Source organism: Ambystoma mexicanum, chromosome 3p, assembly GCF_040938575.1.
Source record: "Ambystoma mexicanum isolate Mex_15411 chromosome 3p, UKY_AmexF1_1, whole genome shotgun sequence".
Taxonomy (NCBI): Eukaryota; Metazoa; Chordata; class Amphibia; order Caudata; family Ambystomatidae; genus Ambystoma; species Ambystoma mexicanum.
The window spans coordinates 505,282,384-505,354,472 of NC_090925.1; positions in this window are offsets into that span (position 1 = coordinate 505,282,384).

Consider the following 72,089-nt stretch of genomic DNA (forward strand, 5'->3'; position numbering starts at 1 on the left):
GTCTACCACCACCCCCACCCCCAGCAGTGCAGGGGCAGCCTCCACCAGGCCCCCACTCATGTCTCCCACCCCCCACCCCTCCCAGCACTGAGGGGCACCCTCCACCAGGCCCCCACTCATGTCTACCACCCACCCCACCCCCCAGCACTGTGGGGCACCCTCCACCAGGCCCCCACTCATGTCTCCCACCACCCCCACCGCCCAGCAGTGCAGGGGCAGCCACCACCAGGCCCCCACTCATGTCCCCTATCACCCCCACCCCCCAGCCACCAGGGGCAGCCTCCACCAGGCCCCCACTCATGTCCCCTATCACCCCCACCCCCCAGCAGTGCAGGGGCGGCCTCCACCAGGCCCCCACTCTTGTCTCCCACCACCCCCACCGCCCAGCAGTGCAGGGGCAGCCACCACCAGGCCCCCACTCATGTCCCCTATCACCCCACCCCCCAGCCACCAGGGGCAGCCTCCACCAGGCCCCCACTCATATCCAACTCATGTCTCCCACCACCCCCACCCCCCAGCCACCAGGGGCAGCCTCCACCAGGCCCCCACTCATGTCCCCTATCACCCCCACCCCCCAGCAGTGCAGGGGCAGCCTCCACCAGGCCCCCACTCATGTCTCCCACCACCCCCACCCCCCAGCAGTGCAGGGGCACCCTCCACCAGGCCCCCACTCATGTCTCCCACCCACCCCACCCCCCAGCAGTCATGGGGCACCCTCCACCAGGCCCCCACTCATGTCCCCTATCACTCCCACCCCCCAGAAGTGCAGGGGCAGCCTCCACCAGGCCCCCAACCATGTCCCCTATCACCCCCACCCCCCAGCCACCATGGGCAGCCTCCACCAGGCTCCCACCCATGTCTACCACCACCCCCACCCCCCAGCAGGGCAGCCTCCACCAGGCCCCCACTCATGTCTCCCACCCCCCACCCCCCCCTAGCACTGACGGGCACCCTCCACCAGGCCCACACTCATGTCGCCCACCCCCCACCCCCCCAGCACTGAGGGGCAGCCTCCACCAGGCCCCCACTCATGTCTCCCACCCACCACACCCCCCAGCACTGAGGGGCACCCTCCACCAGGCCCCCACTCATGTCTACCACCCACCCCACCCCCCAGCACTGTGGGGCACCCTCCACCAGGCCCCCACTCATGTCTCCCACCACCCCCACCGCCCAGCAGTGCAGGGGCAGCCACCATCAGGCCCCCACTCATGTCCCCTATCACCCCCACCCCCCAGCCACCAGGGGCAGCCTCCACCAGGCCCCCACTCATGTCCCCTATCACCCCCAACCCCCAGCAGTGCAGGGGCAGCCTCCACCAGGCCCCCACCCATGTCTCCCTCCACCCCCACCCCCCAGCAGTGCAGGGGCAGCCTCCACCAGGCCCCACTCATGTCTCCCACCCACCCCACCCCCCAGCACTGTGGGGCACCCTCCACCAGGCCCCCACTCATGTCTCCCACCACCCCCACCGCCCAGCAGTGCAGGGGCAGCCACCACCAGGCCCCCACTCATGTCCCCTATCACCCCCACCCCCCAGCCACCAGGGGCAGCCTCCACCAGGCCCCCACTCATGTCCCCTATCACCCCCACCCCCCAGCAGTGCAGGGGCAGCCTCCACCAGGCCCCCACTCATGTCTCCCACCACCCCCACCCCCCAGCAGTGCAGGGGCAGCCTCCACCAGGCCCCCACTCATGTCTCCCACCCACCCCACCCCCCAGCACTGTGGGGCACTCTCCACCAGGCCCCCACTCATGTCTCCCACCACCCCCACCGCCCAGCAGTGCAGGGGCAGCCACCACCAGGCCCCCACTCATGTCCCCTATCACCCCCACCCCCCAGCCACCAGGGGCAGCCTCCACCAGGCCCCCACTCATGTCCAACTCATGTCTCCAACCACCCCCAACCCCCAGCCACCAGGGGCAGCCTCCACCAGGCCCCCACTCATGTCCCCTATCACCCCCACCCCCCAGCAGTGCAGGGGCAGCCTCCACCAGGCCCCCACTCATGTCTCCCACCACCCCCACCCCCCAGCAGTGCAGGGGCAACCTCCACCAGGCCCCCACTCATGTCTCCCACCCACCCCACCCCCCAGCACTGTGGGGCACCCTCCACCAGGCCCCCACTCATGTCTCCCACCACCCCCACCGCCCAGCAGTGCAGGGGCAGCCACCACCAGGCCCCCACTCATGTTCCCTATCACCCCCACCCCCCCAGCCACCAGGGGCAGCCTCCACCAGGCCCCCACTCATGTCCAACTCATGTCTCCCACCACCCCCACCCCCCAGCCACCAGGGGCAGCCTCCACCAGGCCCCCACTCATGTCTCCCTCCACCCCCACCCCCCAGCAGTGAAGGGGCATCCTCCACCAGGCCCCCACTCATGTCTCCCACCCACCCCACCCCCCAGTAGTCATGGGGCACGCTCCACCAGGCCCCCACTCATGTCCCCTATCACCCCCACCCCCCAGCAGTGCAGGAGCAGCCTCCACCAGGCCCCCACTCATGTCCCCTATCACCCCCACCCCCCAGCCACCATGGGCAGCCTCCACCAGGCTCCCACCCATGTCTACCACCACCACCACCCCCCAGCAGTGCAGGGGCAGCCTCCACCAGGCCTCCACTCATGTCTCCCACCCCCCACCCCCTCCAGCACTGAGGGGCACCCTCCACCAGGCCCCCACTTATGTCTCCCAGCCCCCACCCCCCAGCACTGAGGGGCACCCTCCACCAGGCCCCCACTCATGTCTCCCACCGCCCCCACCGCCCAACAGTGCAGGGGCAGCCTCCACCAGGCCCCCACTCATGTCCCCTATCACCCCCACCCCCCAGCCACCATGGGCATCCCCCACCAGGCTCCCACCCATGTCCCCCTGCCCACAGGCCCTGACAATCCTCAAGCATGGGCCTCATGGCCAGCCACCGCAGCCCAAAGACACAACCAAGTATTACATGCACCCATGATACTACTCCAATGGAAACAATGTAAATCAACACGTGTCTCACACACACACAATGGTTGCAAGTGAACCTGAAAATCCATATCATGACATGCATGAAAACAATGAGATGAAACCACACATTGAAGAATGAAAAAATCCAAATAATGTATTAATAACAACAGTAATGGCAATCAAAATGAAACAAAATACACAAGTAAAAAAAATAACAAAATCAAGCTGGCTGTCCCTTTTCAAATTAAAATCAATAAATGATAATCCTAAAAAATGTCTTCAAAAGTCCAAGTCCATAAAAAGGAAATGAAGGGAAAAAAGAAAATGAAAACCATTGCTCCATGGAAAAAAATATCCATAGTAAAAAAAATATCCAAATCCAAAGTCCAACTATGTACAAAGTATTCAGGGTCCATCATCCCAACAGAAGAAATGAAACCTACCAAAAAACCTATCTAAAATGGAAATATATACAAAAGGTGGAGCAGTGTCCGTCGACTCCAAATAAAAATAAACTATAAAGGAAACCTATCACTAAATAACTATATACAATGGCGGCAGGCCAGTCCAGCGGCTCACTTAGTGGTGTTCCGGGCCAGGGCATCATCGAACTCCTTGTCTATGTCCCGGAGGCGGTCCTGTTCCATGGCCCGAGGGTCCGCAGGGAGGCCGACATGTTCACCTCCAACTCCCTGCGGATTGCCTCGAGGCACTCGGCCCGCCTCAGGGCCCTCCGCATGGAGTTCTCCGCCCTGACCATCGTGAGCCGCGCCTCTTCCGCCCGCCGCCGCTCCGCACCTATCTGCTGGCCCAACCGCTGCCACACGCAAGACACTTCCCGTCCAGGGTCCTCCTGCCCTCCGGCCGAAGCCTGCCCCTCCGATGTTGAAGGCCCCGAGCTATCGTGGCTCCCACCTACAGCCTCCTGCTGCTGCAGCTGCTGCTGTCCATGTGCCCTGTCCGATGGTGCCTGCACATCCTCCTCCAGTTGGGGTGCAGTCGTTGATGTGGCCACCCCTGCTGGACGTCCGACTCCCGACTGTGGCAGGGATCTGTTGTCCACCAGCCTGGCCGCACTGTCGGAGGCAGCTCCACAGGGCACCCAGGTGACACATGGGTGGGAAGATGGCATGGAGGACGACTGGGGCATAGGGGGTTCAGTGGAGGAGGGGGTCGGAACAAGGTCCAGGAAACGGAGGAATCCAGCCCTGGTGAGCTGTCCCAGTGGGCCAACGCAGTCAACGAGCCATGCAAGAAGACGTGCAGACTCATCATGAAAAAACTGCAGGTCAGCTCGCATGGCCTGTTGACGCAACGCCACCCCACCCTGGACAGGCTCAACCTGGTGCAGAATAGCCACATCCGCAGGGAGAGGAAGGCCAGGTGTTGTAAGCCAATCCCCTCCCTGAGAACGGGTCTGGAGGTAGGCATCCCCGCTGGTGCAAGATAATGCAGTGACAGGAGCAGGGACAGGATTGCACACAGGCACCTCCGCGGTGGCCTGTGCTGCCTCCTGCCCCAGATCCTGCACTGCACCACTAGCACCAGTGGAATCCCCACCTCGAGACCCCGCCTCTGTCGCTTGCACGGCCTCCTACTCCTCCAAACCCCCCACCAACCTGGATGACTCTGTGCCATCTTCCTCTGTTGGGCCCTGTGGGGTTCCAGCTGCCCCTTCTGCTGCCGAGGAGTCCAACTCCAACCTCCACCTCTTGGACCGCCCCTCGGCAGCTGCGGCCTGGGACACAGCACCAGACTCCTCACTCCCCAACGAGATCAGAACCTGGGAGGGGATCCGGGCCTTGTGTCTCCGGCTGGTGGTGCGACCCCTGCCGCTGTGCTCCACAGCACCTTCTCCGCCCTCTTCATCAGTTGACGCTGCAGACAGGGAGAAAGAAAACACAGGCATCAGGGCACTGTCCAGTGGACTCATACACACATGACAGTCATACATGAGTGGCATTGGTAAACCTCAGACATGGCATCACAATCCCCAACACACATGTCATTTCAACTTGCACACATGAGCCATACCACAGCCATATTGCAACAGCCAGCACCATCCATTCAGATACAACAGCATGAGCAGCCAAAGGTCATCCACACATCACATGCAACATAGGGAGTACACTACACATACACACACACCACCAAACTTGCATGCATGTGTACACCTCCGCCAACTGTCGCAGTGTTTCGATCGACATCCATGTCACACCTGACAATCATTCCTCCACATCCTGTGCCATGCAAGCCCACACACACAAGCACCATCCATGTGTCACACATGAGACCCCTCGCATGTGCCACCCTCACGGCCCTGTACACCCCCCCCTACTTGCCCACATAAAAATACATGTTCAACCTGCACACTCCTGGCACACCACACACACAGCTTACAATCAGTATGCATGTACACTTAACGCTCGACTCCATACGGGTCTGCCTCTCAAGGACCTGGACGTGGAGTGCTGGGGATATGCGTTCCAGGACCTCATCTGATCTTCCGACAAGTGGCCCAGCGCCCCTTAGCATCTGCTGCCCTCAGGAGGCGCCGGGCCTTGTTGAGGGTCCTGGACCTGAAGTCCTCCCAGCGCTTCCTGACACGTTTGTAGTCGCGGACTGCCACCTCCTCCGCGTTGATGGCAGTCACGATGTCCATCCAGATCCGAGTCCGTCCTTCCTTGTCGGCACGCAACCTTCCGAAGAGGACTTCATACTGCCCCAGGACATGCTCCACCAGGACACCAACTTCGGTGGCAGTGAAGCTGGTGCCCCTCTGCCTCCTTGGCCGGGGGTTGCCACTGGTGCCAGATGTTGCAGTGCCCGACATGGCAACCCAAGAGGCAGGAGTGGGTGGGCAACTGGGTCCTGGGTCCTGGGGCTGGGCTGTGGGGCGATGGAAAAGCAGTCGGGAGTCTTCGGTTCCAGCAGGGGTGGTCACAGCAACAGCACCCATGGCTGATGTGCAGGCAGCAAATGGCAGGGCACGTGGGCAGCAGGCAGTCAGGCAGCAGCAGATGGCAGGTGGGAGCGTGCTCAGGGCTCTGGGGGGCAGTAATTCGGCCTTCTGAGCAGGAGCGTGGTCTTCCGTGTGTGAACGCGTGGCCAGCTTGATACGGAGTGATTTTGCATGTGAAAATCCTGCACGTCTGTGTGTAATTCGAGGAAAGGCCCTTAGCGCGTAAGCGCGTCAGCACACGTCTGTACATTCATTGGCCCAAAGGCCACCAGCGTATGCGGGTCTATGAAGTCACGTGCACGTTGAATATGGCACACGTTTGAAATGTTGCGTGTTAAAAAAATGAAAGACACGTCCCAGTGTCAAAGCGTGTAATTGGTGGAAATAGCGCGTACACGCGGAAGTGACAAAGCGTGTAAATGGTGGAAAAAGCGCGTACCCGCGGAAGTGACAAAGCGTGTAATTGGTGGAAACAGCGCGTACCCGCGGAAGTGACAAAGCGTGTAATTGGTGGAAACAGCGCGTACCCACGGAAGTGACAAAGCGTGTAATTGGTGGAAATAGCACGTACCCGCGGAAGTGACAAAGCGTGTAATTGGTGGATACAGCGGGTACATGCGGAAGTGACAAAGCTGTAATTGGTGGAAATGGCCCTAGCGCGTACACGCGGAAGTGACGCTGGATGTGTGGGCCTGCATAAAAGGTACGTATAGAACACCATTTCCTTGTACGTGCTTTTCGTGGAGAGCGAGTGGGTGAATTCTGTACTTCTTGTCGTTTCACACGCGATTTACTTCACGGCGTTTCAAGTTCGTACTTCCTGTTACCTCTGACAGCTTTTGCTCTTTTTTCTCTTTTTCTGGTTTTCCTTGGCCTGTTCCCTCAAACAGTGTTCCCTTCTACTGTTGTCCTGTCTCCTCAGACAGCGTACAAATCTTCTTTTGGAGGGGGTGTTGCCAACCAAACGCGCTTCTTTGTCACGCTCTTTTTCCTGGCAGACGGTGAGTCAAGCACGTATCTAACATCTGTGCTTGCCCCGTGTGTAGCCTACCCCTTCAGAGGTCATTCTAGGCTGCGTGTGACACGCATACGTTCATTCTTGTGTTACTGGGTGCCACAGCGTAGTGCAGGTTTTTTTTCGCACACGTGGTCTAGGAGGGGTTGCGTGCACGTCATCTCCCTTTTTTGGGCTTCCTGTGCGTTGCGTGACCCGTCATCTTTCCCCAGGGGTCACATTCAGCCTTGCTAGAGCACTAGGGTACAATTACCATCTGGTACCCAACCCCTTTGACCCCCAATTGCCCAGGACAATAGTTTACAGCCACTCCCATACGTAACATCAGTGCCATGGTTGGGAGGCGAGGATTCCGTAAGGGTGGCAAAGGTGGACGAGCCACAAGTGGTGGCCGTGGTGGATCCGGTAGGGGACGTGGTCGTTACTTGCAGGGTGACCCTGTCCCCTCATGTGTGGAGGACCAGTCAAGGGCACCCATAATCACCCCCCCGCCCCCCCTGGTTGAGGCTGATGTGGCTGACACCATCCATGCTCAGCCCTTGTTGGACCAGCCCATTGTGGCACCAGACCTGGCTGACTCCACGGCTGACTTCCAGGTCAGCAGGCCTATGACACGTGCGCTGGTGCACGTTGATGTCATCAGGCCACATGGATCAGGGGCAGCAAGGTCATCTGCTGCCCCAAGTAGGCAGGGTGGAGAGGCTGCAGGGGCAGCTGCGGCTCCATCCACCCCAGCTCTCACACACCCAGCCAGGACAGTGTCGGTCCTAGTCCATCCTGCTGACATTCCCCCTGACACCATTACACTTGAGCCAATGCCTGCACCAACTCCCATGCTGAGTGTGCAATCCCACACTCCTGATACAGAGTCCACCAGGGTCCTGCCCCTAGTGTCCAGAGCGGCGCAGGACACTCAGGATCACCACCACCTTCCAAGCGGAAGAGGAGGAGTGCTCGTCCGGCACAGGCTGATGCCCCAGACACGGCTACACAGTCCGGCCCGTCGAGGAAGCCCAGCTTCACGGATGCCGAACTGAATGCACTTGTCGAGTATGTGTCCGCACATGATAACGAGATGGTCATTGTTGCAGGATCCAAGACCACACCTGCACAACGCCAGGCACACTGGCAGACCGTTGCGGACATCGTAAGTGCCCTTGGAATCGTGAGGCGCACAGTCAATGATTGCTATAAGCGCTGGAATGACCTAAAGCGCAGGGCAAAGAATAAGCTGGCCTCAAGTCATGCCGCAACTCTAGTGACTGGAGGTGGGTCTCCAGTAGAAGACATGGAACTCACTCCACATGAGTCAGTCGCTGGGACCTACGTCACAGAGGAACAGATCCAAGGTGTGGGAGATCTGCCTGATTATGAAGCATTGTCCGGTGAGTGCACATGCATGTGTGTGTCATTCATGTGCATGGTGTGTGTGTGTGAGGGCTTCTGTTTGTGTGCCAGGTGAGGGTGTGTGCGCCTGAGTCATTTGGGTCACCCATGTGCTTCATGCAATACATTCTGCGCAGCAGCATTTGGCCATAGCAGTATCCCTTCTGCCAACAGTAGACATCTAGCCCAACAGCACGCCAGTTGCCCTTGAAGTGTCACCTTGCCACAACATTGTTGCTTATTTTTCTCTGTTCATTCAGGCAGATTGTTTGCATTCCACCACTTTTACTAGGCATTTCTCAGTCCTCTAATCACATGTCTGACATGGCTATGGTAAAGTGGAGTGACTTTGTTACCTGGATATCATTTGTTCACACATGCCCCTGTGCAATCGGACCATTTTGGACTGGCAGCTCCAGGTGAAAAATCAGACCTGTTTGAATTAGAAAAGCTATTACATGCGGGAACTGGACTGAATGAATAAGTGCTGCCCTCCTCTCCATCTTCACTCAATAGCAATGGTACATGCCATCTGTGTGATGGCATGTGTATTTCACCTGGCAATCACAGGCCAATGTGTGATGCCACTGCCAGGCAGCATGCAGAAAATGTGTTCATCTTCCATCTTGGTGTCATCAGTGTGTGCCATTTGCCTGCCCTTCATACGCAGTGAGGGTGCATGCATGGGAGGGTTTTAGTCATGTGGGACATGTGTCAATCAAGTACTGGTTATGTTGCTTCTCAGCCCTCATTGTGTGCCATGGTGCTAATGCCTGTTTCCATTTGTTTGCTTTTATGTCTTTGCAGGGGAAGACGCACCTGATACTGCTGGGGTTGTGGAGATGGTGCAGAACCAGGAGGGGTCCGAGGGCCAACCGACCACCAGTGAGGGACGTGGTGTGGTGGTGGGTGAGAACCCAGAAGTGCTGCAGGTCGTGCTCTCAAGGGGTGTCTATGGCTGCACCTCCCCCGAGCTGTACTCAGGTGTTGATTCGGATGATGAGACCTACGTGCCGTCGGAGGTGAGTGTTCCTGGGAGGGATTCTGTTCTGTCCCACACTCCTGCACCAGGGTCAGAACCCTCAATGGGGATGTCAGTGTTGGCAGCTATGCCTTTGGTGGTTACGGATGCAGGGTCACACTCCGCGACATCTGATCCTGTTCCTGGGCCAGCAGATCAGAGGGGGAATGCAGTCCTGCAGCCTCAGGCAGTGCCGGCACAGCAAGGCGCAGTTCGTCTTGCCCCAGACAGGTGTGGTGCCCGCCGACGTGGTGGCCGTACGCCAACTGGCAATACCGCATGGGAGCAATCCATTTACGGTATGGCAACCCAACAGGCAGCATCATCAGAGATGATGGCTCAGGCCATGGATAGGGTGGCCACTTCCATTGTCCCCCCCGAAAGGCTAATGGAGCGACTACAGCAGGCAACCGACTCCATCTGCCAGTCACACAGGGAGGACATGTTGGCGTCCAACAGGGACAGGCGGGCGGCACTGGCGACTCTGCAGGAAGCCATCTCCATAGAGTCCCAGGGCCACAGGGAAGCCATGAGGCTGGAACTCCTTCACCTCAGGACGATTCTTGTTGAGCTTGAGGCTTCAACAAACCGAAGGACAGAACAGCAGCTGGAGCATCTCACCCGTACGCTCTCAGCTGAGATGCAGGCAACTAGGGCGGAGGTCCGGGCATCCCGTGAGTTGTTGCATGGGGACCTCCGCACACTCATCCTCCAGAACGAGACCTACCACACCCGCATGCTTGCAGCCATGGAGAAACAGACTAGGGCATTGCGTGGGCTGCCTCCCATAGTGCAACCACCTCCGGATGCAGCTGCACAGGGTGATAATAGCGACAGCAGTGATACTTCCACAATAGGGTAGCCGTGTGGGCCATGAGCCCATGGAGGTGTTTTTTTTTCGCAAGATCCACACAGGTGGGTTTTTGTGTGCACCCTGTCCTCGGACCTCCTGGGTGGCCTCCCCAACCCCCCTGGGCCCATTAATGGCCATTTTTGATTTTTATTATTTTTTTTCTTTACTTTTTTTTTTTGGGACAATGTGTTGCCTTCTGTGGCTCCTGTGGGCATACGCTGCATTGTGGCTGGGCACATGCAGGCTTGTCATGTATTTGGTTCCGATGCTTGGGTTTTTGTCACACACACCCCTCCTGCTTCCCGTTTCCATGGGCTTGCAAAGGGTGTGGCCAAGTGACATTGACGTACATGGTGACATTGGACTCCCACTACATTTGTGGGTAGTCTAGTCAATACTGTGTATACATTCCTAATGCATATTGCTGTTGTGTTGTACACTGCATGTTGCATCTGTGTCTACCTCCTAATTTGCAGGTCCTTTCCTCATGTCTACACAAGGCCCTGTACTTTGGAGATGGGGTCCATGTTGGCAGCAGTGCACCTACAACTCTACATGGCGGCAACACTGTACAGTTGGAAGTGGTGGGAGTGCAGGCATTTCGAGGTGGTGAGACTACTAATTCCTTACATTCGTAATGTCATGTTAATGGTAGTTTAGAGGGTCAGTGGCTGATAAGTGTTATTGCTAAATACCTGCTCAAGTGTGTTGTTGGTCCTGCATTACTGTGAGCATTTCAGGTGTCGTGAGTTTCAATTAGGGACATTGTACATTGTCACACTTGTGTCATGTTGTGGGGATTACTTTGTTTACCTGCACATAGCATGACATGGCACGGTGTGTCGTGTGGCGGTGCTGGGGATGGGTTGGGTGACATGGCACTGTCCTCATGTTGCATTTTGCAAGTGGGTATTCATTTTAGCTGCATGAATGTGTTTTTTCACGAAACTGCATTGGTGGTGTCTGTGTAGGTAGGGATGCACACATTGTAACACTTACAGGTGAACAATCTCAGGCTGATATGGTTTGGACGGTTGATTCTCCAGACATTCAGGATCAGTGTCAGGTTGAGTCATCATTGATTGTCAGATAGTATGTGCCAGGGCAGTGTGCACTCCACAGGGGTGTGATTTCTTTGTGAAGTAATTAGCCACTAGCTGTGTACGGGCTGCCTCCCCCCGTGCCCTTTCCCCTCCCATGCGCAGTGGCCGTGCATGTGGTTGGGGATGTGGGGCCACCACCATGTCCACGGCCAGGCCCCGCGTGTTGCAACGTTGTGCAGGACACATGCTGCCACTATGATCCTGCACACTACTGGGGGAGCGTATAACAGCTGCCCGCCAGAACGGTCAAGGGAGCGAAAGCGTGACTTAAGCACTCCGAATGTGCGCTCCACTATGCCCCGGGTTGCAATGTGGGCTGTGTTATATCTTACCTCGGGTGGCGTGGTGGGGTTCCGAATTGGCGTCATCATGTGGGGGCTGAGCGGGTAGGCACTGTCCCCTGTGGAGGTGGTGATTGGTATCATTGGTGGGGTTGTGACCTTGCTCAGTATCTGACATGCATGCATGTGCAGTGGCATTCATACTCAACCAAGCAGCCATGTATCGCCATGCCGCCCAGCTTCTAGGTCCCGGCTTAGGGTGGACATTCGGTAAATGAAGCTGTCGTGGGTGGACCCGGGATAGTTGGCATATTCTGAGGTGATGATTCCCTTGGCATTACATACTACCTGCACGTTGATGGAATGCCAGTGCTTGCGGTTCCTATAGATGTGCTCAGATGCCCTGGGGGGACGTAGAGCCACATGGGTGCAGTCGATGGCACCTAGCACTTTGGGGAATCGTGCCACACCGTAAAAATCCAGGGCGGCAGCATGCCTTTCTGCAGGTGTTCTGGGCAGGTATATGTGCCTGCAGACTGATGGGCGTGCAGTGATGATGTTCAAGACCTGGTGTAGGCAGCGTGACTGTGTGGCCTGTGACACCCCACCCACTATGGCACTTGTCTGCTTAAATGATCCAGTGGCTAAGAAGTGCAGTACATTGAGGACCTTCTCCAGGGGGCTGAGTGCTTGGGAGCACATGGTGGGTGATGTGAGGTCATCCTCCCACTCACTCACCAGGTCCAGTATTATGTGTGGTGGAAACCTGTACCTCTCATACACCTGGTCATCAGGCATCCCGAAAAGGCTGGTACGGGGTGTGAATATTCTGGCCCTGACTATCCTCCTCGTCCTCCTTTGGTAGCCCACGGCCACTGCTGCTAGGAACGGTATATTCATCCTGGCGTCTGAGCTTGTAATTTTATTTGCGTGCAAATTTATGCATCACCGGTCGACGTATGCCTGCTTCCTACTGGCGTACGTGATTCTTTGCGCATGTTGCAGGCGAGCGTGTGAAACTTCCCGTGCACCCCTGAAATCCAGTACCCAGGCCAATAGCGTGTGGAAATTCCCGCGCACCCCGGTATACACGTGCGCTGATGTACTCGCGTGTGTAAGTGCCCACGCACCCCTGAAATACACGTACATAGGCCAATCGCGTGTACGCGCACTTTTGTCCAATTACACGCGCTGACACTCTGACGTGCAGTCTTTCCACGTGTGCTCCGTCATCACGTGCTATGAGGGAAACACCCGTGCGGGTCACGTCACAGACGCGCTTACGCGCTGAGGGCCTTTGGTCCAATAGAATCGCGTATGCGTGCTGACGTGCTTACGCGCTAAGGGCCTTTCCTCGAATTTAACGCTGACGTGCAAATCACTCCATTTCAAGCTGGCCACGCGAAAACACACGGAAGACCACGCTCCTGCCCAGAAGGCCGAATTACTGCCCCCCAGTGCCCCGAGCAGCCTCCCATGTGCCATCTGCTGCTGCTGCCTGCCTGCTGCCACCGTGCCCTGCCATTTGGTGCCTGCACATCAGCCATGTGCAGGGGTCCAGTTGCTGTGTCCACCCCTGCTGGAACAGAAGACTCCCGACTGGGATTACATCGCTCCACAGCCCAGCCCCAGGACCCAGTTGTCCACCTACTCCTGCCTCTGGGGTTGCCATGTCGGGCACTTCCACATCTGGCACCAGTGGCAACCCCAGGCCAGAGGGGCAGAGGGGCACCAGCTTCACTGCCACCAAAGTTGGTGTCCTGGTGGAGCATGTCCTGGGGCAGTATGATGCCCTCTTTGGATCGTCCCGCGCCAGCAAGGAAGGACGGGAGAGGATCTGGGCCGACTGTGTGGTTGCCATCAACGCGGAGGGGGTGGCAACCCGCGACGTCCCGAAGATCAAGAAGCGCTGGGAGGACTTGAGGTCCAGGACCCTCGTGAAGGCCCGGCGCCTCATGGAGGGGCGCCGGGGCCGCATGAGTTCCATCCAGATGAGGGTCCTGGAACGTGTACGCCCAGCGCTCCACGCCCAGATCCTTGAGAGGGAGACCCGTCTGGAGTTGAGCGGTAAGTGTCCAAGCATTGCTGTGTGAGACAGGGCATGTTGCGGTGTGCTGGTTGTCTGATACTTGCCTGTATGTGTGACATAGGCCATGTATGCATATATGTGTGCAGGGACATCATGGTAATGCATGTGCGAACAGTGATGTGTGAACCACATGGTTGTTGCATGTGTTTAAATGCGAAATGGGGAGCCCTATGCAGATTTTACACATGAGAGCATGCCAGTCTCTGTTCCTGGACATGGGTGGGGGTGAGGGATGTGTGCTGATGCCGGGTACATATATGGTAGCCATGTCTGTGTGCCTGACCTGCGTGTCTGTGACTTGTGAATGCCATGGATGCATGACACATGTGTGTGACAATGCACAGATTCACTGATGCAGCCTAGTTACCCTTGTATCCGCTGTGTTTGGGGTGGATGAGGCCAGATGGATGTGACTGAGGTGAAGTGTGTGCATGTGATAGCCATGACCCATGATGCATGTGAGTTCCATATCATTGTATGTTTCAAGAGTCCATTGGACATGTATGGAAATGTCCATGGCATGCCCCATGCCTGTTACTGTGTGTGTTTTGCCTGGACTGACTCATGTGTTGTGGAGGGACATGTTGGAAGTGTACTTTGACAGTGGTACTCATCTGCTATTGCTTCCTGTCTAGGGGACCATTGAACAGTACCCTGATGCTTGAGTTCTATGTCTCCCTCTATGCAGCGGTTAGTGAAGAAGAGGGCGGAGACGGCGCTGTGGAGCAAGGTGGCGGGGATGCCCCCACGGCTGCAGCGGAAGGGGTGGGTGAGCCCCCACAGGGGCCTGCTACGGCGGAAGACGGTGAGGAGCCATCCAGGTTGGTTGTTTCCACAGCGGAGGAGGAGGCCGCCACTGAGGCACACATGGGGCCTGGTGGGGGCATCCCTGCTGGTGCAAGTGGTGCAGTCCAGGGGCAGGGGCAGGAGGCAGCACAGGTCACCGTGGAGGGGCCTGTGCATGTCGCTGTCCCTGACCCTGTGAGTGCACCACCATGCACCAGCAGGGATGCCCCGTCCCAGGCCCGTCCGCAGGTAGAGGGGATGTCCATGTCACCTGACTCCCCTCCACCTGCGGACGAGGGGACCCGTGTCCGTATGGAGAAGGTCCTGATTGGGGTCGCGATGCGTGCGGGTGCAATTCGTGATGACGTGCGTGCTTCCCGGGAGGAGCACGCACATCATCACGAAGAGCACCGTGCCGACGTGGCCCAATTGGGATCTTCCATGTTCGGGGGTTTCCTGCATGTGTCGACCAATCTGGCGGCCCTCTCCTCCTCTGTGGAGGCTATACGCCGGTCGTTCTCCTTGCCGGCTTCCGGCCCAGTTGCCACCAGGGCCCCCTGTGGACCTGCCCTGACCAATGCAGCCAGCTTGGTGGGGATCCCATCCCTGCCACAGTCGGGAGTCGGAGGTCCAGCAGCGGTGGACACCACAGCAACTGTACCCCAGCAGATGGAGGATGTGCCGGCATCATCAGGCAGGGCACGTGCACAACGGCGTCGGTGGATTCCATCAGCCTGGATGCCGTCGTGCTGGCAGAGGCAGTTGCGTCGGAGGCAGCAGCAGAGTCAACGTGGGAGGCATCATGGCTCGGGGCCATCAACATCGGAGGGGCAGGCATCGGCCGGAGGGCAGGAGGACCCAGGACAGGAAGTGTCTTCCGTGTGGCTGCGGTTGGGCCAGCAGATAGGTGCCGAGCGGCGGCGGGCGGAAGAGGCGCAGCTCACGATGGTCAGGGTGGAGAACTCCATGCGGAGGGCCCTGAGGCGGGCCGAGTGCCTCGAGGCAATCCGCAGGGGGTTGGAGGAGCAGATGGCGTCGTCCTGGCGGACCCTCAGGGCCATGGAACAGGACCGCCTCCGAGACATAGACGAGGAGTTTGATGATGCCCTGGCCCAGAACACCACGGAGTGAGCCACTGGACTTGCCCGCCGCCTTTTGTATATAGTTCTTTAGTTTTAGGTTTCCTGTGTTTCTTCTTATGATTTGGAGTTGACGGACACTGCTCCACTTTTTGTATATAGTTGGATTTTAGTTAGGGTTTTTTGTAGGTTTCCTTTGTTCAGTTGTGCTCATGGACCCTTGGATGTTTTGTACATAGTTCTTCATTGGATTGTTTTATTTTTTTATTTTTCATTTATTCTCCATGGAGCAATGGTCTTTGCATTTATTTTTCTCTGTCGGATTGATTTTATTTTTAATGTGACTTTGAACAACATTTTTTTGGATTTGGATTTGTAGTTTTGATTTTTTTGGACGGACATGCAGCTTATATTTTTTTCATTGCCATTGTAGTTTGTTTCATTTCATTTGCATTCAATTTCTTTTAATACAATTTTGTTTTCATACTTCACTGTGTGGTATCATCTCATTGGTTTCATGCATGTCATGTTGGGTGTTTTCCCATTCAATTGCAACCATTGTGTGTGACGGACATGGGTTCATTTGCTTTATGAACATTGGGGGTGTAACATGTAATTTCCATTTCCATGTGGGTGAATGGGTTACTTGGTAGGGCCTTTTGGCTGTGGAGGCTGACCATAACGCACATGATTGAGGATTGTGAGGACCTGGGTGCAGGGGGACATGGGTGGGGGCCTGGTGGAGGCTGCCCCTGCACTGCTGGGGGGTGGCGGTGGTGAAAGACATGAGTGGGGGCCTGGTGGGGGATGCCCATGGTGGCTGGGGGGGTGGGGGTGGTGGGCAGACATGAGTGGGGGCCTGGTGGAGGGTGCCCCACACTGCTGGGGGGGTGGGGGTGGTGGGAGACATGAGTGGGGGTCTGGTGGAGGGTGCCCCTGGATGCTGGAGGGTGGGGGTGCAGGGGGACATGAGTGGGGGCCTGGTGGAGGGTGCCCCACACTGCTGGGGGGGTGGGGATGGTATGAGACATGAGTGGGGGCCTGGTGGGGGATGCCCATGGTGGCTGGGGGGTGGGGGTGGTGGGAGACATGAGTTGGACATGAGTGGGGGCCTGGTGGTGCTGCCCCTGCACTGCTGGGGGGTGGGGGTGGTGGGAGACATGAGTGGGGGCCTGGTGGGGGATGCCCATGGTGGCTGAGGGGTGGGGGTGGTGGGAGACAGGAGTGGGGGCCTGGTGGGGGATGCCCATGGTGGCTGGGGGGGTGGGGATGGTGCGAGACATGAGTTGGACATGAGTGGGGGCCTGGTGGTGCTGGCCCTGCACTGCTGGGGGGTGTGGTGGTGGGGGCCTGGTGGGGGATGCCCATGGTGGCTGGGGGGTGGGGGTGGTGGGAGACATGGGTGGGGGCCTGGTGGAGGCTGCCCCTGCACTGCTGGGGGGTGGGGGTGATAGGGGCCATGAGTGGGGGCCTGGTGGAGGGTGCCCCTGGATGCTGGGGGGTGGGGGTGCAGGGGGAAATGAGTGGGGGCCTGGTGGGGGATGCCCATGGTGGCTGGGGGTGGGGGTGGTGGGAGACATGAGTGGGGGCCTGGTGGGGGATGCCCATGGTGGCTGGGGGTTGGGGGTGGTGGGAGACATGAGTTGGACATGAGTGGGGGCCTGGTGGTGCTGGCCCTGCACTGCTGGGGGGGTGGGGGTGGTGGGAGACATGAGTGGGGGCCTGGTGGGGGATGCCCATGGTGGCTGGGGGGTCGGGGTGGTGGGAGACATGAGTGGGGGCCTGGTGGGGGATGACAATGGTGGCTGGGGGGGTGGGGGTGGTGGGAGACATGAGTTGGACATGAGTGGGGGCCTGGTGGTGCTGGCCCTGCACTGCTGGGGGGGTGGGGCTGGTGGGAGACATGAGTGGGGGCTGCCCATGGTGGCTGGGGGGTGGGGGTGGGTGGGAGACATGAGCGGGGGCCTGGTGGGGGATGCCCATGGTGGCTGGGGGGTGGGGGTGGTGGGAGACATGAGTGGGGGCCTGGTGGAGGCTGCCCCTGCACTGCTGGGGGTGGGGGTGATGGGGGCCATGAGTGGGGGCCTGGTGGAGGGTGCCCCTGGATGCTGGGGGGTGGGGGTGCAGGGGGACATGAGTGGGGACCTGGTGGGCAATGCCCATGGTGGCTGGGGGATGGGGGTGGTGGTAGACATGGGTGGGGGCCTGGTGGAGGCTGCCCCTGCACTGCTGGGGGGTGGGGGTGGTGGGAGACATGATTGGAGGCCTGGTGGGGGTGCCCATGGTGGCTGGGGGGTGGGGGTGGTGGGAGACATGGGTGGGGGCCTGGTGGGGGCTGCCCATGGTGGCTGGGGGGTGGGGGTAGGTGGGAGACATGAGTGGGGGCCTGGTGGGGGATGCCCATGGTGGCTGGAGGGTGGGGGTGGTGGGAGACATGAGTGGGGGCCTGGTGGAGGGTGCCCCACACTGCTGGGGCGGTGGGGGTGGTGGGAGACATGAGTGGGGGCCTGGTGGGGGATGCCCATGGTGGCTGGGGTGGGTGGGGGTGGTGGGAGACATGGGTTGGACATGAGTGGGGGCCTGGTGGTGCTGCCCCTGCACTGCTGAGGGGTGGGGGTGGTGGGAGACATGAGTGGGGGCCTGGTGGAGGCTGCCCCTGCACTGCTGGGGGGTGGGGGTGGTGGGAGACATGAGTGGGGGCCTGGTGGGGGATGCCCATGGTGGCTGGGGGGTGGGGGTGATGGGAGACATGAGTGGGGGCCTGGTGGGGGATGCCCATGGTGGCTGGGGGGTGGGGGTGGTGGGAGACATGAGTTGGACATGAGTGGGGGCCTGGTGGAGGGTGCCCCACACTGCTGGGGGGTGGGGGGGTGGGAGACATGAGTGGGGGCCTGGTGGGGGATGCCCATGGTGGCTGGGGGGGTGGGGGTGGTGGGAGACATGGGTTGGACATGAGTGGGGGCCTGGTGGTGCTGCCCCTGCACTGCTGAGGGGTGGGGGTGGTGGGAGACATGAGTGGGGGCCTGGTGGAGGCTGCCCCTGCACTGCTGGGGGGTGGGGGTGGTGGGAGACATGAGTGGGGGCCTGGTGGGGGATGCCCATGGTGGCTGGGGGGTGGGGGTGATGGGAGACATGAGTGGGGGCCTGGTGGGGGATGCCCATGGTGGCTGGGGGGTGGGGGTGGCGGGAGACATGAGTGGGGGCCTGGTGGGGGATGCCCATGATGGCTGGGGGGTGGGTGGTGGGAGACATGAGTGGGGGCCTGGTGGAGGCTGCCCCTGCACTGCTGTGGGGTGGGGGTGATAGGGGCCATGAGTGGGGGCCTGGTGGAGGGTGCCCCTGAATGCTGGGGGGTGGGGGTGGTGGGAGACATGAGTAGGGGCCTGGTGGGGGATGGCCATGGTGGCTGGGGGTGGGAGACATGGGTGGGAGCCTGGTGGGGGCTGCCCATGGTGGCTGGGGGTGGGGGTGGGTGGGAGACATGAGTGGGGGCCTGGTGGAGGGTGCCCCACACTGCTGGGGGGGTGGGGGTGGTGGGAGACATGAGTGGGGGCCTGGTGGGGGATGCCCATGGTGGCTGGGGGGTGGGGGTGGTGGTAGACATGAGTGGGGGCCTGGTGGAGGCTGCCCCTGCACTGCTGTGGGGTGGGGGTGATAGGGGCCATGAGTGGGGGCCTGGTGGAGGGTGCCCCTGAATGCTGGGGGGGTGGGGGTGCAGGGGGACATGAGTGGGGGCCTGGTGGGGGATGCCCATGGTGGCTGGGGGGTGGGGGTGGTGGTAGACATGGGTGGGGGCCTGGTGGAGGCTGCCCCTGAACTGCTGGGGGGTGGGGGTGGTGGGAGACATGAGTGGGGGCCTGGTGGGGGATGGCCATGGTGGCTGGGGGTGGGGGCGGTGGGAGACATGAGTGGGGGCCTGGTGGAGGGTGCCCCTGGATGCTGGGGGGTGGGGGTGCAGGGGGACATGAGTGGGGGCCTGGTGGGGGATGCCCATGGTGGCTGGGGGGTGGGGGTGGTGGTAGACATGGGTGGGGGCCTGGTGGAGGCTGCCCCTGCACTGCTGGGGTGTGGGGGTGGTGGGAGACATGAGTGGGGGCCTGGTGGGGGATGACTATGGTGGCTTGGGGGTGGTGGGAGACATGGGTGGGGGCTGCCCATGGTGGCTGGGGGGTGGGGGTGGGTGGGAGACATGAGTGGGGGCCTGTGGGGGATGCCCATGGTGGCTGGGAGTGGGGGTGGTGGGAGACATGAGTGGGGGCCTGGTGGAGGGTGCCCCACACTGCTGGAGGGGTGGGGTGGTGGGAGACATGAGTGGGGGCCTGGTGGAGGGTGCCCCACACTGCTGGGGGGGGTGGGTGTGGTGGGAGACATGAGTGGGGGCCTGGTGGGGGATGCCCATGGTGGCTGGGACGTGGGGGTGGTGGGAGACATGAGTGGGGGCCTGGTGGGGGATGCCCATGGTGGCTAGGGGGGTGGGAGTGGTGGGAGACATGAGTTGGACATGAGTGGGGGCCTGGTGGTGCTGGCCCTGCACTGCTGGGGGGGTGGGGGTGGTGGGAGACATGAGTGGGGGCCTGGCGGGGGCTGCCCATGGTGGCTGGGGGGTGGGGGTAGGTGGGAGACATGAGTGGGGGCCTGGTGGGGGATGCCCATGGTGGCTGGGGGGTGGGGGTGGTGGTAGACATGGGTGGGGGCCTGGTGGAGGCTGCCCCTGCACTGCTGGGGGGTGGGGGTGATACGGGCCATGAGTGGGGGCCTGGTGGAGGCTGCCCCTGCACTGCTGGGGGGTGGGGGTGCTGGGTGACATGAGCAGGTGTGCAGGGTAGTCCCCTGTGGTGTCGGCTGCCTGCAGGGGCCGTGGAGGGTGTACAGGGAATACCTGGGAGCACACAGCCAAATCGCCTGTAGAATTTCCTGCGTACCCCTGAAATACACGTACCCAGCCAAATCGCGTGTGAGACTTCCCGCGCACACCTGTGATCCACGTACCCAGCCAAATCGCATGTGTAAATTCCCACGCACGTACCTGGCCAAATAGCGTGTGTAACTTCCCGCGCACCCCTGAAATCCATGTACCCTGCCAAGTCGCGTGTGTGAATTCCCGCGCACGTACCCTGCCAAATCGCGTGTGAGACTTCCCGCGCACCCCTGAGATCCACGTACCCAGCCAAATCGCGTGTGTAAATTCCTGCACACGTACCCGGCCAAATCGCGTGTGGAACTTCCCGCGCACCCCTGAAATCCACGTACCCTGCCAAATCGCGTGTGAGACTTCCCGCGCACCCCTGAGATCCACGTACCCAGCCAAGTCACGTGTGTGAATTCCCGCGCACGTACCCGGCCAAATCGCGTGTGGAACTTCCCGCGCACCCCTGAAATCCATGTACCCTGCCAAATCGCGTGTGGGACTTCCCGCGCACCCCTGAGATCCACATACCCAGCCAAATTGCGTGTGGGGCTACCCGCGCACCCCTGAGATCCACGTACCTAGCCAAATCGCGTGTGAAAGTTCCTGCGCACCCCGGAATACACGCACACGTTATTTTTCAGTCAGCGGGTGTCCGTGTTTCTGGGTACCCCTTTGCACGTCATTTGTCCTGGAGGGCCACAGTATTGGACATTCATCATGGCTGTATATAGGTGCTATTTGTTGGCGCACCTTTTGGCGCACATTTATTACAGGCGCTGAGACGCTACCGCCTACTTTCTTGTGGCGGTCGTGTTTGTGCCTGTGCGCTGGTTTGACTGTGCGCTTTTTTGCCCTATTCGATTCCATGAATACGTGTTGTAGGTGAGCGTGTGGGCGTTCCGCGCACTTGCACCCTGTACTTCCCCCGTGACGCCCACATTTTGGCAAGTTGTTCCCCATTCCGAGTATTACGCCCCGTGTTCCGCCTACTTTTGTTGTGTGCGCCGCGCTATGGGTGATTTTCGCTGTGGCCTGTGCGATTTTCGCTGTGACCTGGCGCACGCCGTTAGATGGCCTGTGCGCCAACGTGCGCCGTGCACTTTTTTAGCGCACATCCGATGGTTTTCTCGCGCACGGCCTTCCATGAATCGATGTGCGCTGCTTTTCGTGCGATTTTCGCACTTGCACTGCGATTTTCGCTATTCCACTGCAAATCGCACGTTTTTGGCCACTTGCGCCGCGCTAATTATTCCATGAATCGGCCTGTAAGACTTTTGAATATTACGAATAAGAAAGGACGATAAGGAAAGACGATACTGAACCCGACTGATGGATGTCAAGAGAAAAGTGTAAAGAAGTAAACTGGACAACATTGTGAAGACAAGTATGAACCCGACTCAGGGATGTCCACAGTGAATGTGTGGTCTAAGCCCGATTGAGGGAGGCTAACCACTAAGAGGAGGATTAGAGCCCGGCTGAGGGGGATCCAATGGTGAAGAGTAATGGCCCTACGTGAAGGTTAACAGAAGGAACTTTTGTCTTGTTGTTTTGGCTGAAGAATAATCACTCGATGTGAAGGTTATCTGAAATATCTTTTCTTTTGTTATTTTTGACATATCAGGCCTTCTGAAGCAAGGGACTTTGCATGAGAAGAGACTTGGGCACAGAAGGTCCTGATTTAGAGGAAAGGAACTGTGAGCTTGTGCCAGAGAAGCCCAGGAATGTTCTGTGCTGAATCGTCCCGCCTTATCCCGTGCTAAAACGTGGGAAGGGAGACCCTGGCCATAACATCCTGACTTATAATTTTGTGAACACTTCTTTCTTTTCTTGTGAACATTATCCCAGACTATTTTGTAGCATAGCAGTAAGGATTGGCAATAGGCTTTTTTAGTATAGGGCCTTTTAATTTGACTATACTCCACTATGACTGTATTATTATTATTATTATTATTATTATTATTATTTGATGTTCTTAGCTTGCTCGATCTTACATTTAGGTTTAGATTAGGCATTTATGTCACCCATTTTACAGTTTAATAAACACCCTTAAACTGTGATCACTTGTGTCTGTCTTACTTTGATACCATGCCTTTCTTACACTTCCATCAACCTAATGTCTGACTAACTTTGATATTACAAGTAGATATAGAGCCAGAGAATCAGGTTTGAATTTGCATGTTTGCCAGTGGAGAGGCTGCCGAGAAGGAGAGCAGCGAAAATTGACACGGAAATGCACCAGGAAGTGGTCAGAGAAAGAGGAGCTGATGGACAGGACAGACAGAGGGACGATGATCTGAAAATGAGCTCCTGAGAGTTGCAGAAGTCGAGTGTAAGATGGTTGCGGAGGTGCCAGAGAGTGGCCAGCGAGAATGGGCAGTGGACAGTAAAGATTTTAGTGAGGTTGAAATATCACATCAGGTGCTTGAGGCTGCAGTGGGAAGTAATTTGGGACAGAGGTCCAGGTCAGTAGAAGTGGCAGGAGAATACTTAACGTACAAGATGGATGGCAGCATGTTTGAAGGAGAGAGGGAAAATATCAGATGGTGGGCAAGGGTCAGTAGGGGGAGTCAAACCAATCCACCTCGTTTAGTCATCAGAGAAGAGTGACAGAAAGGTCATAGTTTTTGTTGAGAGAAGCAAGTCTGGTTTGTCAATGGGGTGATCCACGTTTCAGTGTTGACCACGAGGGCATGTTTGAGGTGGTGGGAGTCAAAATAGTCAGTAAGGAATAATGTTTTGATGCAGGTTTATTGAGCATTCTGGAACCGATTACTGGGAGTGATGTCAGGAAGAGGAAGATCGGTCGGTGTGTGGAGGTACCAGAAGGGAGACGATGGGGGAAGATGAAGTAGTTATTACATAGACAGCCAGCAACAAGGATAGGTTGAGAGGAGGAGTGGAACAGAGGCGAATCCTGCCAGGGTGAGCATGCAAACCCAGTGAGAAGGTATGGTAGTGTGCAGTGAGGAGCAGGCTGAAGATGTGAAGAAATATGATACAGGGCAGCAAAATATTAGAGGAAGACTAGGGTAACTGCTAAATAAGCGAGGAACTCAATAAGTTGGTAGCAAGCAGTCTCATACAATAGACAGCTTGCAATCAAGCAAGTAAATGATAGGCTGGTAGTGACGTACAGTGTTATACAATAAGCTAGTAGTGATCAAACACTATAGTGCTTTATTATTAGATCATTATTAGTACACTAATAATACTGCTTTTGTGACCAATGGTGTAGTAGTTGTATTCAGATTTTAATTTCCTCCGATCAAGGGATCTGGTGCTGAACTGTGAATCTTTGCAACTGATCCATTGCTCACACCTGATCAGATGAAGGTTTTCTGCATACTCACCCAATAAGACATTCAAGTAAAGGATTACCTTTTTTCCTTGCTTTCCCAATGCCAGCATATACAGGTTGATCTGGACTTCAATTAATGTGTTTATGAAGTTAGGATAAGCTAGGGCAGGTATGGTGCCCATTGCTATGCATCCCGTACTAAATCATTCAAACAGAAATCGGGGATCTTAAAAGGTTGACATTATTCCTGGTAGGTGCAGGTACATAAGCGGTGGACACAATGGACCACTCCCCTTATATACCCCTAACTGTTTCCACTCATGACAGGTTTTATCCACTGCACCCACCACTACCGACACTAAGTAACTACCAATACCCAAAGAACAACTCAAGACTGTACCTTTGCACCTGGTAGAGACCATCAGTCCCTTGGTCTGTTTGCGTCCAAATGCATTGTGGGTAGAGGATCAGACACTTTTGGGATTGGGTGCACATCCGCTTCCACATATCCTGAACTAAGGAGCGGTGTGCAGGAAGCTGGTTTAAACCACGATCAAAACCTGACAGAAGGGTGGTAGTCACCAAAAATTACTATAGGCTGGTGGCAACAGGGTTATTGGTAGGTGAGGTGATAGTACTTTGTTAGTGTTTAACCGTCTGGATGGCTCTCGTCTGGGATAGGAGACTGGCATTCGGAAAACCTGGATGGGTGTGATACACATTTTAGGTATAATCAAGCATAGCTACCAACATTGTAGTTCAATAGGATGGTAGTGACCCAAAAATAAAGCTGATTGGTAGGCAATGTTGATAATAGTTAGTGATTGGAGGGTTGGTTGGTGATACTAAATGTACCTGGTCCCTCAACTCAGTCAACCACTGGTTGTTCAATATTCCCAGCTACTTGAATCTAATTCTAAACCTAACTTTTTATGTAACTCTACAAAGATCCCAGCAAATGAATCCCTGACATCCCAAGCGGTCAAACTAATAATGTAGTTAAATTAAAAACAGCGAAGTCTTTAGTGAGCCCTCTGCTCACTATCATCAGGTAAATAGAGCTTTCTGGGGAAGAAGAAAGCATAAAAATAAATTTCCCAAACTACACTTCTAAAAGGATTTAGGAATCAAGCAAATCACCAAAAACGCAAGGTCAATAGAACAAAATGGCCTATACCCTCCATTCTTAAAAGCCGAATGCATGCATCCCATACACAGAGCACACAAGGATCACTTCCAAGTTGGGAAGGAGCTCGTAGCTTTTTAAATTGGGTATTATTTTGGAAAATGATGATGTTTTAATCTTTTCATTAGCATTTATGAAATCAATCGTTTAATTATTAGAATAACTAAAAACCTACGTTTAGTAATTAAGCCCAACAAAATCCCTCCAAGCTCACCTCCAAATATACCCAGCCCCTCCTCTGCCCTTAAACCCATCTTTCATATCACATGAACAATCTTACTCTTCCACTTTTATAAAGCTTTTTTTTTATATTTTCTAAATGTTGTGCATACGGCTGGTCACACAATATGCCACTCTCCGGACAAGACTCAGTGGTGTTACCCCACTATGGCACAGTTTAAAAAAATCTTAATGTAACACTCTGCCAAATGTATCAAATAAACGAGTTCAAAGACACTAGTCTACTAAAGCAGTTGAGTTCTTCTTGATGTTTTTCCAGATTGTCCAAAAGCTGTTTCTGCTTAGCCAAAAATGATTTTGTGTCTGGATTGGTTCAGCACCACATCTACCTGATGAAGACAGGTGGTTTCTTTTTCCTCCATATTACAGATATGGCCATGTGGTCGCGCAGCTTCCTGTTGTTCTCTCTTGCAGCCAATCAAGAAGCATCTATAACTCCTAGTAGGAGGTATGTGGGGGGTTCAATAATTGCACACCTCAAGACCTCTTTAATGGTACTAAAAACATATTTCCAGAACATGATTAGGCTGGTTTGTGGCATCACCATCATGTGAGGACAACATGTGAGGAGGCTTAACGCTCTGCAAAAGAAATCGCTCCATACAATGGGAGCATTTATTTCAGCTTCACCGGTATGTAATATTTCATACTTCTATTTTGCACCAAAAGTAGCAGTCTTGCATCCTCCCACAGATTATCCCATTTTCCTTCCCTTATCAAATATGTGTTGTGTGTAAAATGATGCAATCTCAACACACATTGCAGGTTCACAGTAGCATAATAGCATATGTGCCCTCTCCCCTCCTCTCCAGCCCTGTCCAGGATGCTGCTCCCCATTTCTGCACAGCTAGGTGGGGGCTACACAGAAACCCCTAAATGCATGCTGTTGAACCATGGAAATTGATCAGCAGACCAGGGCAAGTAGGGTGCTAAAGGGTGGAATGGGCTATATTCTTATTCTTAATGATCACTGCACAGAAAACAACATAATTCAGTGACTTGAACTCGAACCTAAAGATTTCCTCTCCTAAGGTGGTCTTAGGCTTGCTCTTCCTGCCTTCCCCAAAAAGTCCCTTAAACCGCTTCTTCAAAAAACTTAACAGTCCCTGACAATAAGATGTCCTCCTGGAAGGGTTCTCCCTACTTGATAGAGAATGTAATCAAACATGGATCCTGCTCTCTCTCTTCATGTCTGTCACTCTCTATCTTTAGAGGAAGTCTGAAACTTGTCGTTCAAAAACATGAAAATGTTAGCATTCTTGAAGTTCTCAATATAAGGTTTGCAGGACTTCAGAGCACCGCCTTGTTAGGCACAGTCTTTGACATTCTCTCTCCTACATTAGCCTGGATGTTTCATGGTTGGTGGTGGTGGGATAAAATCAGCTCCAATCTGGCAGTGTCGCCACCAAAAGTTGCAGATAGAGTTTCTCTTTCACTTTATGACGGAGCCAGTTGGGTTTGCTTATTCCAGTTTCCACCGAGGAACTTTAGGGGGCCTTTCCGCATCCTATTTCTAGAATCCTGGTTTCTACCGTCTATATGACTTCTCTACTCCTCCTCAGGCCCAGATCCTTCTCGACACCAAGGCACATGTTTGTTCCTCCTCCCATTGTGAGTTTAACCACTTTCTGACTGGAGTGTCGCAGCTACACTTTGCTTTGGGCTATAGTCCCTCTTTTTTCCTTCACATTCCCTCTAGCTACTACCTTGTTAGCGCTTTGTGTCATCTGCTCTTTCCCAACCTACTCCTGATGTTTGCCTCCTATCACCTGCTCCCTTCCTCCCATCACTTCTCGATCTCTTCCTCCTACCACCGCCAGATATTTCTTCTCCTCTCCCCCCTGTCTCACCAATCTTCTTCCACAGCCCCCTTCCTGAATCGCAGACTCACTCCAAACTCCTGCCACAACCGCCTTCCAACCAACAACACCTCTACTTCCTATGTATGTCCCTTTTACATACTAGCGGGTCCTTCCCCTAGGCCATGTGTGTGTGTGTCTGTGTGTATCCTTTTTGGACTGTTGGTCTATGTTTGTCTGTCTTTGTCTTGCTTTGTTGCAGAACATTGACTTCTATGGGCTTTAACACTATATAAATACAAATATAAAAATAAATGTAAAATCCTTATTAGTGCGGCTGAGTGGATGTTTGAGGTGGAAATGGCCACCACAACTATGGTGGCCATTTCCACCTCAAACATATGTCTTAGCATGCAATCTGTGTAGCTCTTGGCAATAACTTTAAGCAGCCAGCACACCAGCTTGGATTTCTTGACTGTGTGAGACTCGCACACGGGTAGGCAGCTATGGACCGCAGTGGGGCCGAGTTGACGGGACCAGTGGTAAATGTGTCAGTACTTGTTAATAGTTTCTGTGGAGGTGGAGCCCTGCATTTCTTAGAGGCAGAGTTGAGATGGGGGTGCCCTGCAAGTTTCGGGTCACCTGGCATGGCCTTTAAAAGACCAGTAGTAGCTCTTTTGCCCCTCATGTGACTCTCCCCTGCCCTGTTGTGGGGACTATGTAGTGTGGGCTGGGGGTGACCTTTGGATCCACTCCATTCTGCAGCCAGGGGCATCATCTGCTTTCTGTGGGATGGCTGTGCCCCCTGGGTTATCCCACTAGATGTCCCTAGATAGAATAAGGCTTTTAACACAATACATTCATATATATGTGTATATTATTGTGCAGAGAAAAGCTGATATATCGATAGAACGATGGTGAGGTCTATGCATAGGAAAGATTGACCCTGCTCCAGTGCAAGTCTGAGCACGGAATGGACATATATATATAGAGGACTCAGGCTACCCCTCCCATTTGACACTTACATGTGTTAATCACCACACATTTAACAGATATTAGTATCTAATCTGTACATGTAATAGATCACAACGATTGCAGTTCGCGAAATATCTTTATTATACTATCGGTCTTACCAGAGGTATTGTCTCGTTTTTGTGTATTTTAGGGATACAGTAGAATGCTGGTGTCACAGGGTGTTCTTTGATGAGGAATGACTTCTCATCCTCGTCTATCCATCCTTGGTTAACTGCATATAGCATCAGACTTTGTATTTCCTCTGCCACGCGTGTCGTTGGGTTGGTGTCCAGTTTCTTATAGAAGCGTGTATCACCCAGTTTTTTTGTACTTCTGCTTCATATAGTTCCTTTTTTTTTAGAAAAGAACTATATGAAGCAGAAGTACAAAAACAACTGGGTGATACACGCTTCTACCCGAAATATATAAATGTCCATGAAAGGGGCAAGGAGTTGGCTAACGTTAAAGTCATCCTAGACCTTTATCTAGTTTAGGCAACCCAATATTATGGGGTACACGCTGCCCTCCCAGCAGCCAGACCCTCATCCTATTAAGACATTATTAGGCACAGGTCCCATTCTTGCCAACACAGCGAGCAATCACACAAACCCACCGAGGTAAAACCAATCACTATCAGCCACGTCAACTTGACCAGTTGTGGCATCCAATCAAATATTTACACATGAGTGAGAATGCCTCTGCCACCGCGTGCGCCTGCGCATTGAACGCTGCACGCCCCTCCGGCAGTACACAGCTCCTTGCGTTTCTCGAATCAACGCAGTTAAGCGGTGCAGCAAATATTGTGCATGCCGATTCACCAGTCCAGTCAGTTCCATGCACAGAGACCTTTTTTAAAAATAAGCACTAACGCTAGAGCCACACATCACGGACGATCCTTTCTCTGCTCCCTCACCATGACTGAAAGAACACTTAACGCACCGTTCAGGGCGCTTTGCAAGTCTCTGGTCATCAGAGCATTCCTGTAGCATATATTCTTTCACCGAATAAGCAAAATACCTTTTGGAGCACAAATGCACAGGCTATGGTACCCAGAACACAGCAACAGAATTTATTAACCTGGGTAAAGCTCTGCTCGCTAAAATATTCCCAACCTACTCCTGATATTCCCAAGGCAGCCTCCATCCATGCTGCACTTAAGCCGACATAAGAAAATGATGTATACTCGAGACACAGAAACAATTTAACATAGGTACGATAAAACCACACATCTCTTGCTTCCAATCGGTCGCATAGATACACCACATTCTCTCCTAATCCTACAACCAGCGTGGAGGTTCAAGGCACAACCCCCACAGCCCCCTCTCTCTCTCCACCAGTCCTGAGGAAAGCATCAGAACAACTACTACAGCAGTCTTAGTGATTCCTCGTTCATGCTAGAAACACTATAGGTGTCGACTAGATAGGCGTATGGACATTATTGCTATACTCTAAATCACAAAATACTAACCCTCTCACAGTGTTTTAGCCATATCAGAACTAATGTGACATGTTTGTAAATATATGATGAACCACCGTGGGCACAAAGAACCTAACGCCCTAACTTTAGGACCACATGTCTAGATTTGGTAACTACCTTCTGTAGGCTTTTAAAACTCAAAAAATAAAGATATTTTGTGAAATGCAATCGTGGTGATCTATTTACATGTACAGATTAAATACTAATATCTATTAAATGTGTGGTGATTAACACCTATAAGTATCAAAAGGGAGGGGTAGCCTGAGTCCTCTATATATATGATCTGTTAAGTTTCCCCTCATGACACAGGCCCCCCTCTAACAAAAAAGAGGGCCCCAGTACACACCAACATATGCACACCATGGAACTCAGCACAGAACCCAGAGATGATGGCCAGCATGAAAGAGGATTAATGATATTCAAAATTGCCAATGATCGTCATTGGTACACAGAGGACAGCATGAAATACACCAACACTATTTCACAACAGAAACGTGTACAACAGAAAGTGAGACATACCAGTTTAGTGGAAGTAACTTGAAAATGATGCCTCATCCCGAAACCTCACATCCACCCACACCCCAGTGTTGCATGTGGGGAAGAGCAATCGGAGGTCACAGGAAAAGGGTGGAGGGTAGCTAAGGGCACATGTTCTCGCTGGTGTGTCTGCTGGCTCAGAGAAGCACAGACGCAGACCTTTCAAGCGTGATCATTCATGCACAGCTTTGCTGTGCTCTGCAAGACGCTGAGTACACGCCTGATGACACCCGTCAAACATGGTTGAGCAAAGAGGTACCATGCTCACAGCTGGCCGAAGCAATTTATGATGGCTTCAAATGCCAGTTTCTGTGTCATTGGCCTGAGGTGAAAGGATTAAATACCTGCAGCGTTCAGCAAGGGACAATTACAGGTAGTGGTAGACTGACCTATAGGGAACTCTGGAGATTTCCAGGTAGGCCTCTGCACCTGGGTCCTCTTCTGTGTGGGATTTCCAAATGTTCCCATAGGAAAAGGGTTGGATTTGCTGAAAATGTGTAATATGAAGCCACTTTGAACATTATTTCCAGGGCCCCTTATGGTTCTTGGTCCACTCCTGATTACAGGGAAGCAGGATCTTATTGCCTGTTGAAGACCCCTGTGGTGCGCTATAGTGATTGCACACCAGACTGCCTGTACTTTGCATGAATTCTCTTTCCTGTGGCTCCTGTCATATGAAACAGACTGATGTTTGCCACCAAGCTTCTCACACCATCCTGCATGACCCCAAGCCTACTGTTATTGAGATGCAGCAGGTACGAGAAGCGGGGATGAAACCTCTTTCTTGCCACCTCCCCAGATTCTGCCAGACTTTGAGCCACAGTCTGGCAGGGGCTTGCGTGGATTCGATGTTGATAGTTCTTTTTTGATCGCCATGATGGCAGATAGGAGTGCTCAAATGTTGCAGTCCTGTGTGCCTGTTCGTGCATAATGGTTTTCCATTGGTTTCCAGTGCAACCTGGAGACATTTGCCTTTTTCAATTTCCCTGATTAGTTCTGACATTCGGATTGCGTTGGGTGTTACAAGCTCTGCTATCACGCAGGTTTATTCCTCCATGGACAGTGTTTCTATGGTTTCTTGCTTTGTGGTTACTCTGGGGTGCTGTGAGAGGAAATTAACTAGGTTGTCTGCACTGTGTCTAAATTATAATTAGAAGACATATCCCAGACATATCCCAGCTTGTAATCAGTAAGTACCTTATATGGATAAGTATAGCGGTGGAAGTGCTTAACGTCCCAGAGCACAGAGATTGCTTCTTTTTCAGTTTGTGAGTACCTCTCTTCTGTTTTGGTGAGAGCTAGGATATGATATGATGTGGAATTTGTAACGCACCTGCACATAAGTGTTTCTAGGCGCAACAAGACAAGGAAGGGGAAACAAAGGGAGGACAAAAAACAATCTTACTATGCTTGTGTCATTCAGATCGTGCAAGATGAGGGGACCTACAATGCAAGGGAATGCATGTGGCTAGGGAAATAAGGTAGCGCACACACCGTGAGTTGAAGGGATTACATGAAGAGTGACTCTGCATTCTTGATGGACTGGAACACTGCACAGAGCCATAGAATGTGTTAGCCTTTGGTGGTTGATGGTTGATTAGAGTAGGATGTCATTGCTGAAGCTGATGGCACCTTGGAGGCCAGCCATTGTCCTGCAGATCATGTTCTGGAAAACCTTTGTAGTGGTTGAGATGCCGAAGTTTAGTCATTTATACCACCAAAGCCATACGCAGGTGATGAAGGTACTGATGGCCTATGGAGCTCTTCTCAAACCTGTGTTAGTTGCACCCAGTTTTGAGATTCAGTGCTCCTGTGTCCTGTCAGGTCGGCTGTTGTGTCATTGATTGTAGGACTGATGTGACATTCCCCATTTATGGCTTTGTTGAGGGCTTCTGGTTCATATTGAAGCTGTTTGGCTTTTTGTGCAATCACGGTTGTTGAGAATCAAAGGGTGTGTCTGGATACCTTTTCAATGATGCTGACTGAATCGAGCTTCTTGAGCTAGAGACAGCTGGCTTTAACCTTTTGGGGAAGGTTGAATGCATCATGTTGATGGCGTAAACTAATGGGCTAAATTAAACTTTCAACATGAAGCTTGATCAAGCAGCCAATGCCAGAGCACAGTGATTTAAACTCATTGAGAACGTCATCAAGGTCAGAAGGGTGGAAGGTGAATTGGATGATATTCAGAGACTCAAGGTCTTTGCAGCTCAGTAGCATCTCAAGTCTACTTCTCTCTCTCAAATGTGTGGATTGAGCCATGGGTAATGGTTGGGCGAAACGCTTCCTTGAGACGGATAGAAATCTTGTTACCATATGCAAAGATCTTCCAATTGGTGCGCAGATTAAGGCAAGGCAACATGTGGCTGAACTTCAAGACTGGGAGTACATTAACTGAAGTGCCGGTGTAGAGGAGGTGCCAAGCTCAATTCACACTCCAACTGCCCATTTTGAAGTACCAGGAACGTTCACGCCTAAATATGTGACTTATAAACCATATTGACACATGAGACAGAATGACGATTGTCAGAATAAAATACCTGAAGAAGTTAAAAAGAAACTAATGGAAGATGAATGGTGAAACACCATGGATATATGACATCCTAAGCCTAAAGTGAAACAATTGATGTCAAGATGTCAGAAATTATGCCATATGCACGATGAAGATATTCTGTTAGTTGAAACGTGTACATATGCAAAGTAACTGCAAAAAGCACAGAAATTGTGAGGTTTGCTTATGCTTAGTAGTAAGATAGATTGCGGCAAATGCCATCTATACATATCTACCTCAAAGGAGCACTTTATATAAGTATACTTCAACTATGCACAAGAGCAGAATCAACGAAAGGTCACTAAAGGTCTCAAGAGGAGAGCTTTGCAGCAAACAAATCGAGAACTAAAGACTGGGAGAAACTCAGACGAGGGGAAACCATGCCAAGAAGCCATGGCCATATCAGCTGGAATAGGCCGACAGTGGATACAATTAAGTGAAAGAAGAACAGAGTATCCTGTTCGTAAAGGTCAAGAGAAAACACAGATGACAGACGGTGGGCAGAATTAAATCAAATACATGAAATTGCACGAAGAATAAGACGATTTCACAGTGTCGGAATCACGTGACCAAGCAAGCAGAAGGGATGAAACTTTCACACCTACACATGAATCTTGGCCATGCACAGACGCCTTAAACTTTCACAGACCAAGAAGCAGACTCCAGGCCAACCACAAAGAAATACTTGACACATGACCACTGAAGTGATGATTGATTGTGGCAATAATTGGAGGGAAGCTGGGGGTGCAGACAAATTCTGTGCACCTGGCCGGCTATTCTGCACATTGCTAAGCAAATGAAATCGTATGAGTGGGGTTGATGCCAACCCAATCATAGTGGACCATGTAATCTAGGGTTCTATAGTAAGTAGAACCAATGAGACGTTGTACTTTTAGTGATGTTTACCGTAGCCATTTAGAAGGAAGGGCTCAGATGCCCCACCTGACATTGTTCATCCAATCCCCTCTTCCTGTTACCATGTACAGATATAGTACCATATTAAAGTTACCTTCATAGAACCAATGAAATTGCATGCTAAATTTGAGAGTTACACGTCAGTGATGACGTGTTTTTGGTATAAATATTATGTTTTTTCTGAAATTAATTGGAGTTGAAGTGAGAAGGAAGATCAAGTGATTGCTGATATTCATGAACTCCCTGTTTCTTGTACTTGTCATTAAACGGACTCCCTTTGCCAAACTATTAAGTTGTCATTATTGATTTGATGTGAGAGTACGAATCTGCATCCCCATCCATCTCATGGGTGCTGCTACTCATCTTAAAGTGCTGTTGGGAAACCCCCAGCCCTATGGGCCAGCTGGGGCCTCTACTGCACACTTGGTAGCAGAGATTGATGGCTCAATTAGCATCGATTAGCTAAGACACCCATTGGCCATCGACATAAGTAACTCCGGGTCCTCTGCAATATCAAAGTCCTTTTGCCATCTGGCTGAGTAGAACAAGAGGCTCCCTGTAAATGGTGGATAGTCTAAGTAAAAACCCTACAGGTTAAGGTCTGAAGGGAACTTTGCTTTCTCCCATAAACCCTTTCCACTTCTATGAGCAGCTAATCGGATGAACGCAGGGAGAGGCGGTAAAGAAGGCGGTGAGCCCGAGCATCCAGAGAGAAAAATAATGCGAACGGTGAGTGAAAAAGACTGAATGCTTTGGCAAAAAGTTGCATGTTTTATAACAAGTAAGAGAATGTAATGGAGGGAGGTGGGACAAAATAAAAATAGCGACAGAGTAAGAATATAATATATATATAAGGGGAAAATATTGACACGAGGGTGGCCAAGAGAATAAAGAGAGATACCGGGAGGATACCCGAGAGAATAAAGAGAGATACCGGGAGGATACCCGAGAGAATAAAGAGAGATACCGGGTGGCTACCTGAAAAAATAAAGGGAGATACTGGGAGGATACCCGAGAGAGTAAAGAGAGAATACGCCCAGATACCTAGGTCTTAATATAGCGCTAGAAGAAGCCTGCATTTAAAGTCCTGAAAAAAAAATAGGACGCTATAGGAGACCAATACGATTAAAGACGTTTTTGAAAGAAGTGGGCTTACATTCCATGTTGGAATAAAGATAGGGGCATGCAATTCATGTAGCCGGCTGGAGTCTGTCTAGTCTGTCGTGTTTGTCTTGTGTTTTTTTTTCATTTTTGTGACATCACGAGGTGAGAACATTTTTGGGGGAAATAGCATGAAAATTGTGCGATTGTATAGACAGAATGTTGTATGACATACATTGATGGTTGTTGTTTGAAATGGTAAAAGTGAAATTGTTTGAGAAAAAACAGGATTGGAGCTTGTGACGATTGGTGCTCGCTCATACTGTTGATTTTGTTTGTGAAACATAAAGCATAACAAAGTGTTATATGAGGAGAAGATAAACCGATTTAAGCATGAAAGACGTTACACCGTTAGTACACTTATGCAAACAGTTGCCAAAACATGCACCTAAGCTGAAGTACACTTATGCAAACAGTTGCTAAAACATGCACCTAAGCTGAAGAAGTACAGTGCAGAATGGGTTAAAGGAACTGCAAATAAAATGTTTATGCCGTGGCCCCAAGGCGGATCGTTATCTAAAGCGGTCCTGCAGCACATGACAACATATTTGCACGCCACGTATACGGGCAAAAAATTAGATAAACGCCTAGCTAGTTTAGAGCTTTGGTAGGTGTATCAACAGGAAAGGGAGGAGGAGCCACCGTTAGTTTGGATACTTCACATATGCACAGAGGGGGGTGCAACGCCTTCTGTTGCACCCACCCTGTCTGAAACAAAAAGCAAAGCCAGTAAAGACAAAGGATTATACCCGTTGAGGGAGCTTAAAGCAGCCACGGGATATAGCAACCCGTCATATGAGTCACCTTCGCAAAGTAGTGACGAAAGCCCAGAGAAGGAGAGAGACAGAGATATTACCTCCAAAGTTCCAAAGGACAAGGAGAGACGCGAAAAGCAAAAAGGAGACCAGGCCCAAGCAAGTACATCTCTAGATACAGGTAGAGAGGGAAAGAGATGGAAAGGAGATGAGGACAGAACTGATGAGATGGCATTCAGAAAGAACAAATGGACGGGAGGTCAGATTTTATTGAAACTCGATGGTAAAGGCATTGAGGATGTGAGGCAAAAGGGAGAGTCAGATGAATCAAAAAGGAAAGAGATGGAAAAAGGATTGAGAGATGAAAGAATCAGAAAAAAGACAGAGATGAGAGAAGTTGTATCGTGAAGAGTAAGAAAGGAAACACGATCATGAGCCAAGAACAGCTAATGATCAGGACAGGCTAGAACAACGAAGAATAGAAGAAGAACAACACAAATTATGAGAGAAGGGAATAAAGAGACAAAGGGATGAGGAAAAGGAGTGCCATGTGCTACAGTTCCCATTACTCGAAAAGGGAGGAATGAGGCCACAGTATATACCCTGGCCACACATGTATAGAGAAAATCTGAAGAATAAGCTACCAGTGTTGACATCGGGAGCCAGAAAATGGATACATGAGTTAGAATAAATGATGGGAGGGAACATGTTAGCTATCGGGGATATTAAGGGTCTTTTAATTGCCATACTTGGTGATAGAGCTGACAATTTGTGGACACATGCAGGTTACCCTGGCATAACTACAGTTAATACTGTGCATGATGGAGCTCCATTTAACAATTGCAGAGCCGTAGTATGGAAAGCATTACGATTGCTTTACCAGGACACTTCAGACATGGGAGCTATAATGACACATAAAATGAAGGCGTCAGAGGATCCTTTGTTTCACATCCAGAATTTCCAAGACACATGGGTGCTGGAAACTCGCAAATCTTGGGGGAAGTCCATACCCATGTTTTATCATATATTATGACAAGGGCTGCCAGATCAGGTACAGAAGCAGATCAAGAAATTGGTAGGAATAGAAGCCAAACCGTGGTCTGAGATACAGTTGACCATAGCACACTATTGCAGGCTACTGCAAGAGAAAAATCACAAAAAAGAGGCTGCACGAAAAGCTGAAGAGACAAAATGAGTGCAGAAGAAATTGTCAAAATATTCCATTGAAGGGGCAATGATAACTAACACAGACGGATCAAACATGCAGCAGGTCAATAATCAAGGGCAGGGTGATCAAGGCAAGAACGGGCTTTACCCAAGGGGAAGAGGCTTTCGAGGAAGAGGATGGTAGAGTAATCAGGGAGGTTTTCAAAATAATCAGGGAGGTTTCCGAAACATGCAAAACGGCAATTAGGATATGGCAAACGGACAAATAATCAGACCACCGCTAATATGTTGGACGTGTGGGATGACAGGGCATCTAGCACGCACATGCAGAAGTCAATGCATGGTGCAAAATGACTAAGGAACAAGAGTAGTGATGGCAAAACCACCTGTGTTTTTACAGCAGGGTGGAAATGGAGTTGCACAAAATCACACGGTGCAGCAGCAAGCGCTGGGAGCACAGCAAAGCTTACAACCTCAGAATATGACACATTTTTCACAAGGACAGTCTCAACAGTCACCAATGCAATTGTTACAGACAACAAGTACAGGACAGATACTGAATTCTGGAATGAGAAATAACACTGGTTATGAAGGAAGTCCAGTCACTCAACATTGGACAAAGTTATACATGGATTAGGACAGTTCACTGGGAAACTTGATGTATTCTATCCTATCAGTGACTCCAAAACCTTACGAGGAACTGAGGGTAGATGTCCTTATAAGGGATAAGGAGTATCCTTTCTGAGTTGACACAGGTAGCCCGTCACGCCCACCTGCTGCACTGCCCATGCGTATGCGCACTGACGCGGCCCGGAGTTTAAATACAGCAGCTTCTGGGTTGCGTACGCGTTGCAACGCTTCCGGTTCCCTCCGTTAGTGCTGTCTGCCTTTTGCCTGCCTTTCCCTCGCTCGCCCTTGTAGCAGTTTTCCGATATCTATCGGGTCCCGGTCCTCTTACTCCTTGTTTGCCTTCTGCCCTCCTTCTTGCTACTTTCCTTCCTCCCCTCTCGCTACCCTTCTTTCACCCGGCTCATCTCTGTTCCCGTTCTTTTCCTCATTTTCCCCTTCCTGTTTTCCTTCTGCCTGCCTCCTTGTGTACCAGACCTCGGCCTGTTTTCTTGGATTGCTGATTCTACTGTTCGGATACTTTCCCCTGTGACTTCCCGTGTACCGGATCTTGGCCTGTATTTGGACTGCCTTATCTCTGTGTGCTACATTCTTGGACTTGGTACCCCTTGTGGGATTCCTTACTACGTACTGACTACCTTCCTCCGGAGCACCTACCTATCTACCACGGAGTTCAGCTTCAGCCGACTGCATTCTCCCAGCATACCAGGTCATTCGTTAGGAGAGTCACGCAGGTCGCTCAGGGGTGTTTTGTGCCACTTGGCTTTTTCCCCTTCCCGGCGTTCCCGTGAGGAGGCACCGGGTACCCTTCTTGGGTGTCACAGTGGCTTCCTTCCGTGGGCACCCTTACCTACACAAAAAAAAGGAGTGACCAAGAAGTCAAGGAAAGAAGGGTACAGGAAGAAGAGATGAAGGTGAGGAGTTAGGGTGGAGAATCGGATTCTACGTTCTCTGACGAGGATATCACCGATCCCAGTGACAGTTTGCAACGCCAAATTGAAGTTGAAATGGCTACGCCACAGCAAGTACAGGAACTTGTAGCAGCAGTCCAGAGCTTAAATGTGGAAATGCAGAATCTCAAGGCTGCCAGTGCCACCCTACAGCAACGGATGACGGAGAGAGAACGACCTTCCATCGATCTACCACCGCTCCCCCTTGTGTCGGGCAAGTTTGATGGCACTCCAAAGAGGGTAAAAGAGTTTTTGGATGCATGCCATTTACACTTCTCATTCCGCCCTCAGACCTTTTCCTCGGACCATGCCAAGGTGGGGTTTATGATAACACACATGTCAGGTAATGCCCTGGCATGGGCCACTCCGTTGGTGAACCTGCCGGATCCAGTTTTACAGGATTATGATGCTTTCAAGGTTTGATGCAGCAAACCTTTCTACATACCGAAAGCACCTTCTTGGCTTCAGAAGATCTGCTTGACATCCGTCAAGGGAATTCGGATCTGCTAACCTACATTACAACATTCAAACAGGTGGCAGCTGAAGCTGGGTGGCAGGAGCAGGCTCAATATGCAATATTTCGGCGGGGTCTGAGAGAAGACTTAAAGGATGAGCTATCCAGGATAGAAAGACCCGTATCCTTTGCTGAACTCCTTACGGCTACCCTCAAGATAGATTTCCGCCTGACCGAACGACGCATGGAAAGAAGAAAGACCAAGACAAATGCTCCCCCTCTCTTGGAAACACCCCCGTCTCCTTCAGTACCCTTCTCACGCTCCTCCAAAGAGAAGCCCATGCAAATTGGGACAGCTTGTGCTCCGCTCACCCCTGAGGAACGCAAACGGCGCAGGGACGGCTGCCTGTGCATGTACAGCGGGGCTTCCACTCATATGTTACGAGACTGTCCGGAGGTACCACCCAGAAGGTCGGGAAACACTCGCCCTCGGTAAGTGTTGGGACTCACTACCGGGGGGCTGGTCCAAGTCCTTACGCTCCTCTATCTGTGTCATCTCCCGAAATCCCTGAGGACTCTTGTCTTATGGTGCTCACAGTTACCCTCAAATTAGAGTCTATCGAGGTGACCACATTAGCTCTACTGGATTGTGGTGCTGCCGGCAATTTCATTGACACTCACTGGGCCAAACAAAAAGGTCTTAAAAGAATTTCCAAACAGGAAGACCAGAAGGTTGAAGGAGTGGATGGAGAGCCTTTGAGCTCAGGCATGATCACCCACACCACCGAGGAACTCACCTTGTCGATACAACAGCACACAGAAAGGATTATGTTGGACATCATCAGAGCCGCTCACTTCCCCATCATTCTGGGAATCTGCTGGCTACGCAAGCACAACCCCAGCATTGACTGGTCTAAAAATCTATTACATTTTCAGTCTTCATTCTGTAGATCTGAGTGTTTACCCGAGCCAAGATTCGAAACTGTTAAGACTTCTAATAGTTGTGAGACCAAGTCTGTCCATTGCTTGCCCCATTACCTAAGGGAGTTCACAGAAGTTGTGACAGAAAAGATACCTATTGAACTACCTCCACACCGGCCCGAGGACTGTTGCATCGAACTAACTCCGGGAGCTCTGGTACCATTTGGCAGAATGTTTCCTCTGTCACTGGAGGAAAAGCAATTTCTCAGAGGTTATCTGGACGGTAACATGGCTAATGGGCTGATCCGACCTTCAAAGTCTCCTGCTGGAGCTTCCTTGTTTTTCGTTTCCAGAAAAGATTCGAAGGACTTAAGACTTTGCATTGATTATCGAGGCTTAAATAAAGTCACTGTTAAGGATCGTTATCTGATGCCCTTGATAACTGAGATCTTACAAGCAGTCCATGGTGCAACAATTTTTACCAAACTTGATTTAAGGAACGCCTACCACCTTCTCCGAGTACAGAAAGGAGATGAATGGAAGACTGCCTTCAGGACTCCGTTCGGGCTTTTTGAGTATCAGGTCATGCCATTTGGGTTGGTGAATGCCCCTTCTGTTTTTCAACGGTTTATGGACAGATTGTTCTCCGATTTGTTGTGCCAAACCACTGTAGTGTATCTTGACGATATACTAGTATTTTCCAACAATCCCAAAGAACACGAGGAACATGTCAAGGAAGTTTTCCGTAGGCTTAAGAACAACCACTTATCTGTCAAACTTGCTAAATGTGTGTTCTCCGCTTCATCCATACCTTATTTGGGTTATATCTTGTCCAGTCAGGGTATCTCAATGGACCCCCACAAGGTGTCTTCTATCCCAGAATGGCCTTCACCCTCTTCAGTGAAAGAAATTCAAAGATTCCTGGGTCTGGCGAACTTTTATCGTAGGTTCATACCCAATTTCTCCCAGAAGATCCTGCCCATCACTTCTCTTCTCAAGAAATCTTCTGAGCCGTTCAGATGGTCGGCTGAAGCCGAGGACAGCTTTGGGGATCTTAAGAACGCCTTTTGTGCTGCACCTATACTACAACAGCCTGACCAGGAGCTGCCCTTCATCCTGGAGACCAACGCCTCTGCAGCTGCCATAGGAGCTGTCCTTCTCCAAGAGGTTCGGGGAGTAGAGCATCCAGTCGCATACTTCTCGAAGACTCTTAACGCCAGTCAAAGAAACTACTCTGTAATTGAACGAGAATTACTAGCAATGAAATCGGCTTGTGTGGAATGGCGGCACCTCCTTCAGCGAGGCAGGTATCCATTCACTATCTGGACAGATCACAAGAACCTGCAAGTCCTAAGGCAATTCGAGTGCTACAACACCCGACAGGCCCGATGGGCCCACTTCTTTGCCCAATTCGATTTTCACATCACTTATATCCCAGGAAAGCTGAATGTGTTGGCTGATTCCCTTTCACGTCGTTGTGATTACTTACCCGATTCTGAGTCTCCTCCTGAACACATGTTCCCCCGACCCAGGAGTATCGGAATGGTTTCTACGTTCCTCAGTCAGGTAAAAGAAGAATCGGGAGGGCGCTTTGAAGTTGAGAGACATCCCAAAGACTTGGCGTACGAGATTAGAGATGGTCTATACCTGGTCAAGGGTAGACTCTACCTACCCACGCCTGCCTTTCGCAAGATGGCTTTGAACTGGTGTCACGACTCAAAACATGCTGGCCATCGGGGCGGAACAGGTACTCTGGAATTCCTTTGTCGTCACTTCTACTGGCCTAGAATGGGGGAGGACGTGGATCGTTACGGTCAATCTTGTATTATCTGCCTCCGAAGTAAATCCCCTCGTCAACAACCTATTGGATTACTCGAACCATGTGCTGTGCCTGACGGCCCCTGGAGCACAATCTCTAATGATTTCATTGTGGATCTACCCATCTCACAGGGGTGCACTTGTATAATGGTGGTGGTTGATTCATTTACTAAGATGGCTCACTTTTCCCCTTTGCCCGGAGTTCCCACTGCAGCTAACATGGCAGAAGTATTTCTCCAAGACGTCTTTAGATTGCACGGCATGCCCTCTAAGATCATCTCTGACAGGGGAAGTCAGTACACCTCTCATTTTTGGAAGTCTCTCTGCGAGCGGCTGGGGATTGAAAGAGCTCTCACATCGGGTTTTCACCCCCAGTCCAATGGACAAACTGAACGGCTAAATGGAACTCTTAAACAATACTTAAGGTGTTTTACTAACTCCCAACAAGACAACTGGCACTCGTTATTGGCTCTGGCCGAATTCTCCTACAACAATTCTGTGCACTCAGCTCTAGGGGTCAGTCCATTTTTCTGTAATTATGGCTACCATCCTCGGTCTATTCTTCCTGTCTCCTGTCTTTCTACCGATTTACCATCTGTAGACTCCTCACTCACCTTCCTTAGAGAGATACACAAGAAGGCTAGGGAAAGCCTTCAGTCAGCGCAGAAACGCTATAGGTCCCAAGCCAACAAACATCGTCAACCCGTACCAGGTTGGGAGGTTGGTTCTAGAGTAATGCTTTCTATGAGATACTTACCTCGTTGGGCCCATCCATCCAAGCTATCCCCGAAGTTTTTAGGGCCTTTTAAGATTGTACAAAGGATCAACCCTGTGGCTTTCCGTCTTAAACTCCCTGCCAGCCTGAACAGAGTTCATCCTGTCTTCCATGCTTCTCAGCTTAAGCCCTTTCATGTTGATACCTGGAGGCGTCAAGCAGAGAGAGTCACTGTTCCTCAGGATTCCACTCCGGAAGACTATGAGGTAGCTCAAATATGCGACTCCAGGTATCGTAGAGGCAAACTAGAATATCTTGTACAATGGAAAGGCTTCCCCTCCTCTGAGAATTCCTGGGAACCCATCTCCCATATTTCTGCCCCTACACTGTTGCGCAAGTTTCACTTTTAGCATCCAGACAAACCAGGGGGAGGGCCCCTTGGGAGGGGGCATACTGTCATGCCGCGTGGCACTTGGCACCTGTGGAACCGCTGGCGGCGCGGACATTATTCCGCCGCACATGCTGGTAGCCTGTCACGCCCACCTGCTGCACTGCCCGTGCGTATGCGCGCTGACGCGGCTCGGAGTTTAAATACAGCAGCTTCCAGGTTGCGTTCGCGTTGCAACGCTTCCGGTTCCCTCCGTTAGTGCTGTCTGCCTTTTGCCTGCCTTTCCCTCGCTCGCCCTTGTAGCAGTTTTCCGATATCTATCGGGTCCCGGTCCTCTTACTCCTTGTTTGCCTTCTGCCCCACTTCTTGCTACTTTCCTTCCTCCCCTCTCGCTACCCTTCTTTCACCCGGCTCATCTCTGTTCCCGTTCTTTTCCTCATTTTCCCCTTCCTGTTTTCCTTCTGCCTGCCTCCTTGTGTACCAGACCTCGGCCTGTTTTCTTGGATTGCTGATTCTACTGTTTGGATACTTTCCCCTGTGACTTCCCGTATACCGGATCTTGGCCTGTATTTGGACTGCCTTATCTCTGTGTGCTTCACCCTTGGACTTGGTACCCCTTGTGGGATTCCTTACTACGTACTGACTACCTTCCTCCGGAGCACCTACCTATCTACCACGGAGTTCAGCTTCAGCCGACTGCATTCTCCTAGCATACCAGGTCATTCGTTAGGAGAGTCCCGCAGGTCGCTCAGGGGTTTTTTGTGCCACTTGGCTTTTTCCCCTTCCCGACGTTCCCGGGAGGAGGCACCGGGTACCCTTCTTGGGTGTCACAGTGGCTTCCTTCCGTGGGCACCCTTACCTACACAAAAAAAAGGAGCGACCAAGAAGTCAAGGAAAGAAAGGTACAGGAAGAAGTGATGAAGGTGAGGAGTTAGGGGAGGGTGGAGAATCGGATTCTACGTTCTCTGACGAGGATATCACCGATCCCGGTGACACACTAACAGGATCGCTTCTTGAGAATATGTCAAAATACATCAACGAGACACTGTTCACATTTGTATCATCGTTACCTTCTTATCTCAGAGACACAAAAGATTTTGTATCTAAAATAGATGAATTAACATGTGAACCCGAATACATTCTGGCCACCATGGACGTAGTCTTACTGTATACATCAATCAAGCATGAGTGGGGCATCAATGCTTGTGCATACTTTCTCAATACCAGATCCCTCAACTATGCAAGACACACTGAAATGATCCTGGCCATGATCCAACTATGCCTTACAAATAAGGTGTTTTTCTTTAATCAGAGATATTACAAACAAAAACAAGGGACAGCCATGGGCACCACTTTTGCCCCCCCTATGCCAACTTAATGATGGGACACTGCGAAAAGTATAAAGTATGGAAAGAACAGAATGAAAAATACACCGGTAAGATAATAAAGTGGTACATTTACATCGACGACCTCTTCATTATATGGAGAGGGAGCCCGAAAGAATGGATTGAGTTTGTCCAACACCTTAATGACAACATCTTCAACTTGAGGTTTATGGAAACACAAAGTTTTGAAAAAGTAATTTTCCTAGATGTCACATTCTTTGTAGAAAAAGGACAATTAAAAAGTTAACTTTTTTCGGAAACCAACAGGAACAAATATTTCCTTACATGCAAAAAGTGCACATTCGAAGAATCTCATCTGGAGCATCCCTTATGGGGAATTTATCCAGCTACGGAGGAATTGTTCAAGCATTGAAACATATGATAAAGAGAGCCAACTGACAGTATGTGGTTTTCAGAAACAGTGCTACCCTAAAAGGGTTATCCGCGAGCATATATAAAAGCTCGAACATGCGATATGTCGGCACTCTTGTCAGATAAGACAACATAGCAGGTGATGAGAAAGAAAAAGTTACGACCCGTCTGGTGTTGACTTATGGAGAATCAGCAAAGACATTGAGAAATATTCTCAAGAAACACTGGAAGGTACTGATCATAGACGCTGATCTAAATGACACCTTGGGCAAACGCCCCAATATCTGCTTTCACAAATGCTTTCACGAATGCAAATCTATTAAAGACTGCCTAGTGAGTAGCTATATGGCAAGTGAAATCTGAAAATTCAAAAACCACATGGCTGGATCAAAGAACTAAGGGATTCCATAAGTGCACTAAATGTTAAAATATTTAAATTTGCACACGACTGTACGACATATCAACACCCCATCATAGAGTCCATCATAGACATCACAAACAAGATCACGTGCAAATCGGTTGATTTTTATATATTTATTAAAATGTACGTGTAACAAATGGTGTGTGGGTAGCACGAAAGGCAAACTGAAAGTAAGGATCTTACAGCATGTGAGGGCTATTAAAAACAAAGACTTTATATATCCTATGGCCAAACCCTTTTGGGAATGCCATGATGGAGAAATGCTTGATTTTTCGTTCTCTAGACTACATCGTGTTGAAATTGGACCCAGGAGGGTGGGGGTGGGATGGGAATCGGAGCGAAACTGCTTACAGCAAGAAACTCGTTATATCATTGTTTTCGAGAGCAAAACCCCAGGGAGACACAATATTGACAGAGAATTATATACTTTTTCTAGGGATTTGAGCAATTTGCTGTGTTTCTGAAAACTCAATTTACCTCATATATGTTCATACTACACAGATAATCTTTTTCACTGATGCTTTCATACTCAGTCTATTGACATTGTAGATTTTCCACTGCCCTCTTCAGTGGATATATTTTTACTCCTATGTTTTAGAGTGAGTAATTAGAAACAGATAACAATTCCACAAGGCTGGAGTCAAATTCGGGATAGCACTGTTTGTATTTTATTCTATGGTGTATGGTGGTCTCTCTATCCCCACATATTTTTTTTTATTTATTTCAATTTTTGAAGATACTTGATGTATTTTAAATACGTTGGTTCATTGTATAACAGGTTCTATACATGTATATATTTTTAGTTGACATAGAAATGGCTGTCTATGATCTAGAAGAAGGATAGGGAACATTAAGACATCTATAAGTTCTTACCTTCATTATGCCCACATACATCGAGCAGACAGTTGGTATAGTACAGCCAACATAACATGGCTACCTGTCAGTCTATATCCTAGCACTATGAACTTTACATTAATTGACATTTTTTCCACCTGGCAATTATCATTGCACTCAGCACACAGCACTTTAGCATATCTTAATATGAGTTAAGAAACATTATGGTAAGGAGTCTGTACCTTATCACATGTGGATAAATGAGAAAGACCTGATTGTATGTGTATATATGGGAAAGACCGATATTCTACTAAAGAAAGGGAATTGATAGCCAGGATTGAGTAAGCTAGCACCCCAAATAGGAGCGAGTACTTTCCCATGTAGAGCACTATGCACTTTACAACAAAATTAGGCGCCTTACGATCATGAACACGGACCATGCACTTTATGGTATAAAGCATTATGGAAAGGAGCGAGTACTTTCCCATGTAGAGCATTATGCACTTCATAACAAAACTAGGCACCTTACGACCATAAACACGGACTATGCACTTTATGGTATAAGCACATAGCACCTTTTGTGAGTATGCATTGCAATACATTCTTTTGATGTTCCATTCTACAAATTGGAAGCATTGCATGTAAACATATGTATGTTTTAAGCGGCTTTTGTAATCTAATGAAGCCTTGCCAAATGCCAAAATGGTGGATTCTATAGAAACTATATGTTTCAATCTTTTTGCAAAGGTGGTTTTGTGGGATTTGCCAGTCATATAAACTACAATGCCAAGATGGTTGCATTATGTTCGTATTGTACTGCTACTTTCTCAAATGTAATTGACATAAAATATTTACTGATGTAAGAACGAGCTCAGTTCCCTTTCTCTGTCAACAACACACTGAGCATGTGGAAATACATTGCATGAACCAATGAGTGCAAAACTATGTGACCAAGCAACCATGAGCAGCGAAACGCATCATCAGTTTGCTTGCCTCCCGTCAAATGTTGCTTGGTGCAGAATGGAAGCAATCATTTTAATATGCATTGAAGAATAAAAAGGAGATTTTTTATTTGACAAATCTTTGGACATTGATGTTCTTTATGGAATTTGCGACCGCTTAAGCCATCGACTACTATTGCCTGTGATTGAAACTCTCAAACACTTATATATATATAAACTTAAGAATGTATTCTTAAGTTTTTATATATATATATATATATATATATATATATATATATATATATATATACATAAACATAACTACCAGCCGTGGGCTGTGTAGTTATGGTTAAGTTGCTAATCCCATAGGAAGAACACTTTTTGGGCAGCTTACAACTTCGCTCCCCCTGAACAAATCCTCACCAAACTTTGCAAAAAAAGTATATGGCCCATTCTGAATGTTTTTCCAAATTATGGTGAGGTTGGGTCCAGGGGAGGCAAAGTTATAGGGGTGGTCCCAAAATGTCTTGGGGATAAAACTTTGCTCACACCTACTGCTCAAACCGCTGGACGGATTGCCACCAAATTTCTGGAAGGAGCAGTGGATTAGTCCCGGAAGTGTGCTTTTGTTAATTTGGTGTAAATCCGTCCAGTAGTTTTTTTTAAAATGACCAAAACATAAGGCAAAAAAATGAATGATATCTATGTCCGCTCCGCAGACACACTTCTCTGTTCGCTCCGCGGACAGGACACTGATTGGCTAATTGATTTGCGTCATGTCCGCGGACATGCAACGTATCCGCCGATTGGCTGCAGTGAGGCGTGAGGTGCGTCACATTGTTTCGGTGCGCCCGCCTTCTTGGATTACAGCGTGGCAGCGAACAGAGGCAAAATGCAATTTTGGGGAGTGTGTTGGTGTGCTTGGGGAGTGTTGGGGAGTAAGAGATGGGTCTAATACTGTATTTGTTTAGGTGGCAGGTGCCCCTGATGTGTTCGCCATGTCCACGGTCTTCACGGCTGTACGCAGACATAATAAATACACTACTGGCTATTTTACTTTAGTATGATGTTGGTTTTGGGTTGTTAGTAGAGCATTGATTGTAATTAATATCCCCTATAAGCAGCCCACATACCACAGTCAAAATGTTTGGTAGCATAGGTGTGTTATGCTGTGGTGGTTGTGGCCAGGGCCTAGAGTCTTGGGTGCATTGTGGCCAGGGCCTAGAGTCTTGGGTGCATGGCCGAAGGCCGTAGGCTGTAGGCCATGCACCCAAGACTCTAGGCCCTGGCCACAACCACCGCAGCATAACACACCAATAGAATCAAACACCCATCAAATATCCACAAACCAAAAGTTTGTGTACTGTTTCATTTGTAGAGTTTGTGTGTGAAGTTTTGGTAGGCTATGCAGTTAAGATTGTAGAGTTTGTAACAGGGACTGCGTCATAAGATACCCTTGGAAGTAAACATTTTTGATTGTGGTGTATGAGTGTGTACATTTTCTTTGAGATCTAATGTTAAATAAACTACTTTGCCACAAATGCCATTCACTAATTCAGAGGGAGGTAATTTTGCTGTTTTTGGTTGAAGGCATATTATTGCTTGAAATGGGTGCACTGTTTGAATTATGATGCTCTCATATAAATTTAGTTGTTGCAGGGGTTTTGGTAGTGGGAATAATTCCAAGTTATTTCTGATAGCACGTGAAGGTGTTTGGTTGTTGTCAAGTTTTGTAGTGCAGTAATTGCAAATTATTAAGGGGTCAGTAATTTCGTATTTGTTTTCTTCTATAAGGTAGTGCGATAATTGGAACTATTTGGAATCGTCATTGTCTTCTATTTTGTACGTTATGCCTACAGCTTTTCTGCTACTTTTATAAAAAGTCACGCGGCAACACACACACACATGGTTTGGTGGTTCAGCGGAGGTACTTTTAAACTTAAGTATTTCTTTTTTGTATGTGTGTAATAGAAGGTTGCTATTTGTACAGTAGTTGCTGGTTTGTTGTAAAGCTAATGCATTTTGTAAGTGGCTTTCACTTCCAAAATATTTTCTCTGGATATGCTCTATTTCTTCGAGTATTTGTTTGGCTGTACCATGTAGAAGATTGCTATTTAAATTGGCTAGTGCTAAAGCAGGACTTTTAGCATAGTAGAGTTTATGGACCAGATTTCTTATAGTTGAATGATGTGTTGATATCATTTTGATATGATGGAAGGTGCTTTTGCAAAAAGGTCCTGAAATGCAGGCTAATGAATGTCCTTGTAGTCATATGTATTTGCGCACTAGACAGGCATCCATATTTTGTAGTAGTTTCATTTTGAATTTGTCTTTGCTTTTTACATACTGATTGAGGAACTGGCATAAAGATGTGAAAGATTTTTTGGTAATGTTACACATTGATGTGCATGGCAATTTGTAGACTGGACATTTTGGTTCAGTAGAATGGAGAGGTGGTACTGAGTTTTCTGGGGATATTTTTGTGAGCAGAGATTCTTGTTCCATAATGGTGTTATTAAGTTTTTCATACCCTCGTTCACTGCTACGTATGGCAATTCGGTTTGTTTGATTTTGTTTATATGCTTCTTCATTAAAATATGGTTCTGTGCTCGTGGGGTGACGCCATTCGTCCTCCACAGGTGTTTGAGAAGCTATTTTTGTTGATATTCCGTTTATTGAGAAGTCTCTTTTGTCCTTTAGTAGTTTAGTTTTGTTAGTGGTTTCATTCTGTTTAAAACTAAAATAAATAACTTCCTTTTGAGAAGGATTGCACTGTCTATGAGAGCTTCTAGGATTCATTTTTTACGGTAGGTTTTAAGGGTTGTGCATGATCTCTCTCCTGTTTTTATAAGGTTCTGAAGGACTCTGTGGCAGAACATTGTTTGTAAAAAAATGTTTTGGTATGGTTACTTGCCACTATATCAAGATTTATAGGTAGGGTAGTTGAAGTCTTGTTAATCTCTTTCTGTTTCGTTTTACATTTTGATAGAGGAGGCAAAGTTTCTGTACTGGAAGCTTGTTTTGTTTCGCTTAATGACTGTATTAGTGTTTTGTTTGAACTTTTTGTACAAATTCTCCTAGAGATGGATGCTTATTTTGGACACTTTTATTTTGATTTGCTCTACTTCTGCGTTTCTTTCTACAGAGTTGCTTTTTGGTAGGCATTCTTTGGGGCCTGTTGGAGAAAAAAAGAAAGTGCGGGTTGGGCTGTTGTGCAGTGTATGCATGATTTGTGTATGAATGTCTGAGTATGATGGTAAGGATGATTGTGGAGGTGTGTGATTGTGCAATGGGAGCTACATCAAGTTGGGAAGGCTATTCTTGTATTTGTGTGTTACTATACTGGGCTTCAGATGACAATATAAAGCATACAACTGGTAAGGGGAAGCACTAATACTACATCTAATGGGAAATGTTTAATACACTTCTTTGCTCTACGATACTAAAATGCTAGTGTGTTTGAGTAACATTTAGAACATTTTGTTAGTGTTGTACTTACTTTTTTGTATGGAAAGAATAGGTTTCTTCTAAGTCTTTGTGCTTCAGACGCTGCTGCTTTTCTGGAGAGTGGTCTTCACTGCAATTGTAAAAAAAAGAAGTTAGTGAATATTTGCAGACATTGTTTTTTTTGTTTGTTTTTGTAGTAGTGTTTTCTTACAACTGAGCATATTATGCATATGCAGTTTCATTTGCCTATGTGCATCCTGTATATTTTATTTAGAATCTGTTAGTTGAAAATGTTTTACAAATTAGTATAATAGTAAACGTGTAGAGCACACTTGTTTTTTTAATGTTATGTTATTGGATGTTAAGAGATAGAAGAAATAATCACATGCATTTTTTGCTATTTTTACAGGGTAAGTGGCAGAGATTGTACAGAAAAGCATGCAATGTATGCATTTGTGAAGGTGTGGAAAATAAAGCAGATGCATTTCATATAGAGGCAGTGGTGTTGTTTGAGCTGGGAGCCTTTCTAATGAAATTATTGTCTGTGTGTGCTTGAATGAAGATGCATGTACTCATCCTGGCTCCGTGTACTTTTATAACACACTGGACAGCTTTTTTCATAATTATACTGTTATTTCTCCTATCTTTTAATATGAAATAACGTTTTTTTAGATAGCTCTCTGAGTAAATACAAATTTGGGGTTTTCAATTACCACTTCATCATAGCAGATGGTAGAAATGACAATAAGTTAATTTTACAGTATGCAGGGTAAGTGGCAGTTACTCTGTTTATATGTATTCCCAGAAGAGCTGTACACGTACTGTGTAGAAAATATTGATACCTGTAGTCTGTGTCATGCATGTGGATGTGCTTGAATCTGAAAGTAGATATCTTGGGGAGTTTTATAGTAGTTGTTGCTGTAGGTCCGTTGCAGTGACAGCCAAATTGTACTGAGAGTGATCAATAGTACATCTAAAGTGCTGATCTGTGATGATAGAGTTAGATGTAGAGTTCTTGGATGTGATTGTTTGATGATTGTGTGACTGCTTAACAGTAGCCAATGAGGAATGGTGTAGAGAGTGAAGTGGAAAGGGTAGAAGGGCTGCCCCAGTGTTACACGCTCTGGGGGTTCTCAGCAAATGCAGCATGGAAAGGGGACTGTAGGGATCAGCCAATCAGATGTTGAGGTTGTGGTTTGTGTTGAAAGAGGCTGTGTGTAGTGAAGATGGCAGAGATGGAGAAAGTCAGGGTGTTGGTGGTTGGAGATATTTTGTGCATGGTTTGGAGCAGTATGCTAAATGTTGGAATGTGGCAAACAATGTTGATGTTAAAGGACTGGAGGTGGTGTGGAGCACTGTGTCTGGTTTCAATGTGCAGGGAATTGTACAATTTTGTGGAGATATGGGCAGGGTAAACATTCCACATGTAGTTGTTTTGCACTGTGGTGCTTTGCTTTTGGGGGAATGTCAGTGCCCCTACTTTGTTGGCAGATTTGGTTCAGTTGGTTAAGGCAGTAATTAAAATACTAACAAATGCCAAGGTGCCAAGGTTATTGTTTCTGGTTTAGTACCTAGGGCAATATGGAACAATAGTTTTGTTTTTTGTCCTCAGCAGGTGGAGTGAGGAAGGGTGGGATTTATTGAGGTAGGTTGCAGACCTTCTCATTCTCTGTTTTACAGTAATGTTGGTATCATTATATTTGACCCATCCACACTTCTTTCTTATATATGCAGTGTAGTGACCTGCATTGGTTGTGGCTCCTGCGTGGTAGATTATACCTACTGTTGTGAAGGTTTTCTTACCAAGTGATAGTTTACCATGTGTGAATTCAGTTAGCTTGCAGTTGTTTTTGGTATCATCTGCATCATAACATAAAAGCATTACTATTACGTATATATAGGCCGATTCATGGAATTAATGTGCGCTGAAAATATCGGCGCAAGCGTGCGAAAACGTGCGATTCACAGTGAAAGAGCGAAAATCGCAGTGTAAGTGCGAATATCGCAGGAAAACCAGCGCACATCTATTCATGGAAGTCCGTGCGCGAGTAAAATCTGGGATGTGCGCTGAAAAAGTGCACGGCGCACGCCGGCACACAGGTCATCTAACGGCGTGCACTAAGGCCACAGCGAAAGCGCACATAGCGCGGCGCACAAAGCAAAACTAGGTGGAACACGGGGCGTGACACGCGGAATGGGGAACAACTCGTGAAAATGTGGGCATCACGGGGGAAGTACAGGAGGCAAGTGCGCGGAACGCCCACACGCTCACCTACAACACGTATTCATGGAATCGAATAGAGCAAAACAGCGCACGGGCAAAGACGCGCACAGGCCTAAACACATCCGCCACACGAAGGCAGGCGGTCGCATCCCTGCGCATGAAAAAAATGTGCACCAAAATGTGCGCCCACAAAAAGCAGGTATATACATCTCTGATGAATGTCCCATACTGTGGCCCCCTAGGACGTGCAAAGGGGTACGCAACAAACACGGACACCCGCTGTGTGAAAAATAGCGTGTGCGTGTATTTCGGGGGTGCGCGGGAAGTATGACACGCGATTGGCCCTGGGGGAGCGGGGTACGTGTATTTCAGGGGTTCGCATGAAGTTTCACATGCGATAGTCCTTGGGCAAGCGGGGTACGTGTATTTCAGGGGTGCGCGGGAAGTTTCACATGCGATAGGCCTTGGGCGAGTGGGGTACGTGTAAATCTGTGGTTCGCGGGAAGTATCACACGCGATTGGGCCTGGGTGAGCGGGGTACGTGTATTTCAGGGGTGCGTGGGAAGTTCTACACGTGATTGGCCTGGGTACGTGCATTTCAGGGGTGCACGGGAAGTTTCACACGCGATTGGCCCTGGGCGAGCAGGGTACGTGTATTTCAGGGGTGCGCGGGTGTGAGGCGGAAACCTGTGCAGTTCCCTCTGGGACCACTGCAAAAGATTTAGGACTGCAGGTGTTTGGCAGTAAACCCACTTGGTAGCAGTCTGTACCACACAGATTCACTTGGTAGCTGTGGCTGAGCAGTCAGACTTCCCTCAAGAAGAGATAGGCAGTATGTGGAGTATACAAAATAGGGCAATTTACACAGTAGAACAAGCAAACACGGAACAGAGCTTGGGTGTAAAGATATATAGGTATTTATTTATAACAACACATCTATGGAAAACACTCTGGCACTAATACGGTAAACAACTTCAATTACAATTACTATAAGTAAATCAATCCCCCTAACAATAGTTCGACAAGTCTAGGTTCAACGGCACCACTTATTTGCAGACAGAGGTGAATGCTTTAACCTAGATGGCACTCTAGTATACGTTAGGACGGGAGAGAAAAGGCAGGGTATGAAATCAACTCGGTACCAACACTTTTACGAACAAATGCAAGGCAAGTAAGGCAGGGTCTACTGTAGATCGCAAAGTTCAGAGGCCAGGCCCACTCGAAGAGAGGCAAGGCGAAATGTTCCAAAAAGTATCACAGTGGAAATGCACTTCGAGTCTTTGGCGCAAATTGTCACAGAAAGATTGGACCAGTTCAGAACAGAAAGTTAAGAAGGCTTGGAGGCGACCCAGTGGAGAGGCAAGGATTAAGACAAATCACGCTAATCGACACAAGGGAAGCCAGGCGGACACGGTACCTTGTATGTGGAGCGACAGCTCCGGCGGGGGCAGTAGTTCCTGGTGGTGGATGCAAGTCGGGGCTTTGCCAAGAGAAGAGATGATCTTGTCGTCGAAGGAAAGTTGAAGATCGTTGCACCACCAGGGAAGAGACAAGCCGCGGAGTGCTCCATCACAAGGCACCACCTTTTGGTCACGGTACAGGGGTTAGTGGCTATCCGGTTGCCGGGGTGCTCAGCACGGGCAATCCGACCACTACGTCCTGGAACGAAGAAAAAGCAAAGGGGACTGGTTGTTCCCACCAGTCAGGGGAAGAGACTCTCCGGCGGGGAGATCTCCTCTGTCGTCGGGAAGTGGTGAGTCGGTTCAGCAGGGCTCCACCGGAGGTGTCGTCGCTGCAGTTCGGCTCAGCTTTACCCTCGTCGGATTCTTAGGTCCTGTGGCAACTTCTGAAGATCCAGTCCCAAAAGCCCTGCTTTTATGCAGAAAACCCCCATTCATTCAGCCTAGCTGTCAATCAAAACACGCTAAGTGGTGAGCGGGGTGGCTCACCACTTGGGCCAATCACACCAGAGTGCGACTTGAGTTGGCAAGGCAACTCAGTCCAGGGTGCCTAAACCCCCTCCCACACCCCCATTGGGATCCAGACAGAATGGCACCACTTTGTAGGGCCTCTGTGCAGAAGCCCGCCAAAAGTGGAACAAAGGGCTCAACCTTTGGTTTAGGAGTCACAGAGACGAACTCAGACGTCATTTTAAAAACCGAGTTCTGGCAGAAAATACCAACCGATAGATTTATTTAAGATAAATAAACCGGTGGTATGTTAGAGATTTACGAGAAAAAGTATTAACCTCCAACAATGGGAAGAATCCCATAGAGTTATATTCGGGGTCGAATATAACAAGTAGTTTCCACTGCCACCAGCCAAAACTCGACGAGGGGGGACGGGACAGCGCCCCCTCGAGTAACAGACCCAGGAGTAATCGAATTACCCCTACTAGTACGTCCACAATAGGATGGTTTGTACTAGTTCTGTTAGTAAATTTAGGTCTAGTAAAGCCAATGGTGACTTTACATGCCCTGGGAGACAGTAGTCAGTCCCAGGGTATGGAGTCTATGGTGGGGATCCTCTAGGATGCCCCAGTGTCACGGCACGGAGGGTGCGGTGTAACACACATAGAAAAACATATGAGACCCTATGGGGTAAAAGACCCCATAGCCCATAGAACACATTGACATTCAAAGGAATTACACACATTCATGTCCAAGAGTGGGAGAAAAAGAGTCTCACTCTTGGCAGGATGGAGAAAAACAAACTCCAGAAATCCAGCAAAGCTGCTGGGGGACTCACTAGGTTAGGAAATTCAGCCTAAACAGAGAATTCTCCCTAACACTTGCCCCTCCCCCCCAGACTAAGGGACAGGAGGATTTAATCCACTCCTGGATGAATCTCATACCTCTAGTCGATGACATACATCCTAGAGAGACCATCAGCATTTTGGTGGTGACACCTGACCTGTGCTCAATGGTAAAATCAAACCCTTGCAGGCAGATCGACCATCTCAGTAGTTTTGGGTTTTCCCCTTTCATTTGCATTAACCATCTCAAGGGTTGGTTGTCAGTCTGAATGACAAAAGTAGAACCATACAAGTATGGCCTAAACTTCTTCAGAGCCCACACGATAGCAAAGCACTCTCTTTCGATTGTTGCCCACCTTGTTTCAGGATCCTTCAGCTTGCGGCTGATGAAGCAAACGGGGTGCTCCCTACCTTTCCCATCCAGTTGACTGAGTACGGCACCTATTCCTACATTAGAAGCATCTGTCTGCACAATGAAAGTTTGGCGGTAATCAGGAGCTCTGAGTACTGGGGCTTGGCAAAGAGCCTTTTTCAGGTTTTCAAAAGCCTGATTGCACTCCTCGTTCCATCTAACCTTTTTAGGAAATTTGGGCGAGGAGATGACATTCAGTGGAGAAGCTATGGTCCCATAGTTCTCAATGAAATTCCTGTAATACCCAGTGAGGCCTAAGAAGGCTCTCACCTGGGTCTGAGTAGTAGGTGTTGTCCAATTTTGCAAAGCTTCAATCTTACTGAGCAAAGCCCTTATTTCTCCACCTCCTACCTCATGTCCAAGATAGACTACCTTACTCTGTCCAATGTGGCATTTACTCGCCTTTATGGTCAGATTGGCTCGTCCAAGAGCCTCCAAAACATCTCTCAGGTGGGTTACATGTTCTTCCCAGGAATTGCTCAACACTGCTATGTCATCCAGGTATGCCATGCAGAAGTCCTCCATCCCATTCAGAACCTGGTTTACCATCCGTTGAAATGTAGCAGGTGCATTTTTCAATCCGAAAGGCATTACCTTAAACTGGTATAAGCCAATGGGGGTAGAAAATGCAGTTTTCTCCTTGGCATGGTCTGTCAGGGCTATTTGCCAATAGCCTGACGTCAAGTCAAATGTGCTGAGGAACTTGGCTGTGCCAAGTTTATCCACCAACTCATCTGTTCTTGGCAAAGGGTGGGCATCCGTCTTGGTGACTGCATTAAGAGCTCTATAATCCACACAGAATCTGAGTTCTTTAGATCCGGCATTTGGTACTAACACAACTGGGCTAGACCATGGACTAGTAGAGGGCTCTATTACCCCGAGATCAAGCATCTTGCTGACCTCACCTTTGATGTGGGTTTGTACGTTTTCTGACATTCGGTATCCTCTGCTTTTGACGGGCAGACAGTCACCAGTGAGTATGTCGTGCTGGCCCCAAGGGGTCAAGCCTGGTGAAAGCGAGAACAGAGAGGCAAACTGATTCAACATAGATTTGCACTCTTCTTGTTGCTCGGGTGTCAGATTTGAAGAGAGATTTACTCCTTCCATTTTTTCGTCTAAAGGTAAGCCTCTGAGGAGATCCGGAAGAGCTTAACTCTCTTCTTCTTCCTCGGATGATGCTAGAAGCAACGCTCCTACATCAGGTCTTGAGACATACGCTTTGAGTCGGTAGGTGTGGAAGACTGTCGGAGCCTCCTTGGGATTGCCCAAGTCCACCAGATAGTTGACCTCTCCGAGTTTACCCACAACTCTGAAGGGTCCCATCCATTTGTCTTGCAAGGCCCTCTGCCTTGTTGGGATCATAACGAGAACGAGCTGGTCTTGAGCGAACTCAACCATGTTAGCCTTTTGGTCATGCCAGTGCTTGACCAATGCTTGTCCAGCTTTCAAGTTATCGCTTGCTTCTGTCATCATGTGCGACATTCTCCTCCGGAGACCTATCACGTAGTCAGTCACTCTGACTGGCTTGGGGGAAGGAGCACTCTCCAACCCCTCCTTAATCAGGGCCAATGGACCTCTGACGGGATGACCATAGAGAAGCTCAAAGGGAGAATAACCTACTCCCTCCTGAGGGACTTCTCTATAAGCAAAGAGAAGGCATGGCAGTAGAAGGTCCCACTTTCGTTTAAGGGGTTCTTCTAAAGCACCTATCATGCTCTTCATGGTTTGGTTGAACCGTTCCACCAACCCATTGGTTTGTGGGTGGTAAGCTGTTGAGAACTTGTAAGTAACTCCACAGGTTTTCCACATGGCTTTCATGTAGTGGGACATAAAGTTTGACCCCCTGTCAGAGATTACTTCCTTAGGAAACCCGACCCTAGTAAAAATACCAAGGAGGGCCTTAGCCACAGCCGGAGCTGTGACAGTCCTTATAGGAATTGCCTCAGGATACCTAGTAGCATGGTCTACTACAACAAGTATAAATCTGTTGCCTGAGGAGGTTGGAGGATCAAGGGGACCAACAATGTCAATCCCTACTCTCTCAAATGGGACTCCCACAACTGGGAGAGGCACTAAAGGTGCCACATTCTTGGAGCCAACCTTACCAGAGGTCTGGCAGGTGCGGCAGCTCCTGCAGTGTTTTTATACTTCGGCCCCCATCTTCGGCCAATAAAAGTAGAGAGAGAGCCTTTCCTCAGTCTTCTTGAAACACAAGTGACCAGCCAAAGGAATCTCATGGGCTAACTGCAAGAACTGTGGTCTGTTCTCTTGGGGTACTACAAGTCGTTTGTAGTCTCCAGGTGCAGACTCGGTCGATTCACTGTAGAAGAGGCCATCTTCCCAGTGCAACCTGTATTTCCCAGGCTCTTGCCCTTCAGCCTGAGCTTCTGCCTGGTGGTGAAGACCTTCCAGAGTTGGACATTCTCTCTGTCCCTTACTGAAGTCTGCCCTGCTGGGTCCACCTTCTGCCAGTAAAGACTGCAGCTCAGGATGGTCAACAGGATCCAGATCTCCAATGAGTTCCTGGTCTTCCATTAGCTCTTCTTCAGAGTCTAATTCTACCACACAGGGTTGTACCTCCCTCTCAGCCTCAGCTGGAGGGGGAGTTAGGGGTGTAACTTTGGACAACCGCGGGGAAGTCCTTGTTGGCTGCACTGAAATGCTGGCTGCTGGTTTCGGTATAGAAGTCTTAGGTTTCCCATTCGCTTCTGATTTCTTTGAGACAGTGGCCGACAATTCCAGTGGAGCAGGAGTGATTTCTTTCTTCATCATCTCCTGGGGAGTACCTTGCATGGTTCTCTCCCTTGCAGGTCTGGTTAGCTCCTGTAACCATTTACTAGGAGGTCTGGGAGTATGCGACACAACTCCGAGAGTTTTTAAATCATTACCCAACAGAACGCGTCCTAGTACCTCACTCTGTATGCTGACAGGTATCTTCACAGTCATGTCGTTACACTGGATGAGAACTGGTAATTGGGGAAGCATCTGCACAGGCCCTCCAGCTAACTTGGTGAGGCGTTTGGGTGCCTTAGCAACATCCTCAGCCTGAAAAAAAGATGTATCCACCACAGTTATGCTGACCCCAGTGTCCCTAATGGCAGGAGTCTATTGACCATTCACCTGGACACTGTCCTTATAATACTCTTTAGTATTATCGGGAATAGAATTATAGACGTCTAAATTCTGTTGTTCCCACAACCCCAGAGACACTAAAGAAACACTGGCTGAGACTCCAATGGGTGCATCAGCCAGCAGTAGAAAGTTTCCACTTGCCATTTGGACTTCCTCCTCTGGAGCGAAGGCTAAGGAGACAAGCTGGACCCCTGAAGGTTTACCCTTACATATGGGATCTCCTTTCACGTGGTCAGTCGAGCCACAAACAAAGCATTTACCGAATGCTTTCTGGAATGGTGGCTTGTTCTGGCCTCCTTGCGGTTTGGCACCAGAAGACACACTATTCTGCTGCGGATTTCCTTGTGGCTTACCCTTCTGGTTTTGTTTGGGGCCCTCTTTGGAATTTGAGTTATTCAAATTCTCTTTTGAGTCTTTTTTAGGCTGTTTTCCCTCTTCCTTTTTCTGAGTTGCCCCAGAGTCCTTATGAGTAGCTCTGTTGGCAACCCACAAGTCAGCAGCCTTAGCTAGCTTCCTGGAATCCAATTCCTTCGAATCAGCCAAGTGCTGTCTGAGCTCCGGAGAAAAGGCATCATAAATAGACTCCAACATAAAAAGATTCTTCATGCCCTCATAAGTGTTCACTTTGTAACCCTTAATCCAGCCCTCTAAGTTTTTCCACCCTTCACTCACCCAGGTAGCCCAGGGGTACCATCATGCTTTTTGAGGGTTCTAAAACTCTTAAGATACTGGGAAGGGGTCTTCCCGAATCTAGCTATCAAAGCTAGTTTCACACTTTGCTACTCTTTCCTATCCTCCTCCCCCAACTCCATTACCACATCAGTTGCAACAGGGGGGAGCCTAGAGGACAACCAGGTAAGCAGCTCGTTACCTGTGATGTTCTGGAGCCCATGATTGTACTCAAACAAACTCAGCCAATCCAACACATCCAACTTTGGTTCATACATACCAATAAATTCCTTCGGCATCCGGGGTCTTTTGGGACTGGAGCTTCTAGAGGAGCCAGAGACAGAAGCAGTTTCGACAGACAACTTTTTTTCATTTCTAACTCATGCTTGAGCTCCATTTCTCGGAGCCTAAGAATTTGTTGCATTTCTTGGTGTTTCTGTTCGGTTTGAGCAGTAATCCTTCTGAATTCCAAGTCTATTTTCATTTTTTCTAGTTCAAGGACTTGAGGACTTAGTGTGGGACCTGTTATAGGCCCTGTAGGTACAGCTGGTAAGGCAGACAGAGGGACAGGGGAGACAGTTTCGTTAGCCCCTCCTTCCTCTTCAGCCTCTTCATCACTATCATCAGAACTTTGATTTAGATCAACACCATTACTGTTATCTACATTTGCTGGAGAAGTTGGTTTCTCTGAACCAGTACCCTGGCTTTGGTTTGCCAGCAATCTTGCTATCAGTTCTACTTTCTTGCCTCTTACAGAAAGATTCTCTTGTCTACAGAGAGCTCGTAAACTCTCAGTATTTTCACCTAACAAGGATTCTTGACTGTAAACTTCCATAGTAGACATGTTTTTGAAAGTTGCTTTTTAGTGCTACGCTTTGTGGTTAGTTATCCTAAAGTGTTAAAAAGCACTCTAAACTGTATACTCGATACAAATCCCACCGCTGCCACCAGTGTTAGGCGGAAACCTGTGCAGTTCCCACTGGGACCACTGCAAAAGATTTAGGACTACAGGTGTTTGGCAGTAAACCCACTTGGTAGCAGTCTGTACCACACAGATTCACTTGGTAGCTGTGGCTGAGCAGTCAGACTTCCCTCAAGAAGAGTTAGGCAGTATGTGGAGTATACAAAATAGGACAATTTACACAGTAGAACAAGCAAACACGGAACAGAGCTTGGGTGAAAAGATATATAGGTATTTATTTATAACAACACATCTATGGAAAACACTCTGGCACTAATACGGTAAACAACTTCAATTACAATTACTATAAGTAAATCAATCCCCCTAACAATAGTTCGACAAGTCTAGGTTCAACGGCACCACTTATTTGCAGACAGAGGTGAATGCTTTAACCTAGATGGCACTCTAGTATACGTTAGGATGGGAGAGAAAAGGCAGGGTATGAAATCAACTCGGTACCAACACTTTTACGAACAAATGCAAGGCAAGTAAGGCAGGGTTTATTGTAGATCGCAAAGTTCAGAGGCCAGACCCACTCGGAGAGAGGCAAGGCGAAATGTTCCAAAAAGTATCACAGTGGAAATGCACTTCGAGTCTTTGGCGCAAATTGTCACAGAAAGATTGGACCAGTTCAGAACAGAAAGTTAAGAAGGCTTGGAGGCGACCCAGTGGAGAGGCAAGGATTAAGACACCTCACGCTAACCGACACAAGGGAAGCCAGGAGGACACGGTACCTTGTATGTGGAGAGACAGCTCTGGCGGGGGCAGTTGTTCCTGGTGGTGGATGCAAGTCGGGGCTTTGCCAAGAGATGAGATGATCTCGTCGTCGAAGGAAAGTTGAAGATCGTTGCACCACCAGGGAAGAGACCAGCCGCGGAGTGCTCCGTCACAAGGCACCACCTTTTGGTAGCGGTACAGGGGTTAGTGGCTATCCGGTTGCCGGGGTGCTCAGCACGGGTAATTCGACCACTACGTCCTGGAACGAAGAAAAAGCAAAGGGGACTGGTTGTTCCCACCAGTCAGGGGAAGAGACTCTCCGGTGGGGAGATCTCCTCTGTTGTCGGGAAGTGGAGAGTCGGTTCAGCAGGGCTCCACCGGAGGTGTCGTCGTTGCAGGTCGGCTCAGCTTTACCTTCGTCGGATTCTTAGGTCCTGTGGCGACTTCTGAAGATCCAGTCCCAAAAGCCCTGCTTTTATGCAGAAAAACCCCATTCATTCAGCCTATATGTCAATCAAAACACGCTAAGTGGTGAGTGGGGTGGCTCACCACTTGGGCCAATCACACCAGAGTGCGACTTGAGTTGGCAAGGCAACTCAGTCCAGGGTGCCTAAACCCCCTCCCACACCCCCTGTGGTACCCAGACAGAATGGCACCACTTTGGAGGGCCTCTGTGCAGAAGCCCGCCAAAAGTGGAACAAAGGGCTCGAGTCACAGAGACGAACTCAGACGCCATTTTAAAAACCGAGTTCTGGCAGAAAATACCAACCGATAGATTTATTTAAGATAAATAAACCGGTGGTATGTTAGAGATTAACGAGAAAAAGTATTAACCTCCAACAATGGGAAGAATCCCATAGAGTTATATTCGGGGTCGAATATAACAAGTAGTTTCCACTGCCACCAGCCAAAACTCGACGAGGGGCGACGGGGCAGCGCCCCCTCGAATAACAGACCCAGGAGTAATCGAATTACTCCTACTAGTACGTCCACAATAGGATGGTTTGTACAAGTTCTGTTAGTAAATTTAGGTCTAGTAAAGCCAATGGTGACTTTACATGCCCTGGGAGACAGTAGTCAGTCCCAGGGTATGGAGTCTATGGTGGGGATCCTCTAGGACGCCCCAATGTTAGGGCACGGAGGGTGCGGTGTAACACACATAGAAAAACATATGAGACCCTATGGGGTAAAAGACCCCATAGCCCATAGAACACATTGACATTCAAAGGAATTACACACATTCATGTCCAAGAGTGGGAGAAAAAGAGTCTCACTCTTGGCAGGATGGAAAAAAACAAACTCCAGAAATCCAGCAAAGCTGCTGGGGGACTCACTAGGTTAGGAAATTCAGCCTAAACAGAGAATTCTCCCTAACAGCGGGAAGTTCTACACGCGATTGTCCTGGGTACATGTATTTCAGGGGTGCGCGGGAAGTTTCACACGCGATTGCCCCTGGGCGAGCGGGGTAAGTGTATTTCAGGGGTGCGCGGGAAGTTCTACACGCGATTGGCCTGGGTATTTGTATTCAAGGGGTGCACGGGAAGTTTAACACGCAATTGGCCTGGGTATATGTATTTCAGGGATATGCGGGAAGTTTCACACGCGATTTGCCCTGGGCGAGCGGGGTACGTGTATTACTGGGGTGCGTGTGAAGTTTCACACGCGAGTGGGCCTGGGTGACCGGGGTACGTGTATTGCTGGGGTGCGTGGGAAGTTTTACACACTCGCCTACAACACCTATTCATGGAATCTAACGGGCCTAAGGCATGCGCCAAAAAAGACGCACCAATCCAGAAACACGTACGCCAGCAGGAAGCAGGTGTACGTCGACCCGCGCAGCATAAAAGTGCGTGCAAACAACAAACAAGCTCAGACGCCAGGATGAATATACCGTTCCTAGCAGCAGTGGGCGTGGGATACCGCAGGAGGAGGAGGACGAGGATAGTCCGGGCCAGAATTTTTACACCCAGAACCAGCCTTTTTGGGATGCCTGATGACCAGGTGTATGGGAGGTACAGGTTTCCACCTCACATAATACTCAATCTGGTCAGTGAGTGGGAGGATGACCTCACATCACCCACCCTCTGCTCCCAAGCACTCAGCCCCCTGGAGAAGGTGCTTAATGTACTACACTTCTTGGCCACTGGATCATTTCAGCGGACAAGTGCCATAGTGGGGGGGGGGTTGTCACAGGCCACGCAGTCACGCTGCCTGCACCAGGTCTTGGCCATTATCACTGCACGCCCATCAGTCCGCAGGCACATATACCTGCCCAGAACACCTGCAGAAAGGCAGGCTGCCGCCCAGGATTTCTATGGGGTGGCACAATTCCCCAAAGTGCTAGGTGCCATTGATTGCACCCATGTGGCTCTACGTCCCCCCAGGGCATCTGAGCACATCTATAGAAACCGCAAGCACTGGCATTCCATCAACGTCCAGGTAGTATGTGCTGCCAAGGGAATCATCACCTCCGTATATGCCAACTATCCAGGCTCCACCCACGACAGTTTCATTTACAGAATGTCAACCCTAAACCAGGACCTAGAAGCTGGGCGGCATGGCGATACATGGCTGCTTGGTGAGTATAAATGCCACTGCACATGCATGCATGTCAGATACTGAGTAATGTCACAACCCCACTAATGATACCCATCACCACCTCACCAGGGGACAGTGCCCTCAGAGTACCCTCTGAGCACCCACATGATGACGCCAATTCGGAACCCCACCACTCCACCCCAGGTAAGATACAACACAGCCCACATTGCAACCCGGGGCATAGTGGAGCGCACATTCGGAGTGCTCAAGTCACGCTTTCGCTCCCTTGACCGTTTTGGCAGGCAGCTGTTATACGCTCCCGCAGTAGTGTGCAGGATCATAGTGGCAGCATGTGTCCTGCACAACGTTGCAACACGCCGGGGCCTGGCCGTGGACATGGTGGTGCCCCCACATCCTCAACCGCATGCACGCCCGCTGCTCATGGGAGGGGAAAGGGCACGGGGTGAGGCAGCCCGTACGCAGCTGGTGGCTAATTACTTCACCTAAAATCACACCCCTGTGGAGTGCACACAGCCCTGGCACATACCAGCTGACAATCAATGATGATGAGTCAAGTGACAGTCAACTGTCACAACCATACCAGCCTGAGATTGTTCACCTGGAAGTGTTCCATTGTGTGCATCCCTACCTACACAAACACCACCAATGCTGTGTCATCAAAAGACACACTTCTATGCTGCTAAAATCATTACCCCCTTGCAAGATACAACATGACAACAGTGCCATGTCACCCAACCCCTCCCCAGCACCGCCACCCAACACACCATGGCATGTCATGCTATGTGAGAGCAAACAAAGTAATCCCCAAAACATGACACAAGTGTCACAAAGTACAGTGTCCCTAATGGAAACTGGCCACACACAATATGCTCCCATCAATGTAGAACTAACAACACACATGACCAAATACTTACCACAATACAATGCAGCTACTGAACCCCAAATATAGCATAAACATGACAGTACCAAGTTAAAGGATACGTAGTCTTACAACCTGATTATGCCGGCACATCGACCACTTCCAACTGTACTGTGTTGGTGCCACGCAAATTTGTAAGTGCACTTCTTACAACATGAACTCCATCTCCGAAGTAGACGGCCTTGTGAAGACATGAGGAGTGAACCTGCAAATTAGGAGGGAGACATGGATGCACAAGCACACATCAATACAACATGCAGTGTACAATACAACAACAATATGCACTAGGAATGTATACACAGTATTGACTACAGAGTGCCCACACATGTCATGGGAGTCCAACGTCACTGTGTAATTCACTGTCACTTGGGCACACACTTTGCAAGCCCATGGAAACGGGAAGCAGGAGGCGTGTGTGTCTCACGAACCCAAGCATCTAACCCAAACTCAGGACAAGCCTGGATGTGCCCAGCCGGAATACAGTGGACGCGCACGGGAGCCACACAAGGCAACACACTGTAACAAAAAATCAAAAATGGCCATGTGGGGGCCAGGGGGTTGGGGGAGGCCAACCAGGAGGTCCGAGGACAGGGTGCACACCAACAGCCACCTGTGTGGATGCTGGGAAAAAAAAACACCTCCATGGGCTCATGGCCTGCACGGCTACGCTATCGTGGGAGATTCAGATTTGCTGTGGTCGCTCTCCTCACCCTGTGCTGCTGCCGCCACAGGAGGTGGTGGTGCTACGGGAGGCAGCCCACTCAAAGCCCTAGTGTGGTCCTCCATGGCAGCAAGCATGCGGGTGTGAAAGGTCTCGTTCTGGAGGATTATAGTGCGGTGATCCCCATGCACCACCTGACGTGATGCCCGGACCTCCTCCCGAGTTGCCTGCATCTCAGCTGAGAGCGTACGTGTGAGCCGCTCCAGCTGCTGTTCTGTCCTCGTGTGAGTGGAAGCCTCAAGGTCAACAAGAGTCTGCCTGAGATGATGGACTTCTACCCTCAGGGCTTCCCTGTGGCCCCGGGACTCCATAGAAATGGCTTCCCACAGAGTGTCCAGGGCCGCCCGTCTGTCCCTGTTGGATGCCAACATGTCCTCCCAGAGTGATTGGCAAATGGATTCTGTTGCCTGCTGTAGTTGCTCCATCTGCCTTTCTGGGGGGACAATGGAAGTGGCTACCCTCTCCATTGCTTGAGCCATCATCTCAGATGATGCTGCCTGTTGGTTTGCCATACCGTATATGGATTGCTCCCATGCGGTATTGCCGGGTGGCGTACGGCCACCGCGTTGGCGGGCACCACACCTATCTGGGGCAAGGCGAACTGCCAACATTGACATCCCCATAGTGGGCTCTACCCCTTTTGCAGGTGGGTAGGACAGAACAGAATCCCTCCCAGAAACACTTACCTGCGACGGCACATAGGTCTCATCATCCGAATCAACACCTGAATAGAGGTCTGGGGAGGTGCACCCAGAGACACCCCTGGAGAGAATGGTCTGCAGCAAGAGAGGGTTCTACCCCACCACCACACCACGTCCCCCACTGGTGCCCGGTCGTGCCTGAGATCCCTCCTGGGTCTGCACCATCTCCTCAGCCTCAACAGCATCAAGTGCATCATCCCCTGCAAAAACATGAAAGACAAAAAATGGAAACAGGCATTAGCACCATGGCACACAATTAGGCCTGACAAGCTACAGAACCAGTACTTGATTGACACATGTCCCACATGACTATAACCCTCCCATGCATGCACTGTCACTGAGTTTGAAGGGGAGGCAAATGGCAGACACTGATGACACCAAGATGGAAGAGCAACACATGAGCTGCATGCTGGCTAGCAGTGCCATCACACATTGGCCTGTGAGTGGCATGTCCAATCCACATACATGACACTTGCCATCACACAGATGGCATGTACCATAGGCATGTCACATATGTGACATTAGGGCTGATAAATGTGTAGTAAAAGTGGGGGAATTGAAACAGTCAGCCTGAATGAACACTTAAAAATATGGAACAATGTTGTTGCAAGATGACACTTCAAGGGCAACTGGCGTGATGTAGCACAAAATGTCTACTGTGGGCAGAAGGGATACTGTAATACCCAAATCCAGGGGTGCAGAATGTTTTGGATAAAGCACATGGGTGACCCAAACCACTCAGGCACACGCACCCTCACCTGGCACTCAATCAGAACCCCTCACACACACAACATACACATGGATCACACACACATGCATGTGCAGTCACCGGACAATGCCTCGTAATCTGGCAGTTCTCCCACACCTTGGATCTGTTCCTCTGTGACGTAGGTCCCAGCAACATACCCATCTAGAGTGAGTTCAATGTCCTCTGCTGGAGCCCCACCTCCAGTCACCAGAGTAGCGGCATGACTTGAGGCCAGCTTTTTCTTTGCCCTGCGTTTAAGGTCATTCCAGCGCTTGTAGCAATCATTAGCTGTGCGCCTCACAATTCCAAGGGCACTTATGATGTCTGCGACGGTCTGCCAGTGTGCCTGACGTTTAGCAGGTGTGGTCTTGCACCCTGCAGTTATCAAAATTTCGCGGTCATGTGCGGCACATACTGCACAAGTGCATCATGTTCGGCATCAGTAAAGCTAGGCTTCCTTGGCGTGCCGGACTGTGTAGCCGTGTCTGGGGCATCAGCCTGTACTGGACGTGCACTGTTCCTCTTTCTCTTTGAAGGTGGTGGCGATCCTGAGTGGCCTACGCCGCTCTGGCCACTAGGGGCAGGAGCACCGGTAGATTGGGTAGTTGGAGTGTGGGAATGCACACTGACCATGGGACTTGGTGCAGGCATTGGCTGAAGTGTGATGTAGTCAGGCGGAACGTTAGCAAGATGGACTGGGACCAACACTGTCCTGGCTGGGAGAGTCAGAGCTGGTGTGGATGGAGCTGCAGCTGCCCCTGCAGCCTCCCCACCCTGCATACTCTGGGCAGCAGATGCTATAGCTGCCCCTGATCCACGTGGCCTGGTGACACCAACTTTCACCGCCACACGTGGCCTAGACTTTCCGACCTGGAAGTCAGCCAGGGAGTCACCCTGTGCCAGGTCAGGTGCCACAATGGGCCGGTCCAACAAGGGCTGAGCAAAGATGGTGTCAGCCATGTTTCCCTCAACCATGGGGGGGGGCATGGGTGTCCCTGACTGGTCCTCCACACATGGGGGCTAGGGGTACCCTGCAAATCCCGGCCACGTCCCCTACCGCGCCCACCACGCCCACTTCTTGAGGCTCGGCCACCTTTGCCACCCTTACCGCTTGGTCGCCTCCCAACCATGGCACTGATGTTGTTGTGCGTATGGAAGTTGCAGTAAACTATTGTCCTGGGCAATTGGGGGTCAAAGGGGTAGGGTACTAGATGGAATTCGTACCCTAGTGCTCTAGCAAGGTATGTGACCCCTGGGGAAAGATGACGGGTCAGGCAACGCACAGGCACCCCAAAAGCAGAAAATAACGTGCACGCAACCCCTCGTAGACCACGTGCGTGGAAAAATTAACCCGCACTACGCTGTGGCACCTAGAAACACAAAAATGAACGTACGCGTGTGACACGCAGCCTACAATGACCTGTGAAGGGGTACGCGACACACGGGGCAAGCACAGTTGGTAAATACGTGCGCGACTCACCGTCTGCCTGGAAAAAGAGCGTGAAAAATACGCGCGTGTGCGCGTTGGCCACACCCCCGCCAAAAGAAGAATTGTATGCTGTCTGAGGAGACAGGACAAAAGAAGTAGTGAACGCTGTTTGAGGAAACAGGCCCAACAGAAAATCAGAAAAAAGCTGTCAGAGGTAACAGGGAGTACGAACTAGAAACGCTGTGAAGTAAATCACGTGTGAACCGACAAGAAGTACAGAATTCACCCACTCGCTCTCCACAAAAAGCACGTACAAGGAAATGGCGTCATACACGTGCCTTTTAAACCAGCCCACACGTCCAACGTCACTTCCGCGTGTACGCGCTAAGGGCCTATCCTCCAATTACATGAGCTGACACTCGGACGTGCAGTTTTTGGACGTGTAACATGCACCCCCCGTGTTCAGGGAAATGCCCGCGCGCACGTCACAGACGCGCTTATGCGCTAAGGGCCTTTGATCCAATGAAATCGCATACGTGTGCTGACGTGCTTACGCGCTAATGGCCTTTCCTCGAATTACACGCAGACGTGCTGGATTTTCACGTGCCAAATCACTCCGTATCAAGCTGGCCATGCGTAAGCACACGGAAGACCACGCTCCTGCCCAGAAGGCCGAATTACTGCCCCCCAGAGCCCCGAGCACGCTCCCAGCTGCCATCTGCTGCTGCCTGCCTGCCTGCTGCCCACGTGCCCTGCTATTTGCTGCCTGCACATCAACCAGGGGTGCAGTTGCTGTGACCACCCCTGCTGGAACCGAAGACTCCCGACTGGGATTCCATCGCTCCATAGCCCAGCCCAAGGACCCAGTTGCCCACCCACTCCTGCCTCTGGGGTTGCCATGTCGGGCACATCTCCATATGGCACCACTGGCAACCCCCAGCCAGAGAGGCAGAGGGCCACCAGCTTCACTGCCACCGAAGTTGGTGTCCTGGTGGAGCAAGTCCTGGGGCAGTATGATGCCCTCTTCAGAAGTTTGCGCGCCGACAAGGAAGGACGGACCAGGATCTGGACGGACATCGTGACTGCCATCAACGCGGAGAGGGTGGCAGTCCGCCAATTCCATCATGTCAAGAAGCGCTGGGAGGACTTCAGGTCCAGGACCCTCAAGAAGGCCCGGCACCTCTTAAAGGCAGTGGATGCTAAGGGGTGCTGGGGCCACCTGTCGGAAGATCAAATGAGGGTCCTGGAACGCATATCCCCAGCGCTCCACGTCCAGGTCCTTGAGAGGCAGACCCGTCTGGAGTCGAGCGGTAAGTGTACATGCATACTGATTGTAAGCTGTGCGTGTGGTGGTGTGCCAGTAGTGTGCAGGTTGCACATGTGGTTTTGTAGGGCCATGTGTGTGTACAGGGCCGTGAGGCTAACACATGCAAGGCCTCTCATGTGTGACACATGGATGGTGCATGTGTGTGTAAGCTTGCATGCCAAAGCAGATGTGTGAGCACACATGTTTGAATGACTGTGTATGTAAGTAGGCATGGTCGTGGTGTCACACATGGATGTCGGTTTCAGCTGCATGTATCTGCACCGTGCACATGTGCATGTGTGTGTATTTGACAAGGGTGCAACAGTGATGCAACATGGATGCTTGGGACACTGATATGTAGAAGACTGATTGCCAGATGTGACATGGATGCCGATCTCATCACTGCGACACTTGGTGGAGGTGTACACATGCATGTAAGTGTGGTGGCGTGTGTGTATGTCTAGTGCACTCCCTGTGTCTCATGTGATGTCTGGCTCACCGTTGCCTACTCATGCTGTTGTATGTGTATGGATGGTGCTGGCTGTTGCGATACGGCTGTGGAATAGCTCATGTGTGTGAGTTGAAATGACATGTGTGTTGGGGATTGTGATGCCATGTCTGAAGTTTGACAATGACACTTGTGTGCAACTGTCATGTGTGTATGAGTCCATTGTACAGTGCCCTGATGCCTGTCTCCTATCTCTCCCTGTCTGCAGCGTCAACTGATGAAGAGGGCGGAGAGGGTGCTGTAGAGCACAGCGGCGGGGATCGCACCGCCAGCCGGAGACCCAAGGCCGGCTCCCCTCCCAGGTTGTCATCTCGTCGGGGAGTGAGGAGTCCGGTGCCACGTCCCAGGTCGCAGCTGCCGAGGGGAGGTCCCCGAGGCGGAGGTCAGAGTTGGACTCCTCGGCAGCAGAAGGGGCAGCTGAGACCCCACAGGGCCCGATGGAGGAAGATGGCACGGAGTCATCCAGGTTGGTGGGGGGTTTGGTGGAGGAGGAGGCCGTGCAAGGGACATAGATGGGGTCTGGAGGTGGGTATTCCACTGGTGCTAGTGGTGCAGTGCAGGGGCAGGGACAGGAGGCAGCACAGGCCGCCGCAGAGGTGCCTGCGTGTAATCCTGTCCCCGATCCTGTGACTGCATCATCCTGCACCAGCAGGGATGCCTACGCCCAGACCCGTTTTCAGGCAGGGGATGAGCTCACGACAACTGGACTTCCTCTGCCTGCAGACGTGGCTATCTGGGACCACGTTGAGCCTGTCCTGGGTGGTGTGGCGTTGCGTCAACGGTCCATGTGAGGTGACCTGCAGTCTTTTCATGAGGAGACTGCATGTCATCTCGAATGGCTCGATGACCACGTCAGCCTACTGGGACAGGTCAGCCAGGTTGGATTCCTCCGTTTACTGGGACTTGTTCCGACTCCCTCCTCACCTGAACCCTCAATGCACCAGTCGTCCTCCGTGCCATCTTCCCACCCATGTATCACCTGGGTGCCCTGCGGAGCTGCCTCTGACCGTGCGGCCAGGCTGGTGGAGGAAAGATCCCTGCCACAGTCGGGAGTCGGACGTCCAGCAGGGGTGGCCACCTCAACAACTGCACCCCAGCCAGAGGAGGATGTGCAGGCAGCAGGAGCCATGGCACGGGCACAGGCACAGCAGCAGCGGCAACAAGGTGGGAGCCATGATGGCTCGGGGCCTTCGACATCGGACGGGCAGGCATCGGCCGGAGGGCAGGAGGACCCAGGACGGGAAGTGTCTTCCGTGTGGCAGCGGTCAGGCCACGCCATAGATGCGGAGCGGCAGCAGGTGGAAGAGGCATGGCTCACGATGGTCAGGGCGGAGAACTCCATGCGGAGGGCCCTGAGGCGGGCCGAATGCCTCGAGGTGATTCGCAGGGAGTTGGAGGCGAACATGTCATCGTCCCTGCGAACCCTCGTGGCCATGGAAGAGGACCGCCTCCAGGACATTGAGCAGGAGTTCGATGATGCCCTGGCCCGGAACATCCAGAAGTGAGCCGTCCGACTAGCCCGCTGCCCTTGTAAATAGTTCTTTAGTGTTAAGTTTCCTTTCGTTTTTTCTTTATTTTGGTTGCGCTTGGACAATGCACCACATTTCTGTATATATTTTTTTAATAGGTAGTATTTTTGATAGGTTTCATTTCTTCAGTTGGGCTCATGGACCCTGGATTGTTGTATATAGTTCACCATTGGATTCCTCTTTCTTTTTTTTAAATTTCACCATGGAGCAATGGTTTTCACTTTGGACTGTGACTTTGGACACCATTTCTTTTGGATTTCTTGGGGTTATGATTTCTTGTTTTTCATTCTTTCACGGACATTCAGCTATTCTTTTTTTATTCCCATTGTTGTTTGTTTGATTTTAATTACATTCATGTTGTGTTTAATACATTTTTTTCTTCATACTTCGATATGTGGTATTATCTCATTGGTTTCATGCAGGTCAAGATATGGGTTTTCACATTCACTTGCAACCATTGTGTGTGTGTGACGGACATGTGTTCATTTACATACTTGCCATTGGGGTTGTATCATGTAATTGCCTTTTCTATGTGGGTGGATGCAATACTTGGTTGGGTCTTTGTGCTGGGTAGGATGGCCATAAGGGCCATGATTGGGATCTTCATGAGCTGGGGGCAGGAGGACATGAGTGGGGGCCTGCTGGCAGGTGCCCCTGACTGCCTGACTGCTGGGGGGCGGGGGTGCTGGGAGATATGTGTGGGGGCCTGCTGGCAGGTGCCCCACACTGCTGGGGGGTGGGGGTGCTGGGAGACATGTGTGGGGGCCTGCTGGCAGGTGCCCCTGACTGCTCGGGGTGGGGGTGCTGGGAGACATGTGTGGGGGCCTGCTGGCAGGTGCCCCTGACTGCTGGGGGGTGGGGTGCTGGGAGACATGTGTGGGGGCCTGCTGGCAGGTGCCCCTGACTGCTGGAGGGTGGGGTGCTGGGAGACATGTGTGGGGGCCTGCTGGCAGGTGCCCCGCACTTCTGGGGGGTGGGGGTGCTGGGA